Here is a 72,089-nt window from a genome sequence, read left to right on the forward strand (position 1 = left end):
ATGTGGAGATTTATAAAAATTATCGGCTCATTCTGAAACACATTAAATTAAAAAAATAAAAATTCATCAATTTTTTATATGCCAAATTGAAAGTAATTTTTCAGGATCAAATATGATATATACCGATTTCTTCAGTTCGGTGACCTATAGTCAAATTCCGTGTAGATTATTTTTTCCATTAACAGTATCCTGCTAAAACCAAGTATTAGACGAGATTTTGGCAACAGAACTAACCAAAGTAGAAAAACTCAGCATTAAAATTTTAATTAATTTTACCCTTCACCACACTGTTAATCTTTGTGCATATGTTTGTAACAGGCAAAAAGACCCATGGTTCCTTTTGAGAATATGCATAGAATCACTTTCTATATTTAAGTCTGTCCATGTTAAATTGTAAACAAAGTACAGGTCGCATTTATGATGATTTGGATGAAATTTGGCACAGCTCAGGACGAACCCTATTGAAATTGGGAAAAATCGGTTCAGATTTATATATAGCTCCATATATAGTTTCGCCCGATTTACGGACTTTAGACCCTGAAAATCTTTTTGCAGAAATTTGGCATTAATGTGTGCCAAGTTTCGTGAAAATCGGTTCAGATTTAGATATAGCTCCCATATATAGTTTCGGCCGATTTTTGGTAAATGGCGTACCAAAGTCGATTTGCACGAAATTTGGCATAGCACTGAAATAACATGATGTGTGCAAAGTTTGCAGATTTAGATATAGCTCCCGTATATATCTTCCTCCGATTTAAGGTAAATGGTGTACCACATATATCATTTGCATGAAATTTGGCATTACTGAATTGAGGCTATAATAATCATTTTTTTATTTCATGTAAATGGTGCACCAAAGTCCCTATATATCCTTCAGCTTCCATATATAGCCCGATTTTAAGTAAATTGGACATCAAACTCTTCATGCTAGTCAGGTTGACATCAAATTTTGCACAACGTACAAAATTGAGCATAGAATTACGTAGTTGCGTTTTCTAGAAGTACAGACATAGCCCAACAGATAACCTATTTATATTTGATTGAAGTCGATTTATATAACTTATGGATATATAGGTAGATTCACATTTAGATAAATATCACATATATTATTTCATCCAATTTCATGTTAATAGTCCTGTTTAATATATCCATAGTGGTGAAGGGTATCATATAGTCGGCCCCGTCCGACTTTACTACTTTCCTTACTGGTTATTTTTTAAATCTTATAAAGTTAATAACATTTTACTTAATTTCCCCATACCCCACAATCAAATTTTAAATATAATAATAATCATTTTTATTTTTCAGCTTACAACCAGGTAGTATCCACAAAAAAACAGCTCTTAATGCCTTGGGCCATCAACCAAAAAACACCAAACATCTAAAGGACAAAAGCGAAACGCCGAACATCTTTACTAACGTAAAATCGTAGATAGAAAAAACCCAGCTCAGACAAAGAGCCAAACAATTCTCCATATCCATATTTTAGCCGCCGCAAGTGGCAGACAAAACTAAATGGCAAAGAGACAACAAAAACGACAACAGCACCCACATCCACACCACCAGCATCCTCATCGCCAACATAGGAAAGGTATTCAGCGACAGCTACTACTGAATTTTTGGTCACCATGGCTGATTGCATCGTCACTGGTGGTGGTGCTCTTGGCCCAATTGGCGGTGGCTAATGCTGGCAACAGTATTTCACTCAGCGGAAACGGAAATCGCTTGCAACAACAACAACGACAAGAATTGCCGGGCAATGAAGTGGCAGCGGGAGCAGAAAAACATCTCACCAACAGCAACAACAATGATGTTGCTGTTATTTCTGCTGACGATAATCCAAATGATGACGAAGCTGACGTTGGAGAAGAACTTAATTATGTTATGGTATGGCAGCCATTTATGTAAATTAGATCTATTTGAGTTTTTTGTTACCTTTGTGGTTGTCCTTGATAATAGAATTACTACAATAGCAACAAGTTAATCTAGTTATATACAGGATTAATTGGCCACAAGTGTAAGAGAACAAAGAGAAGGTCAGCGGGATAAATAAACAAAAGGTCTTATGAAGATTGCCAAGATACTAACCACGCCGCACGCCTATTTTGGTGCTTGAAAAAAATTAATCTAAAAAATCCAAGCCTATTTTGGTGCTTGAAAAAAATTAATTTAAAAAATCCACGCCTATTTTGGTGCTTGAAAAAAATTCATTTAAAAAAATCCACGCCTATTTTGGAGCTTGAAAAAAATTTATTTAAAAAAATCCACGCCTATTTTGGAGCTTGAAAAAAATTTATTTAAAAAAATCCACGCCTATTTTGGAGCTTGAAAAAATTAATTTAAAAAAATCCACGCCTATTTTGAAGCTTGAAAAAAATTTATTTAAAAAAAATCCACGCCTATTTTGGTGCTTGAAAAAAATTTATTTAAAAAAATCCACGCCTATTTTGGTGCTTGAAAAAAATTAATCTAAAAAATCCAAGCCTATTTTGGTGCTTGAAAAAAATTAATTTAAAAAAATCCACGCCTATTTTGGTGCTTGAAAAAATTAATTTAAAAAATCCACGCCTATTTTGGTGCTTGAAAAAAATTAATTTAAAAAATCCACGCCTATTTAGGTGCTTGAAAAAAATTAATTTAAAAAATCCACGCCCATTTTGGTGCTTGAAAAAAATTAATTTAAAAAATCCACGCCTATTTTGGTGCTTGAAAAAAATTAATTTAAAAAATCCACGCCTATTTTGGTGCTTGAAAAAAAAATAATTTGAAAAATCCACGCCTATTTTGGTGCTTAAAAAAATAATTTGAAAAATCCACGCCTATTTTGGTGCTTAAAAAAAATAATTTGAAAAATCCACGCCTATTTTGGTGCTTGAAAAAAATTAATTTAAAAAATCCACGCCTATTTTGGTGCTTGAAAAAAATTATTTTAAAAATCTCGCTTATCGAGGGTCCTCAATAAAATTATTTTAAAAATCCACATTTATGGATAAAAAAATTGTTTGAAAAATCCACACGTCCTTGACAATTTTTTTTTAAATCCATGGTCCTTGAAAAAATCTACTTTAACAAATTCAGCTTATTTTGGTTCTTGAAAAATCCACGCATATTTCGTTCCTTAAAAAAAATCCCCTACTTTCTTTTCTCTTACAGCAAAAATCTACGGCAAAATTAATTCCCAACAGTGATGAAATTATGGATGACGAGGATGATGTGGGTCTCAAGGGGAATGGACTAGGCAATAATTTTTTGCGAAATCAATTCGGCACGGGGTAAGTAATTTAAAACAATTCTACAATCCCAATATTTATTTTAAAAATGTATCTCAATCTCCCCCCAGATATCCTCTCCGTATGGTTAAAAGAGCCCCCGGTGGCTTTGTGGGAATGCGTGGTAAAAAGAGCAATCCAAATGGCAACGACGACAGCACAGAAGATCTCAGTGATGGCTATGGCCGGAGTTTGGCATTTCCCTGGCAAGCATTGCCAGATTTCGATGAAAATGCCATGAATTGGGATGAGTATGTACAAACGAACTCGGACCGCTTTAAGAAGGCCCCCACCGCCTTCTATGGTGTAAGGGGTAAAAAATTTACTCTGGGCGGTGGCATCAATCCCGGTGGTGATGCATATCGTTGGCAACAATTTCTACAAAAATTAGACGAAGAAAATGTTCGTCACATGATCGTCGATGATTTCATGGATCGTTTGGTCAATGAACCACATTCGGATGTCATGATACAGCAGCAAAATGAATTGACCAAACGTGCTCCGACCGGTTTTACAGGATTACGTGGTAAACGCCCGGAATTAACAGAGGCCGGTAATGATATGTCTCTCGAGTCGGTGGGTAAACGTGGCCTAAGCAATACCTTTGTTGGGGTCCGGGGTAAAAAGGATGTATCGCATCAAACCTTTAAACGTTCCCCCCTGGGTGTTGGTGGTGGTTCCGAGGTATGTACAGTCCCCCCAAATTGATTTCATTTCTTATTTTAATGACAATAATTAAATTGCGTAGCGTTATTTTTTTGATTTTTGGAAAAAGTCTTCACCCAACTTGGGTCCCGGTGGTAAACGTCAACGTTTTTTGGATTTTGGTAATAAATTTGTTGCTGTCAGGGGTAAGAAGAATTCATTGAATAATGATAATAGCTATGCGATGCAGAATCTTGGTCACACACTGCGATGGTCATCATATTCGCCGCTTCTGTCATCGATGTCAACGGCGCTGAAGACAAATGGCCTTGTTACAAATGACGGATCTTCGTTGCGTCTGATGTATGGCAACACTGGCAAACGTGCACCCAATGGCTTTGTGGGTATGCGAGGAAAACGACCATCATCGACAATGGGTGAGTAGAAACAACATGTTTGAACCAGTAAGGAAAGTAGTAAAGTCGGACGGGGCCGACTATATGATACCCTTCACCACTTTGGGTATATTCAACAGATGGAATCCTAAAAGACGTCGCATTTTTGAAGGACTATTTACATGAAATTAAACTTGTCATTCTGCAACCTATACTAAATTTAGGTCAGATATAGAGTTGCTTCTTACAATGAGAGAAAATTATGTAAAAATAAATTTAAAGCAAAATATAGATTTCATCGAAACTTGTCATATGCCAGGTTACACCTATTTCAGTATGTTTTATGCATTCGGCCACATTTTGAGTTCTTCATTTACTTATAAATCCAAATTTCGTTGATATATAAGGACTTTGGTGCACCATTTACATAAAATCGGGCGAAAATATATATGGGAGCTATATCTAAATCTGAACCGATCTTCATGAAATTTTACACACATCGTTCTAGACTTAATTCAGTACGCTGTACCAAATTTCGTGCAAATCGAAGGATATATAGGGACTTTGGTGCACCATTTACATAAAATCGGACGAACATGTATATGGGAGCTATATCTAAATCTGAACCGATTTTCACGAAATTTAACACACATCGTTCTAGACTTAATTCAGTACGCTGTACGAAATTTCGTGCAAATCGAAGGATATATAGGGACTTTGGTGCACTATTTACCTAAAATCGGACGAAAATATATATGGGAACTATAGCTAAATCTGAACCGATCTTCATGAAATTTAACACAAATCGTTCTAGACTTAATTCAGAACGCTGTACGAAATTTCGTGCAAATCGAAGGATATATAAGGACTTTGCTGCCCCATTTACATAAAATCGGACGAAAATATATATGGGAACTATATCTAAATCTGAACCGATCTTCATGAAATTTAACACACATCGTTCTAAACTTAATTCAGTATGATGTGCCAAATTTCGTGCAAATCGAAGGATATATAGGGCCTTTGGTGTACTATTTACCTAAAATCGGACGAAAATGTATATGGGAGCTATATCTAAATCTGAACCGATTTTCACGAAATTTAACACACATCGTTCTAGACTTAATTCAGTACGCTGTACCAAATTTAGTGCAAATCGAAGGATATATAAAACTTTGGTGCACCATTTACATAAAATCGGACGAAAATATATATAAGAGCTATATCTAAATCTGAACCGATTTTCATGAAATATAACACACATCGTTCTAGACTTAATTCAGTACGCTGTACCAAATTTCGTGCAAATCGAAGGATATATAAAACTTTGGTGCACCATTTACATAAAATCGGACGAAAATATATATGAGAGCTATATCTAAATCTGAACCGATTTTCATGAAATATAACACACATCGTTCTAAACTTAATTCAGTACGCTGTACCAAATTTCGTGCAAATCAAAGGGTATATAAGGACTTTGGTGCACCATTTACATAAAATCGGACGAAAATATATATGGTAGCTATATCTAAATCTGAACCGATCTTCATGAAATTTAACACATATCGTTCTAGACTTAATTCAGTACGCTGTCCCAAATTTCGTGCAAATCGAAGGATATATAAGGACTTTGGTGCACCATTTACATAAAATCGGACGAAAATATATGTGGGAGCTATATCTAAATCTGAACCGATCTTCATGAAATTAACACACATCGTTCTAAACTTAATTCAGTATGATGTGCCAAATTTCGTGCAAATCGAAGGATATATAAAGACTTTGCTGCACCATTTATATAAAATCGGACGAAAATTTATATGGGAGCTATATATAAATCTGAACCTATTTTTCCCAATTTGTTTCCCAATAGGGTTCGTCCTTGGACCAAATAAATGAGCTGTGCCAAATTTCATCCATTTCCAATCAAAAATGCGACCTGTACTTTGTTTACAATTTAACATGGACAGACAGACTGACGGACGGACATGCATAAATCGTCTTTGAAAGTGATTCTGTGTATATTCTCAAAAGGAACCATGTGTCTATCTCGTCTCCTTTTGCCTGTTAAAAACATATGCACAAAGACATAATACCCTGTACCACAGTGTGGTGAAGGGTATAAAAATCGAAGCAAGAAACAACCACGCCTATTTTGGTCTTTGAAAAACGAACTTTAATATCGTCGCCTATTTTGATGCTTGAAAAACGAGCTTTAAAATCGTCGCCTATTTTGATGCTTGAAAAAATCTGCTTTGAAAAATCGAAGCCTATTTTGGTGCTTGAAAAAATGTATTTTAAAAATACACGCCTATTTTGACACTTGAAAAAATATTTTAAAAATCGATGACATTTTTTGGTACTTGAAAACATGAATTTTAAAAATCCACGCTGATTTTGTTGCTTGAAAAAAAAATTCATTAAAAAATCCACGCCTTGTATTGGTCCCTGAAAAAATAATCCTTTTACAAATTCTTGAAACAAATCTTATAATATAGTTTTTTTTTTTAAATTTCAGATGATTAAATCACAAAACGGGATAACTAAAACAACAACAAACTGAATTAAGAAACGACAAATTAAACTGCAATGGGAAATTATTGACAATTTTTCTTTTCTTTTTGTGTATTTATGTATGTTTGGCCTCCATAATATTACGAGCAGCAGAAAAAACAAACTGATCAAAAAATAAATAAAAAATTAATATAACATTTATTATCACTACATATAAATAAAAAAATACGAATACCTATACAAACGGACTATGTATATTGAATAACTTTAGTTCTTAATTATGTAATAGAAACGAAAACATAACAAAACACGCAGACATTCTAAATAATCTCAAAAAAAAAAAAAACTGGGCTGGTATTATTTAGAAATGTTGTTATAAATTTATACATACTATACATATATAAAGAAAAATTAATTATTTTATTTTATTCAATTTGGAAATAAAAACTAAACTAAAATATTGTAATAATTACAAAAATAAACATATACATGATAGAAGTTTCCTATATAATGCATAAAATGCAAGCAGAGAAAAAAGAAAAACTGGAAATCCCACAAATTAAATTAAAAAGCAACTACCACCACTGTAATTATATTTTAAATAAAATATATTTTAAAATTAAAAAATTATGATAAATAAATAAACATATAAATAAACTCCACACTTTGCACAATTCAATTCATTTACAACACTGTATATATAAACACTGGCAATCGTATTATTAAATCTTAATAATAATAATAATATTTTATGTGTATTATTAAATGTATACTATATTCGAATTACACATACACTACAAATTTACTTAATATCTGAATATATACAAATAATATTTCAAAAAAAAAAAACTAAAACACACAAAAATAAATAGATGAAATAAAATGAAAATGAAATAGAAAAATTATTCTACAATTTCTGTTTTAATATGTAAATAGAAATATATGTATACAGTGTGTCAGAAATGACTTTACACAGGAATGGTCTTTGGAAAAATATTCTTTAACAAATTCACGCTTATGTGAGGGTCTTGAAAAAAACATTCTTTAAATAAACTACTCTTCTTCCTTTTTAGAATATAATTTAAAAATCTACGCTTATGTGGGGATATTGGGAAAAGAAAAAAATTATTTTAAAACTCCACGCCTATTTTGGTACTTGAAAAAAATATATATTTTAAAAATCTACGCCTTTTTTGGTTCTTAAAAAATTATTTTAAAAATCCACGGCCATTTTGGTCCTTCAATAAATATTTATTTAAAAGTTCCAAAAGTACTAGTCCATATTATTTAAACATACACGTTTATGTAGGATACTTGAATAAATATATGGGGTCTACCTCAAAAACTAAATCAATCAGCCCAATTGTCAAAAATAATTCCGTAATAATACTATTCCATGGTACAATAAATAGTTAGTCCATTTAGAGCAGCTGACGTCTGGATTAACTGTCAAAGTGTGTAATTTCTACCATGGTATAATAAAAGAAGGTAACAGCAAGTGTTGTTGTACAACCAACGATGCAACAACCACATGAAAACTTGTTTTTGTAAGTTATACTAGTGTCAACGACATTTGACAGAAAAATGTAAACAAACAAATAAATTATATTTATATTGAAAATGAAATATTTTCGAATCCTCAAAATAAAATTTGAAAATCATGAATGAAAATCTATAAAATTTATATTTCTATCGCTTCCACATCTTTCCTATAATTGAACCATTGCCTCTTATATGTGTAGCTCATATGAAAATGCTAGGAATTGCGAGTTATTCCATGAAGAAAGATTTGCTTCGTCAAACTTTCCCAGCAGGCAGATTGAGTAAATTGAATACGGGAGCACATTTAATAAAGAAAATTTTCAAATAGTATGCGTTCCCAATTTTCCTGTTGGGTGATTTTTAAAAACATAACTTGTCAAATTCATATTGGCACTAGTGTTACGTTGGAATCAAATCAGCTGGGACTTGCTGTTACCTTTTATAATTGTACCATGAATTTCTACTTGAATTCGATGTGCAGTGTTGCCAACCATGCGAAATATTATAAGGAAAAATTTGTCAGATAATCAAGACAAAAACAAAGGTTTTTATTTCATTTTTTTTTTTTTTTTGTTTCAATTCCATATTCCAAAAATTGTACTCCTGTATTTTCCACGATTGGGGAATTTTTTTCTCAAGAGAAATGCTTTCTGTGGGAATAGAATTTCTCCCACATTTTGGCGATTGGGCTAAATATTAATAATTTTCGGTACGGAGAGGTGTTATACAATGAGGACCCGAAATACTATATAACAGCCGATTCGGTTGAAAAACGTCTTCAAAATCGATAAAATACCGAATATTGGGGAAACCGTTATATGCCGGCTACACTGGAACGTGAGTCAATATTAATAATTTTTGTCATGGGGATGTGTTGTACAATGAGAACCCAAAATAACAAATTACAGCCGAATTGGTTGAAGAACGTCTTCAAAATCCCAAAAATATTTAGGGGTACCGTTATATGGGTGCTACCCTGAAACGTGGGTCAATAATAATCATTTTTTGTACAGACATATATTGGGCAATGAGAACCCAAAATACCAATTTACATGCATTTTGGTTGAAAAACGTGTCAAAAATCCTCAAAATACCGAATATTGGAGCTCCGTTTAAATAGGGGTTGTACTGAAACGTGTGTCAATATTAATAGGTTTTGCTGCGGAGATGTGGTATACAATTAGAACCCAAAAAACCTAATTACAGTCAATTTGGATGAGAAACGTCCTAAAAATCTCCAAAATGCCGAATATTGGGTAGTACCGTTGTATGGGGGCTACACCAAAATGTGAACGGATATATCCCATTTGCAATACCAAACATCCAAGGAGTATTAGCAATATGTGTGTAAATATTCAAAGCTTTATCTTAAAAATTGCGAGCTCTATCGTGATTTCCACAGCCTGCCGGCGGGAAATGTCTTAACCGACATAGAATTTTATTCTGATCGATACCTAATGGCTTTTCCGGTGAATATTTCAAGGTGATGCAAACGGAATCAAAGGGAATTTAATATACACTCCGCTCGAGTTCCAAACAGTAATTTTAACAAATTTCTCAAGTGAGCATTTCGACCTAAGAACACTTACATAATTTCATGCAAATTCTTTCCTGAAATTTCGTTAGCGTGGGTAGGGAATTATATAGGCTACTTGAATAAATATTCTTTAAAATAATTCCCGTTCTTAAAAAAATTCTTTAAGAAATCCACGTTTCTGCATATTTGAAAAAAACATAAATTCTTTAAAAAAAATCGACTTTTGTGATCCTTAAAAAATATTATCTTTATAAATCTACATTCCTTAAAACAAATCCAGAAATATTTGTATCATATTTTATATAAATCTGTTCAGATTTTGTCCATATATTCATAACAAACCGACAAATTGAATTCGATTAAAACAACTGAACTAAAGGTGTTTAGAAACATAACAAAAAGAAACAGCACAAAGCTGTCGTCCGAATTTTTATCGGCGGACAAATTTTTACATCCGGCATTGGAATACGGTCGCAAAAAGACCAAAGCTGGTGGTCATCTTTTTGCGGCGGCTATATAAACATGTGCGGCATTGTGAAAATACATACATAAACAATGCAATTTTCGCACACCAACACACATATGTTTATATAGCCACCGGTAAATTCCAATGCTGGATTCCAGTAAATAGGCGTTGTTACAGCTCAAACTGGTTTGCTGTGACAATGCAAATTTGGAAAAGTTTAGTTTCGTCCCGGTTATCTAATTGCGCGCAACTAAAAGTGTTCCCCCCGTACCAAGTGAAAAAAAAGTGTGAAATTTAAAAATTAAAAGTTTGAATATTTTACAGACACACAACACATCAAACATACAATCACAGTGACACCAAACAACAATAAGGTGAAAATACAAAACCGACAGAAAGTTACAACGCAAATCAAGAACAAAAACAGTGAAACACGAAAACACAAACTCATCCCTTGAATCCCTGCCGAAGGAGTACATAAGTTTTAATAAATAAATAAGTTAAAACTTAACCTAAACTGGAACATGAATTTTTACAACAACACTGAATTTAAAACTTATACCTAAAATTATGCTAGTTAAAATTGAATTAAAACCTAAAACTTATGCCTAAGAATTTTGCTATATAAAATCTAAATGAAATACCAATTAAACAAGTTGAAATGAAATACAAAAACAAACACCTTAAAACTTAAGCCTACACTGTTAAAAAATTGAAATACAAAAAAAGAGAAATATTAAACCTAAAATAAGTTAAATTATTGTACCAAAAAAACCCTAAAGCTACAAAAAAAGAAAAATAAAAACCAAATAGGAAATTGAATGAAATATTAAACCAACAATAAATATCTTTCAATAAAAAAAGGAATTAAAAGGTTAAAAGTACAATAATTAAAGGTTTAAGAAACAAAAGGAACTAATTTAAACGAATGACCTGAAACTCGTTCCGATCATTCATTTCACGAAGTCGTTGTTTTGAACAGTTTCGTTCGTTTCCAAACCACTTAACTCTTAACAAAAGCAAGGGAAGCCCCGACTAAAACAAAAACCGCAATCTTCACAATAAATATTAGAACATATTTAGGAGCGATACAGAATTGACCAACCCGACCTCGAGAAGACATGGGAGAAGTACAGAAATATGTAAGTTGCCTTGTATGTAAAGTGTCAATGTGTAACAGTGATGGCTTAAGTCTAGTTTAGGGGCTCCACCCGGATCGCGGAAATTTTTGCCGTAAGTAGTCCTCGTTGTGCTGATTACAGTGATATATATTTTATGTGGGGGAAATGCATACTTCCCGAGATATGGGCCTTGAAAGTTTGGAATATACCTTGGTTAAAACGGCCGTTTTACTAATGCCACCAAAGCAATATGGGTATCATTTTAAAGGGTTTGAATAGTGCTTTAAAAATAAATATAGTATATCATTGTAAATTATATAATATTAACTAAAATTGAAATAAAAAACGTTTGGATTGCGTAGCCATGTATGCGCCTGTCCATAGGTGAAAGTCTTAAGCCCCGGCCGAAGGCCGGCTACTTAAACAACCTTGAATTTGATTTGAAAATTGCTCTTAAAAAGGATTTGGATTGCGTAGCCATGTAAAACCTTGAATTTGATTTGAAAATTGCTCTTAAAAAAGGATTTGGATTGCGTAGCCATGTATGCGCCTGTCCATAGGTGAAAGTCTTAAGCCCCGGCCGAAGGCCGGCTACTTAAAAAACCTTGAATTTGATTTGAAAATTGCTCTTAAAAAAGGATTTGGATTGCGTAGCCATGTATGCGTCTGTCCATAGTTGAAAGACTTAAGCCCCGGCCGAAGGCCGGCTACTTAAAAAAACCTTAAATTTGATTTGAAAATTGCTCTTAAAAAAGGATTTGTATTGCGTAGCCATGTGTGCGCCTGTCCATAGATGAAAGTCTTAAGCCCCGGCCGAAGGCCGGCTACTTAAAAAAACCTAAATTTGATTTGGAAATTGCTCTTAAAAAAGGATTTGGATTGCGTAGCCATGTATGCGCCTGTCCATAGGTGAAAGTCTTAAGCCCAGGCCGAAGGCCGGCTACTTAAATAACCTTAAATTTGATTTGAAAATTGCTCTTAAAAAAGGATTTGGATTGCGTAGCCATGTATGCGCATTCGTTGTAAGCTTTAAAATGATACCCATATTGCCTTTGTGGCAGTACTAAAACGGCCGTTTTAACCAAGGTATATTCCAAACTTTCAAGGCCCATATCTCGGGAAGTATGCATTTCCCCCACATAAAATATATATCACTGTAATCAGCACAACGAGGACTACTTACGGCAAAAATTTCCGCGATCCGGGTGGAGCCCCTAAACTAGGTATGCCATTGTTTTTCCTGGAAGTTGCCAGTCCGTATAGATTGCCGTTAATTTCGGAAATATTTAAACGTTATGGGGTATAGATTTCGGATCGCCAGCATTTCTAAGAATTAACATATCCTAATTTTATAATTTCAGATCCATCCAATTACGATTGAGGCAAAACTCTTTGCCGAAAATATGAACAAATTATGTTCGACCCCAGACTTCTATGTTATAGATCCGCAACTAGCCGAAGCATTGGAAAATGTCATGACCAGCATAAATAATTTCTTAGAGAAAACCACAAAGGAAATTATACCCACCGAAAATACCAAACTTGTAGAGGTGGAAAAAATTCAAAAACTTCAACGTTTATACCTATGCCAGTTGTGTCGCAGAGATTTGGGTGGCCAACCCACTAATGTGGCACTGCATTTAACTGAAGAATGTATGGTGGTGGAAAATGGACGTAACGTTCCTGCTGCAGTAATCTCCAAGGAAGATCGTAAGAAAAAGAAGGAAGAACGCAAAGAGAAAAAGGCAAAACGTAAGGAGGATCGTCTGCAGAAGGCTGTGGTCTTGAAGAAGAGTAAGTTGTATTTGATTATTTGAATATTGGGCAAAAAAAAAAAACAATTCACTTATTGGGAATAAATTTCCGAATATGTTACAATTAAAAAATCAACAACCCTTTTGAAAATTATTATAAGATTGTGGTATTGAGGGGGAAATCCATACAGCATAACGGAGATATGGTTGTTGCGATTTTTCGATAATACCTTCACATTTCTAAAGCCTCCAACATAAGGCGGAGCTCTGAAATTTTGCACAGACATTTTTGGTACTCCTACGATGTTTGGTATAGCAAATGGGATATATCGAACAACGATCCACATATACCGGTACCACAAAATATTCGGCATTTTAGCAATTTTAAACACGTTTTTCAGCCGAATTGGCTGTGAATTCGTATTTTGGGTTCTCATTGTGTAGCACATCCCCGTACCAAAAATTATTAATATTTACCCAAGTTTCAGGGTAGTCCCCATAGATTTTTTAAATATGTTTTTCAACCGAATTGGCAGAAATTTCTCCGTCTCCGTACAAAAAATATTAATATTGTGACCTAATTTTCAGGGTAGCCCCCATATAACGGGTTATCATGGTATAGCACATCTCCGTACCAAAAATCATTATTATTGGCTCACGTTTCAGGATAGCCCTCATATAACGGTACCCTAAATATTCGATATTTTGGCGATATTGCGTACGTTTCTCAAGCAAATTGTCTGAAATTTGATATTTTGGGTTCTCATTTTATAACACATGTCCGTGCCAACAATTATTAATATTGATTCACTTTTTGATACCCCATATAACGGTACCTCCCATTATTCGGTATTTTGAGGTTTATGGGCACGTTTTTCAACCGGTATTGATTGTAATTTGTTATTTTGGGTTCTCATTGTATTGAACATCTCCGTACTAAAATGTGTTAAATTGGTCCACGTTTTAGGATAAGCCCCCATATTACGGTTAACCCCAATAATATTTTGGGTTCTCATTTTATAGCACTTCTTCGTGCCAAAAATTAATTATTTAGGTTAGACTCCATATAACGGTATCTTCCATTATTTGGTATTATGAGGATGGAAAGGAATTGTCTGTATTTTGGATTTTCATTGTATAATACATCTCCGTACTAAAAATTATTAATATTTTCCCCAAATTTCAGGGTATCACCCATTATTATCATTAATTATCTATTTTTTTAATTCCTTTTTTCTTCATAACTATTTTCAGAGGCCCGTTTCTTCCATGCCTCAGATCAAATTGCCGCCTATCGACAACTAACAACAGCCATACAAATTGGTGATAAACTTAAATGTATACCCGATTATGAGGACATTGAAAAGGATCTATTGGACTTAATTATACCACTGTTTCCCAATCAAACGATTAAAATCTATAAATTTGGTTCCCGAATATCGGGCATTGGTACACGTGATTCCGATCTGCATCTGTTCATAGACATTGGTGACACCTTTAAAATCTATCACAATCGTGCCGATCAAGCAACTATAGACAAATTGAATAAAGTACGCAAGGCGCTTAAGAATCACAAACAATCGTGGAAGGGTCTGGTGGCCGTGGAAAAGGCTCGTGTACCCATATTAAAAGTAATACATGGTTCAACAAGTATTGAATGTGTTATAAATTTCTCAAATAGTTTGGGCCACATCAATACCCAACTTATGGAGTATTTATTTGGTTTGCAGCCAATTGGTGAGTAATGAAATGGAATTATAATTTATTTTTTACTACTTTTACTAAATAATGATTATTTTTCTTCTTTTTCTTCCCGATATTTTCACCACCACACAGCTCGAATACTTTGTATTTATATGAAAAAATGGTTGCATTTAATTAGCATGAGAACTGAATTCAATACCTATACCCTCAACTTAATGGTGATTTTCTATTTACAAACATTGAAACATTTACCTCCACTTTCGATACTATTTGACAAGGTTGATACCTCAACGGCTCTATTTGTTGGACGTAAGTAATAAAGGGGATAGTAGCTTAGCAAGGAACAAAGATCCATTAATTGTATTTTTCTTCTTGCAGCATGGTTGGCCACCTATACCACACCAAATTTGAAAGATTTAAAAATAAATGTAGTTAAAACCAGTAAATTAATAAAATTGATTGCAGGATTTTTTGAATATTACAAGAATTTTGATTACAAGAAATATATAGTTTGCCCCTACAAAGGTGAACTGGTAGAACGCAGAAAATTCAATAAGTTTATGCCGGATAGGTAATTTCAATATATATAGTTTTTAGTTTCTCTAAACTATTTATATCATATTTTTGTATTTTTTTTTTCAGGTATATAAATCATGAAATTGCATTGAACAAACCAATGATTATTCAAGATCCAATCCAGCTCAATCACAATATAACAAAGGGCATTAGTATCTTTACCGTGGAAGTATTCCGGGAATTTATGTCGAAATCTTTGCAAATCATTTTACAAAACAAAAAAATGCATATGTATGGGAGACTGCGGTACCTTCGGCGTCTTCTGTAATATTTCAATTCCATTTCGTAAGAATTTCGTGTATAAAACTTTTTAAATTTTTAAGACAATATTATTAAAAAGTGGTTAACTACGATGTGTATTATTATAAAAATATTTAAAAATGTAATGTTTTTACAAAACTGATCGAAAAAATGAAAAAAACTATAAAAAGTACATTCGACATTTTAAAGTGGGGCACATTCGGCCATATACAGATAGTGCAATATTACTTCCTTAAAATGTTTTTGAGTTTGTCTTTAAAACTAATCCTTTAAAATGGTTCGAAATTGCATATATAAGATCAAGCGTGCTTGTATTGACGAAAATGCGATAGAAAACGCCTATTTCTGATGGTGTGTGCGACCTTGAGATGTAAACGTCCGCCGCTAGAAAATAAAGGCCTATAATTCAAACATTGTGTGGCGTATTAAAACCAAATAGAGCTTTTAGAGGATCAGATTTTGAACCAGACTGATAGCGATGACAATTACCCGGCTATGACTATGGTGCCGAATGTACCCCATCAAATGCCGAAGCTACCCCGGGTTGGGGCACATTCGGCGAATTTGACTTTTTTTACAAAACTGTAAAATTTTTTAACTTATACTATTTTTTTATATCTTTTTGGTACTATTTTTTATAATTAAGTGTCAGAGGACAACAATCAGCCATAAAGTTGTTATATATGTTAAATAAGTTCTGAGATATAGAGCTCTAAAAAAAAGTGCCGAAGGTGCCCCAGTCTCCCCTACAATTTTATTTTAATAACATAATATAAATAAATACGAATTGTTATTTATTCTATATGTATTGTAAAGCAAATGTTGAATAAATTAAATGTGTTTATTTTTTATTACAACAATAAAAAACAATATTTTTTTAAACATTTGGAAATTAGTTATGTTGATATGTACTATAGAGCTACTTAATTAAAATATATTTAAAAAAACCACCGTTGAGATAATCCTCGCAAATATATTTATAAAATATTTTTGTCATATATTCCTTTAAAAAATACAACACTACCTACCTATACAACATAACTCATTTGCGCGTTGCCAACGTCATTCGTAATAGACCTTGGGTGACCTTATTAATAGACCTTGATTGAGTAACTACTTACTTACTAAACTACTCCGTCTATTTACAACACTGACACGACATCCCACCTCATTCGTAAACAATTCGGTTCTCATTTAGTCTCCACCCCACCTTATTCGTAAATATTCTTCTTTGCCGGCCATTTTGTTTTCTTCTCCCATGATGCAATAATAAGGTAATGTATCAAAACAAAAACATTTGTTTTTGTCTCGACCATCTGTCAAATGTTTCCTTATAATATTCCACATGGTTGGCAACACTGCACATCAAATTCAAGTAGAAATTACCCACTTTGATAGTTAATCGAGATATCAGCTGGGTTAAATGGACTACCTATCCATTGTGCCATGTCTCCTCCCATTCGTTAGCAAGTTTGCTATCAAAATTCATTATTGTGAATTGACTTCCATTTTGAAAACCTAAACAAAGTTAAAATTGTTGGCATTAGGCTTGAGAAAAAAACACAGTTGTTTTTCGTTTTCGATTGCTACCTGAGTAATAGCCTAGACAGACTACAGCCTTAATTTGCATTAACAGCCTTAATTCAAATTAATTAAATGCAATAGATGCTAATATATACAATATCCTGTAGATAGAACAGACATATAATTTTAAGAGGACCATTGAAATACAATGGGGCGAAACAAAATGTGTGATCTACATAGATATTTGAACCAATTAAAAAACCCATGCACGTACCATTCTGAAATCTATGAAAAATTGTATGTCAATCGGATTCTTTTGTGTACCATTTGTATGAAATCGACCAAAATAATGTATGTGGAGATATGTGAATCTGGACCAAATTGAGAAATATATCTAAAACTGAACCGATTTCATCAAAACTTCGCGTACATCAAACTGGACCTAATCTAGTACCCTGTGCAAAATGTTGTCTGAATGGGAAAAATATTAGAATTTTGGTGCACCATAATTTACACAAAATCGGACTATACTAGATATATGGGAACTACATATGGGAGCTATATCTAAATCGGAACCGATTTCAACAAAACTTCGCACACAGCAAACTGGACCTAATCTAGTACGATGTGCAAAATTTTGTTTCAGTCTGACAAATTGTGCGAGTTTGGTGCACCATTTACCTAAAATCAGACGAAACTATATATGGGACCTATATATAAATCTGAAACGATTTTCAAAAAAAAAAAACTTCGCACACATCAAACTGGACCTAATTCCGTACGCTGTGCAATATTTTGTTTCAATCGGACAAATTTTGCGAGTTTGGCGCACCATTTACCTAAAATCAGACGAAACTATATATGGGAGCTATATCTAAATCTGAAACGATTTTCACAAAACTTCGCATACATCAATCAGGACCTAACTTACAGCCGATTCGGTTGAAAAACGTCTTCAAAATTGGCAAAATATCGAATATTGGGGGTGCAATTATATGGGAGCTACTCTAAAACGTGGGTCAATATTAATAATTTTTGTTATGGGAATGTGTTATACAAAGAGAACCCAAAATACCAAATTACAGCCGATTTAGTTGAAGAACGTCTTCAAAATCCCAAAAATATTTAGGGGTACCGTTATATGGGTGCTACCCTGAAACGTGGGTCAATAATAATAATTTTTTGTACAGACATATATTGGGCAATGATAACCCAAAATACCAATTTACATGCATTTTGGTTGAAAAACGTGTCAAAAATCCTCAAAATACCGAATATTGGAGCTCCCGTTAAATAGGGGTTGTACAGAAACGTGTCAATATTAATAAGTTTTGCTGCGGAGATGTGGTATACAATTAGAACCCAAAAAACCTAATTACAGTCAATTTGGATGAGAAACGTCCTAAAAATCTCCAAAATGCCGAATATTGGGTAGTACCGTTGTATGGGGGCTACACCATAATGTGAACGGATATATCCCATTTGCAATACCAAACATCCAAGGAGTACTAGCAATATCTGTGTAAATATTCAAAGCTTTATCTTAAAAATTGCCAGCTCTATCGTGATTTACACAGCCTGCCGGCGGGAAATGTCTTAACCGACATAGAATTTTATTCTGATCGATACCTAATGGCTTTTCCGGTGAATATTTCAAGGTGATGCAAACGGAATCAAAGGGAATTTAATATACACTCTGCTCGAGTTCCAAACAGTAATTTTAACAAATTTCTCAAGTGAGCATTTCGATCTAAGAACACCTACATAATTTCATGCAAATTCTTTCCTGAAATTTCGTTAGCGTGGGTAGGGAATTATATAGGGTACTTGAATAAATATTCTTTAAAATAATTCCCGTTCTTAAAAAAATTCTTTAAGAAATCCACGTTTCTGCATATTTGAAAAAAAAAACATCAATTCTTTAAAAAAAAATCGACTTTTGTGACCCTTAAAAAATATTATCTTTATAAATCTACATTCCTTAAAACAAATCCAGAAATATTTGTATCATATTTTATACAAATCTGTTCAAATTTTGTCCATATATTCAAAACAAACCGACAAATTGAATTCGATTAAAACAACTGAACTAAAGGAACTAATTTAAACGAATGACCTGAAACTCGTTCCGATCATTCATTTCACGAAGTCGTTGTTTTAAACAGTTTCGTTCGTTTCCAAACCACTTAACTCTTAACAAAAACAAAGGAAACCCCGACTAAAACAAAACCGCAATCTTCACAATAAATATTAGAACATATTTAGGAGCGATACAGAATTGACCAACCCGACCTCGAGAAGACATGGGAGAAGTACAGAAATATGTAAGTTGCTTGTATGTAAAGTGTCAATGTGTATTAGTGATGGTAAAATCTCTGCATCATTCGACAAAGTCATTGCAATGCGGTGAAACTTTGGTGGTAGATGCTACAGGTATGCCATTGTTTTTCCTGGAAGTTGACAGTCCGTATAGATTGCCGTTAATTTCGGAAATATTTAAACGTTATGGGGTATAGATTTCGGATCGCCAGCATTTCTAAGAATTAACAGCCGCTTGCATTTGTCACCCACGGAGATCATTTCCCACACAACGTTTTACAAAAAATTGAGTGTTCTCTGGACTAATTAAAAACATATCCTAATTTTATAATTTCAGATCCATCCAATTACGATTGAGGCAAAACTCTTTGCCGAAAATATGAACAAATTATGTTCGACCCCAGACTTCTATGTTATAGATCCCCAACTAGCCGAAGCATTGGAAAATGTCATGACCAGCATAAATAATTTCTTAGAGAAATCCACAAAAGAAATTGTACCCACCGAAAATACCAAACTTGTAGAACTGGAAAAAATTCAAAAACTTCAACGTTTATACCGATGCCAATTGTGTCGTAGAGATTTGGGTGGCCAACCCACTAATGTGGCACTGCATTTAACTGAAGAATGCATGGTGGTGGAAAATGGACGTAACGTTCCTGCTGCAGTAATCTCCAACGAAGATCGTAAGAAAAAGAAGGAAGAACGCAAAGAGAGAAAGGCAAAACGTAAGGAGGATCGTCTGCAGAAGGCTGTGGTCTTGAAGAAGAGTAAGTTGTATTTGATTATTTGAATATTGGGCAAAAAAAAACAATTCACTTATTGGGATTTCCGAATATGTTACAATTAAGAAATCAACAACCCTTTTGAAAATTATAAGATTGTGGTATTGAGGGGGAAATCCATACAACATAACGGAGATATGGTTGTTGCGATTTTTCGATAATACCTTCACATTTCTAAAGCCTCCAACATAAAGCGGAGCTCTGAAATTTTGCACAGACATTTTTGGTACTCCTACGATGTTTGGTATAGCAAATGGGATATATCGAACAACGATCCACATATACTGGTACCCCAAAATATTCGGCATTTTGGCAATTTTAAACACGTTTTTCAGCCGAATTGGCTGTGAATTCTTATTTTGGGTTCTCATTGTGTAGCACATCCCCGTACCAAAAATTATTAATATTTACCCAAGTTTCAGGGTAGTCCCCATATAACGATACCCCAAATATCCGGTATTTTGTAGATTTTTTAAATATGTTTTTCAACCGAATTGTCAGAAATTTCTCCGTCTCCGTACAAAAAATATTAATATTTTGACCTAAGTTTCAGGGTAGCCCCCATATAACGGATTATCATGGTATAGCACATCTCCGTACCAAAAATCATAATTTTTTTTGGCTCACGTTTCAGGATAGCCCCCATATAACGGTACCCTAAATATTCGATATTTTGGCGATATTGCGTACGTTTCTCAAGCAAATTGTCTGAAATTTGATATTTTGGGTTCTCATTTTATAACACATCTCCGTGCCAACAATTATTAATATTGATTCACTTTTTGATACCCCATATAACGGTACCTCCCATTATTCGGTATTTTGAGGTTTATGGGCACGTTTTTCAACCGGTATTGATTGTGATTTGTTATTTTGGGTTCTCATTGTATTGAACATCTCCGTACTAAAATGTGTTAAATTGGTCCACGTTTTAGGATAAGCCCCATATTACGGTTAACCCCAATAATATTTTGGGTTCTCATTTTATAGCACTTCTTCGTGCCAAAAATTATTCACTTCACTTTTTAGGGTTGACTCCATATAACGGTATATTCCATTATTTGGTATTATGAGGATGGAAAGGAATTGTCTGTATTTTGGATTTTCATTGTATAATACATCTCCGTACTAAAAATTATTAATATTTTCCCCAAATTTCAGGGTATCACCCATTATTATCATTAATTATCTATTTTTTTAATTCCTTTTTTCTTCATAACTATTTTCAGAGGCCCGTTTATTCCTTGCCTCAGATCAAATTACCGCCTATCAACAACTAACAACAGCCATACAAATTGGTGATAAACTTAAATGTATACCCGATTATGAGGACATTGAAAAGGATCTATTGGACTTAATTATACCACTGTTTCCCAATCAAACGATTAAAATCTATAAATTTGGTTCCCGAATATCGGGCATTGGTACACGTGATTCCGATCTGGATCTGTTCATAGACATTGGTGACACCTTTAAAATCTATCACAATCGTGCCGATCAAGCAACTATAGACAAATTGAATAAAGTACGCAAGGCGCTTAAGAATCACAAACAATCGTGGAAGGGTCTGGTGGCCGTGGAAAAGGCTCGTGTACCCATATTAAAAGTAATACATGGTTCAACAAGTATTGAATGTGATATAAATTTCTCAAATAGTTTGGGCCACATCAATACCCAACTTATGGAGTATTTATTTGGTTTGCAGCCAATTGGTGAGTAATGAAATGGAATTATAATTTATTTTTTACTACTTTTACTAAATAATGATTATTTTTCTTCTTTTTCTTTCCGATATTTTCACCACCATACAGCTCGTATACTTTGTATTTATATGAAAAAATGGTTGCATTTAATTAGCATGAGAACTGAATTCAATACCTATACCCTCAACTTAATGGTGATTTTCTATTTACAAACATTGAAACATTTACCTCCACTTTCGATACTATTTGACAAGGTTGATACCTCAACGGCTCTATTTGTTGGACGTAAGTAATAAAGGGGATAGTAGCTTAGCAAGGAACAAAGATCCATTAATTGTATTTTTCTTCTTGCAGCATGGTTGGCCACCTATACCACACCAAATTTGAAAGATTTAAAAATAAATGTAGTTAACACCAGTAAATTAATAGAATTGATTGCAGGATTTTTTGAATATTACATGAATTTTGATTACAACAAATATATAGTTTGCCCCTACAAAGGTGAACTGGTAGAACACAGTGAATTCAATAAGTTTATGCCGGATAGGTAATTTCAATATATATATTTTTTTAGTTTCTCTAAACTATTTATATCATATTTTTGTATTTTTTTTCAGGTATATAAATTATGTTGCCGCTATGAAAGATCATGAAATTGAATTGAACAAACCAATGATTATTCAAGATCCAATCCAGCTCAATCACAATATAACAAAGGGCATTAGTGGCTTTACCGTGAAAGTATTCCGGGAATTTATGTCGAAATCTTTGCAAATTATTTTACAAAACAAAAAACCATGATTGCTGCCATTAAATGCATATGTAAAATTTTATGTTATTAACAAAATATATAGACGAATTGTTATTAATTCTATATGTATCGTAAAGCAACCGTTAAATAAATTGAATATGTTTATTTTTGTTACAATAATAACAAAATTTTTTACTTTTGGAAATTAGTTATGTTGATATGTACTATAAAGCTGCTTAATTAAAATATTACTTCAGTTGGGTGTTTACAAACAATTTCCTTGAGAGATCTACACATCAGTTGGGTGTTGAAAACATATTTTAAAAAATCACCTTTGGGATAATCTTCGCAAATATATTTATAAAATATTTATTTTTATCATATATCCCTTTAAAAAAATACAACGCTGCCTACCTATACAAAATAACTCATTTGCGCGTTGCCAACCTCATTCGTAAACAATTCGGTTCTCATTTAATCTCCATTTGGAACGTTTTTCAATTTGTCTACAATCGGTGAAAAAGGCCCGAAAAATTCATTCACTCGGCAATCTTCGTATACCAAAGATTTATACAAAAGTCGATTTACTTATCCCTACAGAGCATTTCGTCAAAGACATAAAAGTATAAAGATAGGACAATTGAATTTCCAAGTTGGCCGTTAGATGGCTTTTGCTCTGTTGTTACGATATCGTAACAACATTTTCTGTTAATTACAAAGAGAACTAAATTTTTTACTCTCTGAAATGCAATGGAATAATGACAGAAAAAAACTAGAGAGTTTAAAAACAATTTATATGGCTGGCAACATTCTGCAAATATATATGATGTGTTCCGCAATGTGCAAGGCGAATTTTTGTCGCTGCTACAGAAATGTATTAAATATACAATAAGAACAGAGTATGTACATATGATATATAATTATTATTATATATAACCAAAAATAACACAGTATTTTAGGTTTTTAGTAATTTTTGTAATATTAGAATCGTTTTAAACGACAACTTATTGAACATTGTATACACATGTGGTGTTGTGTGATTATTGTAAACCCCCGATGCAATGAAAACACTATGTAAATAGTGAAAGACCGCGAAAAAGCATTTCGATTTGTAAACGTAAGAAGGGAATCTATATTCACTACTTATTTCAATGAACTTAATAAAAATCTGGATACTATGAAGAGTCCTTGGAAAAATTAGTGCACAATATAAATATGACTATATGTTGTAATACGGATCTCAAATGCTTCAAATATACGCATATAGTCTTATACCATGTTCTGGCGGGCATTTGAACAACGTTGTTCTCTCTCTCTAATTATACCCTTCACCACACTGTGGTACAGGGTATTATGTCCTTGTGCATATGTTTGTAACAGGCAAAAGGAAACGAGATAGACACATGGTTCCTTTTGAGAATATGCATAGAATCACTCTCTATGTCTGTTTATGCATGTCCGTCCATCCGTCCGTCTATTTATATTAAATTGTAAACAAAGTACAGGTCGCATTTATGATCCGATTTGGATGACATTTGGCACAGCTCACTCATTTGGTCCAAGGACGAACCCTATTGAAATTGAAGAAAATCGGTTCAGATTTAGATATAGCTCCCGTATACGTTTTAGTCGTATTTTATGTAAATGGTGTACCAAAGTCTCTATATAACTTTCGATTTACACGAAATTTTGCACAGGGTACTGAATTGTGTCTAGAATGATATGTGCTAAGTTTCGTGAAAATCGCTTCAGATTTAGATATAGCTCTCATATATAGTTTTGTCAGATTCTATGTAAAAGGTGCACCAAAGTCCCCCATTCTCGGTGTCAAACTTTTTTTTATTTAATTCGAATCTACTCTTGAAGATATAGCCGATTTATTATGTCAGCATCAAGTGACGGCAAGAGTGATTCTCAAACTTTTAATGCATTTTTCTCGAAGCCGTGTTTCGCGAATGGCGAGCACGATAGCTCATAAACTAATAATCCAATCGTTTTGTTAGTACCAAATTAATAATAATAAAACATTTTTTAAGACTTTTTTGTTGTTATATAATTATTTATTTATTACCATAAATGAGTTTTTTTTTTCAATCACTTACTAATTTTGTGTGTTTTTATTTTTTTGAAGATTTTGTTTTGAGGAGGAAATAAAAACTTTGATGTGACGGAGGATATTTTATGTATAAGTAAAAAGATAGATTAATAAACCAGAGAGCGGAGCAGTATAGTCGAACGGGGCCGACCATATGATACTCTACACAACTTCTACGAAAATTTGACTTCCTGTAGTTCTATATTTTTAGTACCCTCTTGACCGACTAGAGGTCAACAAATATTACAAATATTCAGTACAGCCCTTCTAATTGCTTGTCCAGATTACCTTCACCGTGGGTTGTGCTGTGCTGTTCGGGCTGTGACCTATAGATCGACTCGTAAAAAACACAAAAAATTATGTTTTCGGTCCACTTCAGCCCAAAATTATTATCTGATCATCATCTGGGTTCAATTTTAACCCAAATCTCTTTGATTCGATTGAGGTGACAATGCCAATATATCGACAAACTCCTTGCTCGGCACACAAATCGGTGTACCAATTTTCACAATACCATTTTCGACCATTACACCCATGACAACGGGGCCACGACTGTTAAAGATGAACTGTGGCAGGGGAAGACGGCAATTGATTTAAATTCTTCAAAAAAAAGCACGAAAAAAATAGTAATAATTTCATTTCAAACAATCTCAAACTTCGCTTTGGTTACCATATTTTTCAAAATAATTAACATTGCTGTTAAGTATTTTTTGGTGAGAGAACATCAAAAAGTGCATTTTCCATTAAAATGTGTAGCCCTCTATAGCACAAATTTGACACTAATATTGGAAAATGCGTCTTGTCATATCTTTACGATTGTATGTCTTTGATTTCGTGAAGGGAAAAATTTTATTCATTGAGAAAATATTTTAAATAAAAATACACAGCCGAAGACTAATTTAATAAAAAACTTAGAATATGGAGCCATTGGCCGAAATCAATGCCAATGAAGATGGTAACATTAAAAACGAAACATCAGAGAATGCTGAAAATCCCGAGAATACAACAGCAAATGGCATTAGCACCGATGGGGCAGGTGCTGTAGTGACACCAAGCCAAGAAAATGCGGAAACCACGACAGAGAAAAATGATAAAGAATGGTAAGATACATACTTTCTATTATTCAATATTCAATTAAAATTTTTATTTTTACCCGTAATCCAGGGTACAATCGCAACCACCGCAAAAAACACCCATAATGACAGCTCCGCCTGGCTTTAGAATTGGTGCGGCGGCACCTGGTGCCGGCAGGGGAGTTGGTGTAAATATGCATATTAATCGAGCAGCTGTTAGAGGTGGTGCGGGTGCTGCTGCGGGCAACTTTGGTAATCCGAATTGGACAAACAACAATGCACCCGGAGGACTTCCAGGCGCTGGAGGTGGTGGTGTTGGCGGAGGACCACCACCATCACAATTGGAATTATGGGTTGAGACCAAAACTGAAGACGGCAAATCATACTACTATCATGCCTTGACAAGAGAAACTACTTGGACCAAACCGGAGGGACCAAATATCAAAGTAATGACTCAGGCTGAAATTGAAGAAATGAATAAAAAACAACAAATGATGCAGCATCAACAACAACAACAGCAGCAACATCAACCAAACCAAAATCAAGCAAACGGCGTTGTGGAAAAGGAAAAAACGGAAAATGCAGTTATGGCAGATAAACCTCCAACAACAACAACCAATATTCTAACATCGCAACCACCACCAGGGTTGCTATCGCAACCTCCACCAAATACCCAACCAACACCTCAACAACAACAGCATATACCACCACATCATGCAATGTCACAACCTCCACCTAATGTGGCTGCAGCTGGTGGCATGCCTGGTCATCCACAGGTATCACAACCTCCACCTGGTATGCATCAGCAACCACCGCCATTCTTTCCGCCTGGTGTTCATCCTCCCAATTTCGGTCAACACCCACCCTTTGGAATGCCTCCACCAGGCTATGCAGGCGGCTTTCCCGGAGCACCTGGTGGTCCTGGCGCTCCTTGGGGTATGCCCTGGAATCATATGCATCAAGTTCCGCCACAAGATAAGCCAGCCAAAAATCTCATCATTAAACCAGGTGTAATCGATCCAGCCGTCATAGCACGTGCAGCCGAATGGTCTGAGCATAGGGCTCCCGATGGCAGACCCTACTATTATCATGCGGGACGGGGTGAAAGTGTGTGGGAAAAACCTCAGGCATTACGTGACATGGAAGCGGCCCGTATGGCTGCCCATGGTGCACCACAAGTTGCCGCACCACCACCAGTTCACAATCCTGCCCTGATACCGGGTATACCTCCACATTTGATACCCCTAATGCATATGCAACCTGCAAATCATGCAGCAGCATATGTGGACCACTCGGCCGTGAAGGCGGCAGAAAATGCGAAAGTTTCTCAAACAGCTGCCCTTGAAAAGGAAGCCAAAAAATACGCAGAAGAAAAACGCAAAAAAGCTGAAGAAGAACAAAAGAAGGCAAATGCCAGTGCCAAGCCGGTAGATAAAAGTAGACCCATATCTAGTACACCCATACCGGGAACACCATGGTGTGTGGTGTGGACGGGAGATGCTCGGGTATTTTTCTATAATCCGTCAACACGTACCTCTGTATGGGAACGTCCTGAAGAGTTGCTGGAACGAGAAGAGGTCGATAAAGCAATTAACAATCCCCCAGAACAGTTGAAGAGTTTGGTCAATGCCAACAAAACAAATGCCAAGGACGAGAATGAAGATGAGAAGCCGGCAACAAATCATTCATCTGGTGGCAATACTTCGGCCGCAAGCAACAATGCATCAACAATCCATACAATTGATGATAATCAACAAGACGATGAGGATGATGGTATTATTAAAATTAAAACTGAATCTGATTCGGATGTTGAAGAAGTTCCCACCAAGAAGTTGCGTTTAAGTGAGTCTATTTTATTTGATAATTATGGGAAAATATTTGAAAATTCGTTTACCACTGTCTACTCTCTTAGATAAAACGAAAAAGGCCGATGCCAGTGAAGCTGCCGCTGAGGCCGAGGTTAGAGCAGCCAAGGAGCGGGCTTTGGTACCATTGGAAACCAGAGTTAAACAATTCAAGGAAATGTTGCGTGAAAAGGATGTAAGTATTTTTTAAAACACAATGCATTTTGGTTTTTGGAATTCTATAAATGAAAACAAAATTTTCAAACAATTAATTATTTATTTGTTTATTTATTAATATTTATTTTTTTGTCTTAGGTATCTGCCTTTAGTACATGGGAAAAAGAATTGCATAAAATCGTCTTTGATCCACGGTATTTGCTGTTGACATCCAAAGAACGTAAACAGGTGTTTGAGAAATATGTCAAAGATCGTGCCGAAGAGGAACGCAAAGAAAAACGTAATAAAATGCGTCAAAAGCGCGAAGAATTTCGCAATCTCTTGGAAGAATGTAAACTGCATGGAAAGTAAGTGTGAAAATGCATTTATTTTTAGAAAGATATTTTTTAAGGAACAGAACTGAAGATTTGCTCGAATGTGAAACATTTTCCCAAATTTGGTGTGCTCCATTCCGAATTCCCAAAAAATATTGGGAATATAATTCGAGCACATATAGCCTTGTGGATTGAACACAAAATTTACTTGTTTTTTATAGTTGAAAAAGAACGCTGAAGTAATATTTAACGTGTTTTTACAATATTTATTTAAAAAATACAGTATTTACATTCGTTTTTATAGTAAAATCCACAGCTTGCACACACTTTGTCTTCCAGGGCTTTTTTTACAATACTTATTTTTATTTTGCCACTTCTGAAATCCACCAACAGCCAGGAATCTTAAGGTAGCTGCTAACTGGCTTTCGGGAATGGTACCCTTGTGTATGAAAGGACCAACTTCTCTCAAAATATCCATAAATGCCTATTTTATCACGTTCCAGTATCATTAGACTTTTTCTGGTAGAAACCAGTGCAATTAATAAACCAGCAGGCATATTTTTTCTTAATTTTGTTGTTAAACAAATTGCAAATTCCAATGAAACATATGTTTTTTTATTGAACACATTTCGTAACATATTGAACACAGCTATGCTTTCGAGTGCACTTTCGCTCGGAATTGAGCACACCATTTTGCACAACATGGGAATTTAAAAAAGTATGGGAATTCAAAAACTCTCGGAACATGTCACATGGGCGTTTGTTATAGGGGCGTAGATTTTTTAAATATTTTTTTCTTGGTCTAACGGGAGCGTTGATTTTTAAATAATTATTTTTTCAAGGACTAACGGAAGCGTAGATTAAAAATTTGTTTTTTAATATATTTTTTGGAACACTTACAGGGGCGGGGATTTTTAAAATATATTTTTTAAGAACCAAAAGAAGCGTAGATTTATAAAATATATTATTAGGACCAGAATATATTACTAGGTCCCACAGGTTTTTAAAATATAGTTTTTCAAGGATAAGTGCGAAATTTTTAAATTTTATTTTTTCAAGGACCTGCAGCGTAAACGATTTTTAAAACGTTTTCTTTTGAGGGCCACAGAAGCGTTGATGTTTAATATATATTTTCAAGGACATACAGGGGCAAATATTAATTTGTAGTTCTTAAAGGACCTACAGGGACAAATATTATAAATTTGTAATTTTTAAAGGACCTACAGGGGCGAATAAGTTTTTTATTATATTATATTTTTTTCAATTGATTTTTTTTTGATTATTTTTTGTCTACTCAGACAATTGTGGATTTCTTAAATACATTTTTTTGAATACTCAGATTGGTGGATATTTTAAATTACATTATTACACAGACAATCGTCAATTAAAAAAAGTATTTTAAAGGACAAACAGAAACAAGGTTTTATATATTTTTTCAAGGACTGTCAGAAGACACGATTTTCAAAACAATTTTTTGTTGAAGACTAGATTAGATTTTTGGCTACATTACAGTCGTAGATATTTAAAAAATTTTCAATTTCGATATTTTGAAATACATTTTTTGTTTTTTTTTTCAGATCTTCATTTAGTGATTTTTGTCAACGCTATGGCAAAGATGAACGCTACAAGGCCATTGAAAAGCCACGTGAACGTGAAAGTCTCTTCAATGAATACCTTCTGGATGTAAGACGCCGCGAGAAAGAGGAGAAACAAATGAAAAAAGAGCAGGTATGTAAAGTAAAAGTTTATTTTCATTTTTTACAAGATTAATATTTGAATATTTCTGAAAAAGGAGAAATTCCTCTTCTTCTTTACAAATCAGTACGGAAGATGGGGAAATTCTTTGAAAAGTTCAAATTGTTAATCTCTCTTTTTGGTGGTTAATATAATTGTTGTTGTTCTTGTGTTTTTGGAAACAAAACCAAATCTTGTAAACAACTAAAACCTATTTTGTATTTATATATATTCTTAGCTATATTCATGTATTTTTATTACATATTATTACTATTGTATTTTTATATGAATATGAATTTGTTTGAATACCATGTATCTCTTAGCATTCCTTTTTCTAACAATAACACAATACCAATATATAAAAATATCAACATTTTTAAAAGATTTCAGCATTCAGTTATTACTGCTACTGCACAGCATATGCAGTTGGCTAAAATGTGTTGTTAACATTTTTTTGTTTTATCACTCAAAACAAAAACAAACAAAACATGGGTCCATAAATAAATGTGCCAGAGAAACCCCCACGAATATTCAGATGGTGGTTGCAAAAAGGTTTTTGTGAGAGAAGTGTATGTGAGAGAGAGAGAAAGAGGAAGGGAAGGTATATTAGGATTAATATGCCCCAGGAGTAGAGTAAGTGCGTCTAATCGCTTTTAGCAAATTTGTTCAAAATCTTGTTTAGCAAAAAACCTTTTTTTGTTACCCAAACATTTTCCAACAACCAACCAACAAATCAACTACCAGAATTGAAAACCATATGAAAAAACCAATTACCACATAAAGATCAACATGCCATGCCATGCTTCTATTCGCAACGTGAATGTGAGTGCTTGTGTCTCTGGAATATGATGGCAGAATATAGGATCGATCCATGGATGGATGGAATATGCACGAGTCTAAATTGGCCCAGTACAGTGAGAACAAAGCTAGCTTACTACCAAAACGCGTACATAACCTTTTTTCCACAACCATTGTGTGGTGAGTTACCCAAATCAAAACAAACAAAAAAACATCCCTATTCTCTAACAGAAATCAGTTGAATGTTGATCAAATAAAAAAATCAAATCAAATCATTACAAAAACAATATACGTCAACAAAAATATACAAAGATTTTGATGACTTTTATCGTTGGTGCCTTTTTGCATCCTTCCTTCTGTTAGGCCCATGTGGATGGTCCGATGGATGGATGGATTGATTGATTTTTGGTTACATGCTGCTGTTTCGTTGTTGCTGTTGCTGCAAAAGGGATGGAGTCCAGCTCTCGGCTCTAATGCAAACCTATTTTTGTAATACCAAAACAATTTCCCCCCAAAAAAATTCAAAATTCATCACCTCAATACTACCACCACTACTGCTACTCAGTTGCGCGATTGACCTTGTGATGACAAACAACAACAACACCACCATTATCATCATCTTGAAGCAGATATACAGTTGCTGAGAGAACATCATTCCACTTTCGTTGAAACAGTATGAAAACATAATACTTCCTTTATGTTTTTTATTCCAACTTTGTCTTTTTTAATATAAAATTTATTTTTTCAGCATTTTCTTGGTGTGGTAGTTGTATATAAACAATATTTAATATTTAAGAAAATACTTTTGAAGGAAGAGGCAATCTGAGGAGAGTCGTTATAGACGAGCTGAAGAAATTAGGTTTTATAGAAGAGTGAAGCAGGGAGTTTTTTATAGGCAAGCTTAAAGGTTTTTTATAGACGAACTGAAGTGAAGCATAGTTTTTCAAGGACTATCACAGACTTCGATTTAAAAACATATATTTCACGTAGGCGTAGATTTTTAAAATATCAAAGACAATCAAAGGCGTATTAAAAAAAAAAAAACAATTTTTAAAGACGTAGATTTAAAAATTTTTCTAAAGAGTAGAATAAAAAAATCAAGGCGTATAATTGAAAAAATATATTTTTCATATACATACAATTTTTTCCTAAAAATTAAAATAAAGTTATTTTTGAAGACGTAAATATATTAAAAATATTTTTTCTCCATGACCTAGGTCTCCTAGATCAACTTTTCGCTGCACTTTGTGGGGATCTTCGGATCCCCCGTGGATTGGGATTGGGGTAGTGCCCTTAAATAAATCAAATACGATGGGGTAAAATAAGCAAAAAGAATAAAGTTACGGTGCAGGAAGTTAATAACACAGTACCGGCGGCAATCGTTGGTGAAGTCACAAGCCACGATAAGTCAAGATCAAGCGATTGTGATCCGCCTGTTCTAGATGTGGATGCCTTGGCACCTGCAGCTGTATCTGTTACAAGTGCATCAATTCCAAACCAAAACGTTGACGAGCCGGCTATTCCTTTGGCAAATGAGCATGTCAAGACTGATGAAAATCAGTCTCTGGCTGACAGGACTGTACTTCTGGGAGGGGACGACCTACACGGGACTCTAAACACTATCTGCGATAGCCTAGAGAAGCAAAGTAAGGAACTCATCGACCAGTTAGACAGACTGATACCGGAAGAGCAAACTGCTACTGAATCTTACCCTAAATGATGATGAGCTGGACACCACGTTGATCCCAGCCAAGTTCACACAGGGGTATTGCTGTAGTATTAACGAAGGAAGCGCAGACCCTTTTGACCAACCGACTTCAAGTCTGACTACAACAGGTCCTGTGTCGGAACTTGCCGACAATAAACTTCAGAGGCAATCTGAACAACAAACTAAAGTACAACAACAATCATTTCTTTTTCTTATTTCATCAACCATGTAACACAATAATATTTTATATTTGTATGTAGCCCAATGCACCTCCTCACCGATAGAGCTTTAGCCGGAGCCAACATATTTGAATGCCAATGTCACCTTGGTAAATATAGAGGTCGCACCACACACATACATATATAACAATAAAAATGGACGAGACGCGAATTTGATTTCGGAGAGGGAGTTACACCTCATCAAGGGTAAGATGAGATACGTAAGGAAGTTCAAAAGAATCTATCCGCACGCTCTCCATCGTGAACTCCCTCCCGAATCCTACTGCTCGCACAAAAGTGGTAGAATCGGCGTAGCCCACTGTCTCTGACAAAGGTGTTAAGCCGACTTCTGACCTGAAGCCCAGCTCGATTCCGAACACTAGTGAAAATGCACAGGAAAAGGCTATTGAGAACATCCCGAAGCAAGGGGTATTTTTTAATACGTAGATTTCAAGGCGTAGATTTTTTAAAGCATATTTTTTTCAAGGCGTAGTTTTTTTTAAATATATTTTCAAAGCTTCGATTTTTTTATAAAATATTTTTTCAAAGCTTCGATTTTTTATAAAATATTTTTTCAAAGCTTCGATTTTTTATAAAATATTTTTTCAAAGCTTCGATTTTTTATAAAATATTTTTTCAAGGCGTACTTTAATAAACCCTCTTTAGCCGTATATTAAAAATTTAAAGTGTAGATTAAAACATTCAAGGCGCAGATAAAAAAATAACTTTCACGACGTAGATTAAAAAATCAAGGCGTAGATTAAAAAAAATATTTTCAAGGCGTAGATTTTTTAAATGGTTTTTATGTTCTAAATTAAAATATCAAGGAGAAAATATTTTTGTAAGACATAGTTTAAAAAAATAGGGCTTAGATTAAAAACTAAAATTTTCAAGACAGATAAAAAATAATAATTTGCAAGGCGTAGATTTAAAAAAAATAATGTTTTTCAAAAATTGGTAATTGAATTTTGAATTTCTTTAAATTTTTAAGAAATAAATTCAAATATTAAATATTGTTTATTATCCAGCCACACCAAAACATGTCTATGTATTCATATTCTATTATCTGTGTGTACGTCTTTAATTGTCCGTCCATCCGTTTTGAAAATTCTCCACTTTTCCCCATAAGGCGTGCACAAAATGATCATTTAAATATAGTTTTACATTTTCTATAAACGTAATTTTATGCATATTTTTTTCAATTAGTTGTTAAGACTAATCCATTTGAAATTCTCTTTCAGCAACAACGATTTTATGCCCAAAGTGTAAATAGTCTATAAGCGTATTGTCCTAAAAATTAAGGTAGTTTTTAAGTCTTTGTAGACCATAAGAATTGTCCATCTTTTTCCGCTCGTGTTAATACCTTGGAAAAAACTAACATATTTTTTCGATTTTCTACTCTTTCTTTATTCCTGCTGCTCGGGTTGATGGTGGTGGTCGGATTGTCCTTTGTAGATACGCAAAGATTTCATTGAAATGTTGCGTGAACGTGGCGATTCCATTGATCGTCACTGCCGCTGGCATGACATTAAAAAGAAATTCGAAATGGATTCGCGTTATCGTGCCGTGGAGAGCTCCATGTATCGGGAGGAGTATTTCCATGATTTCCTGCGCCTGATGAAGGAGGAAAAACGCCGACGTGAACGGGAACGTGAAAAAGAGCGGGAACAACGTGAACGGGACAGAGAACGTGAGCGTAAATCGGGTAAGAGTGATCGCAAGGATAAGGATAGACGTGATAGGAGTCGCAGTCGCACCAAAGATCATGGCGATCGTGATGAAAAGGAACGTGGTAGCCGCAGTAGCCGAGATAAGGAAAAGGAACGTAAAGACAAGTCATCCGATAAGGATAAGGATAGGGATGAAAAGAAGAAGAATAAGGATTATGTGAGTTCACATTTTTTATTACAAAAAATAAGACTGTTTTAATAACTCTTCTGTTTTTCTCTTTTAGGAGGAAGGTGAACATCAATCCGAGGAAGAGGAGCGTTCAGTCACCACGGACCACGACGAAGAGGAGGAAGCTGAACGCATACAAAAAGAACGTGATCGTCAGTTGAGAGCTGAACAAAGTATACGGGAACGTGAAAAGGAAGTTCAACGCACATTGGCCGGTCACTTGCGTGATCGTGATAAGGAACGTGAATTACACAAACGTGAAGAGGCCGTTGGCCATTTTAATGCCTTGCTAACGGATTTGGTACGTAATCCAGATTTCACCTGGAAAGAAGTTAAACGACAATTGCGTAAAGATCATCGTTGGGAATTGGTTGAATTTTTGGATCGTGATGATCGTGAAAGGTGAGTAAAGAAAGAAGCAGAAGAAAAAAAAAAACATTAAATGAAAAGAAAGGAGACAGTTTTTGTAGATGGGCTAAAGGTTTTAGTATACTAACGAGATACACGAGCTGGAGGCGATATTTTTTAGACGTCCAGAAGGGGTTTTTTCATTAATACAGGTGAAGCATATGTCTTCATGGGCGACATAGGTGTCTTGAGAAGCGTGTCTTCATTGACGAAATGACTATCTTGATAAACCAGTCGAAGGGAATCTTTATAGAAGAGCAAAAGGCGGTTTTTTATAGACAAGGTGAAGGGAATTAAATACAGGTGAGGTGCAGGTTAGGTTGTCCTTTCGGGACGGACTGAATGGAGTTTATATAGACGAAGTTGAAAAGAGTCTTTATAGACGAGCTGAAGGCTGGAGTCTTTCATAGACGACCTAAAGGCAGGGAGTCTTTCATAGACGAACTGAAGGCAGGGAGTCTTTCATTGGCCAGCTGAATTTAGTCTCCACAGAGAAGCTGAAGGGAGACTTTCATAGGCGAGCTGAAGGCAGGGAGTCTGTAATAGACGAGCTGAAGACGGAGTCTTTTATAGACGAGCTGAAAGCAGGGAGTCTTTTATAGACGAGCTGAAGGCAGGGAGTCTTTTATAGACGAGTTGAAGGCAGGGAGTCTTTCATAGACTAGTTGAATGGAGTCTCTACAGAGGAACTGAAGGGAGTATTTCACAGAGGAGCTGAAGGAAGCCTTTCATAAATGAGCTGAAGCTCTATCAGTCTTTCACAGGCTAACTGAAGCCCTGGCAGTCTTTATAGAATAAAGACAGGGAGTCTTTAGTAGACTACGTGAAGCTCAGAGATTTTTCACCTACCAGTTGAAGCCGTGATAGTCATTATAGATCAGGCCTATGATTTTTTTTTATAGATGGGCTGTAGCTCAGGCAGTTTTTATTAAAAAAAAATATTTCTTTTTTAAAAAATTTTTTCATTGACGTTCTGCTCGTGTTTGTAGATGATTTAATAGAGATATAGGATGTATTTATAGAAGTATTTCATAGAGTTGAAGTACATAGGGTCTAGAGTTTTATAATAATCAATCAACACTAATGATGAAATTGTTGCAATTGTATTTTTTTATACCCAGAATTTTCAATGAACACATTGATGGCCTAATGAAAAAGAAACGTGAAAAATTCCGTGAAATGTTGGATGAAATTACAACACTAGAATTGACGAGCAGTTGGAAAGATATCAAAAAACTTATCAAAGACGACCCGCGCTATTTAAAATATAATAACTCGGAAAAATGCGAACGAGAATTCCGTGATTATTTGGTGGATAAACAAATGGCTGCCAAAGTGGCGCTCAAGGAACTGCTCAAGGAATGTAAATTGATAACACACAAAAGTCACGAATTGGTACAGGAAAATCCCAATCATCTCAAAGAGATACTTGATATTCTGAAAATGGATAAGAGGTAAGAGAGTCACATACATCAATTCATAGCATTATAAAAAACATGTATTTTCATTATTTTTTCAAAAAAAGATATCTGGTATTGGAACACATTGCCGAGGAACGTACCGCCATTGTGGTAAACTATTTAGAAGAATTACATAAACGTGGTCCACCACCACCGCCCACAGCTTCAGATGCCTCACGACGTGTTAAGTAAAAATTTTTACGAATTTTTTCTTGCTTTCTCTATTTAAAAAAAAAATTATACCGAGGAATTGACTGTCTGTCTGCCACCTCAACTCAATTATTTTTTAATTTGTGTTGTAACAACATTATTGATAAATAGTGACAATATAGCTTATATTTTATTAATCACACATCCTAATACTAAATAAAAAACACACACATATAAATTATTACCTCTAAGTAATACTTACACATTTACTTCGAATTAAATTAACATTTCATTATAATGTTTTAAATGTAATTTAAAAAGAATAAATTTAATAATAATAATGGGCAATTTTTTTGCATAAAATTGTACAAGATCTATTGTTGTTTTTTTTTACCTTTTTACCCATGACCTTCAGTTTGACTGTTCTTCAGGGCATATAAATCGACTCCTTGTTCTTAAGCTCGTTCATAAAAGACACACATCTTCAGCTTGTCTACAACGACACCGTTTGGTTTACTCTGTATTGCGATGCGTAAGAAAAATCGTTTAGGATCGAGTAAATGGTAATCTCTAATTTGTTTTCGTATCTCCTTTTACATCTATTTGACGCAAATGTGGAATCAAAGCAGTCTGTAATACGAAAACGTGTGTCAAACTCGATCGTTCATTAAGCGCAAAAATGTTTTGTGTTATCACACAATAAAAAGTTTTATTTATATCTAAATTGTTACAGACTCAGCAACGTCAGTTTCAAACTTTAGTAGATTTTATGGGGTAACACTGCGATTTGGCAAAGGTGCTGTTGCAGAGTTCAAATGCGAAACAACGCACCAACAATTTGTGGACACAACTGACCTCAATTCAAATGGACCTCCTGCAAGAGATGTCGCTGTTTGGAAAAAAGCAATGTATTAAATTTTTTATATAAAAAATGTGCAGCGGCCACTTTGGAGTTGGAATTGCTGTGGATCTATTTGGAACGACGAGTTCGTTTTTAATAGTGTTTAATACATACATAAACGCAACTTGATTGAGACGAAAATTTTGCACAAAACTATTAAAAAATTAAATATTTGAAAACGTTTGTCACATAATTCGTACTTCTATTTTCGTATCCGTGGTCACTTAGGGAGAGTAGGCCTTGAGTTAACCTACACGCTGGATTGCAGCTGTGTAGTGTTTTCCAAGCTGAAATCTTCGCGACTTGGAAGGCAGCGGAATTGAATAAAAAGTCTGGATGCAGAGGTCATTGAACCGGTGACTATCTTCGTGGATAGTCAAGCGGCTCTTAAAGCCATCAAATCTTGTTATATAAAATCAGAGGCCTTCCTCAAGTGTAGAACAGCTTTGGAAGAACTTACAAACAACTATCGGCTGTGTTGGGTACCAGGACACCGTGACATCATGGGTAATGAAAGAGCAGACGAATTGGCTAGACGAGGATCTCAATTCACAGATCTAGCAATTGATGACTCAATCAAACCACCCATATATCATCTTTATCGGAACTTCGTTCTTCAACGAAAGAGCCTATGAACTTTGGCATAACGAACCTAGGTGCAATGTGTCAAGATCTATTTGGGCAACTCTGTCCGCCAAAAGGACACACTTACTGTTGAACCTGAGCAAAGCTGAAATAAGAGTAATGACAGGAATCATTACTGGTCATTGTAATATCAGAGCCTTTACTAGTAAATGGGGTCATGATGCAATTGCTTACTGTAGACTCTGCGTTGACGAGGAGGAGACGGAGACAATTGAGCATCTCCTGTGTCAGTGTCCAGTCCTGGCTTACAGTCGGCAAAGACTATTGGGTGCTCATTTTCCACCAAGTCTTAGTTTCTTCTCAACAGCTGAACCTGCTCTAATCTACAGCATAATTAGAAACTTTAAATGGTTGGGAAAGTGCAACCTTGACACGTAATATATCTTCTGTCCGATCTCTATAGCCATCGATACTACTTCAAACTTACCTTTTTTACCTTACATTTTTTCATTTCTCTCTATCCCCGCCTTCTTCTCTCCCCTATAGATCTATCCTAATCCTTTTTTCTTTCGTTGATGATCACAGTGGACCGGACGGTCTCAGAGTGCTGCAGCCATATAAGTGACTGCACATCCCCAAAACTAACCTAGGAAAAGTATATTTGATCGATTTCTTAAATTAATTTTTTTAATTCGTTCATCATTCTCATTTTCTTTGAATCATAACGCCACCGAGTTCATAAAACGATCACATTCGCCTCGTCTATTAAATACTCCTTTTAGCCCGCCTATGTGAGAACAACTTCACCCCGTCTATGAAATACAGCTTTCACCTCGCCTATGATCAGAGATGGCCTATCAGAATCAGTGACGTAAATGACATACATTTCCGACGTATAATACATACGTCAGAAACGTCGGAAACCTACCCAAATCCATTAGGTTTCTGACAAAATAGCTATTTCCATTAATCAATTTGGAAATTACGCATGCTTTATTCAAATTAATATAAAATTTCAAAATTTTCTTCTCAAAAAATTTAAATTTTTTTATCAATTCTTGTATGGAATAGTCAGATATATGTAAAAATAATATATATTCTTGAAAATAACTGTGTATGCTGATAATATTGAAATAAATGACGTTTACTACATTTATTACATTTTATACAGGTATATGACGTTTTCGACGTTTACACCTTTTTGACAGTCGAAAACCTAAAAATTCGTCACACGGACCATCCCTGCCTATGATAGACTCCCTTCAGCTCGTCTATGGATTCTCCCTTCAGCCCTTTAGTTCATATATGAAAGACTCCCTGCAGCTCGCCTATTAAAGAGCTCAGCTCGACTATGGAAGACTCGTTTTAGCTCATACAAAAGATTCGCAGACCTTCAGCTCGCATATGAAAGACTCCCTTCATTCAGCTCGTCTATGAGTTACATTCTGCTCGTCTATGAAAGACCCCTTGGCTTCAGCCAGCCTGTATATGAAAAACTTCAATCAGCTCGTCAATGAAAGACTACCTTCAGATCTTCTATCAAATACGCCATTCAATTTGTCTGTAAAATACTCCCAGAGCTTCATAAAAGACTCCCTGTCTTCGGCTCGTCTATGAAAGACTTCCTTCAGCTCATCTATGAATGACTTCCTTCAGCTATGCATTCGAATTCTGCCTTCTACTCTTCTAAAATAGAAAATTGTTTTTATTAGTTATTAATATTTATTTTTTTTATTTATTTCATTTCATTTTTATTTATACATGTACTTTTTTTATTGTTGTTGCTGTTGCAATTTAGAAATAATAGCTTACAAATGTAATATTTTGATAAAGGTATTATTTTATTATTTGCCAATTGTGTTTTCGCTGCTACTCTTCAATTATTGTTGTTGGTTTCCTTTATAAATAAACAAATATAATTTTTATTGTTTATAATAATAATAATTTTAAATTAATATACCTTTATTTTCAGCATACCGTTTTTATTATCGTTTATTTGTTTTTTGTTGTTTTTTTATTATGAAATCAATTTGTTTTTTTTTTCATCTGTAGGAACTTAAGGGCTAGTGTGTAACCTAAAAAAAGAATCCATTGGAAAAACGTAAACATGTTAGGTGTTTTGGTTTTTACTTTTTTGAAATAGATATAAAAAATCGTAATTAACTAAATTTATCGAATTATTTAACGAGTGAGGGCTATTGTTTTGATCTCTTGAACACCGTTGTCCAGTCTCTTCCCTCTGTAGTTAATGTTGTGTTTTTTGGTTTGCTAAATATTTGAACCATTCCTATACATATAACTGTCTTTGTAATTTATTATGACCTATTTTCATGAGTTGTTTTTTTTTATTTTGTTTTGTATTAATTTCTTGTTTTTTTTTTCATTTTTAATTGTATTGATTGATGCTTAGGCACAACGTATGATTTCCATATTTTTCCGTTTTTTGGTTTTCCATTCTAATAAAATACATTTCAATTTCATATATATATATTTTTTAACTTTCTACTATGGCTGCTTTTATAAAAGTTGAACTGTTTGGTTTGACTAAAAAGACTACCTTCAGATTGCCTTCAACTTGTCCATAAAGATTGCATTAGACTCTGCTGTAAAGACTACCATTAGTTCGTCTTCAAGGTTTCACTTTAGCTCGTCCATAAAGATTTCCTTCGGTGCGTATAAGAAAGCTTCATTAGGTTCCATTCAGCTAGTCTGTGAAAAGCTTCCTTCAGTTTGTCTGTGAAAGACTCCCTTCAGCTGATGTATGAAGTCTCCCTTTAGTTCGCCTATGAAATAATACCTTTAGCTCCTCTGTAGAGACTCCATTCAGATGGTCTATGAAAGACTCCTATCAGCTAGTCTGTGGAAGACTTCTTTTGAAAAAATCTCTATGAAAGGATACCTTTAGCTATGAAAGACTCCCATCACCTCTTCTATGAAAGACGCCCATCAGCTCGTCTATGAAAGGCTCCCTTTTGCTCCTCTATGAAAGACATCGTTCAACTCGTTTGAAAGTGAGCTTAGAGACTCCCTTCAGCTAGTCGATGAAAGACTCATTTCAATTCGTCTATGACGGACTCCCTTTCGCTTGTCTTATATGACAGACATCAGGTCAAACGGCTCAACTTTTATAAATTTTATTTCCTATGATTTATTGTTGTTGGGTTTTTTCTAGTTCTATAATTTCTTGGGTTTTTTTGGTTGTTGTTGTTCTGTGTTCTCTTAACCCACACCCACCCAATTAATTTCATTTCTTCGTTTATTTATTAATTGATTTAATTAATTACTTAGAATTATAGCTTGGTTTTTGTTAGTCATGTTTGTTGGTTGTTTTTATTGTATTGTTGTTTTGTATATATATGTATAATAGGACTACATACTATCATCACTATTTTTATTTTTTTATATTATTTTTTTTCTATAAATCCTATTTCAATATTTTCTTTTTTAAATTTATTTAAATTAATCTGTTTCTATTTTAAATGTTTGTTGTTGTTGTTTGTTGCGAAGAAGACATTTCTTATTGTTTTAATTTATTTTTAATTTATTATTGTAAAAATCTATTATAGTTAAAGATACTATATATTATTGATCGGGAGATATATACGCTGTCTGTTTTTTGTTTGTCGGTTTAGAATTTTATTTCTCTCATTTTTTAAAGGGGTTCAAAGGAAATCCAGGTGGGAGGAAGGTAGGGAAGAATGAAAATGAAAAAAATAATTGTAATAATTTAATAAAATGTTGGACAACAGAAGTATTTTCGAAAGCAATAATGACGATGGCTGTCGCTGAATAAAATAACCATAGGCCATATCGAAAGGCAATAAATTTATTGCAAACAAAACTTCCATGAAAAAAAAAACTCAAAAACACTTGCTGACAAGAAATTTCGGTTTATCACAAAACTATGAAAGACTACTTTCAGCTCGTTTAGAAGGCTCCCCCGTTTATAAACGCACCCTGCTTGAGTCTATAAAGACTCTCTGCCTTCAACTCGCCTCCGAAAGATTCACTGCCTCCAATTCGTATTTAAAAGACTCACTCCAGCTTGTCTATGAAAGACTCCCTCCAGCTTTTCTATTAAAAACTCCCTTCAGGTCGTCTATGAATATCCTCTTTAGCTCGTCTATAAAAAATTCCTCTCAGCTTGTCTATAAGATTCCCTTCAGCTCGTCTTTGGAAGACTTCCTACTTTACTTCGTCTATAAAGACTCCCTTCAGCTCGTCTAGATAAGAAATCTTGTCTATAAAGTCTTTCTTCTGCTCGTCTATGAAAAACTCTCTGACTTCAGATCGCCTTTCATAGGCTCTCTGACTTCTGCTCGCCTTTGAAAGGCTCTCTGACTTCAGCTCCCTTTGAAAGGCTCTCTGACTTCAGCTCCCTTTGAAAGGCTCTCTGACTTCAGCTCGCCTTTGAAAAGTTCTCTGACTTCAGATCGCTTTTCATAGGATTTGTGACTTCAGCTCGCCTTTGAAAGGCTCCCTGCCATCAGCTCGCCTATAGACTCCTGCTTATGTTTTTTCTGGTTCCTTTTTTATCCACCAAAATGTTGTTGCACAATATTTTGTTTTCTTTTTTTTTTTGTTATATAAGTTTAATTAAATTTTTCTTTATTAAAAATTAGTCTCAAAATTGTAATAGTTACAGTTTTAATAATAATAGTAATGATAAGAAACTAAAATAAAAACTAAACATTAATAATGATAATAATTAAAAAATATATATATTTATCGTAAATTGTCATCAATTACAAGTTCTAAACACAAATGAAATGTGGGCATTTAAAATGCCGCGTTTTTATTTTTTTTTTTGTTTACAAAATTTTGAAAAGATGAGGAAGAGAAACAATTTTTTTTAGAAAGAGATATGAAAACAAAAAACTAATAAAAAAATATATAGGACACAAAGAATGTAACAACTTTCACAAATAGCTGTTGGATGTAAATTTTAATTGAAAAATATTTAATATAAAGAGGCGGCCGGGCACACAAGAAATTTAACTCAAAACAATCTTGCTAGTAAGTAGTTTTAATTTTTACTTTGGCCAAAAAGAATGTTTAGGATATATAAATTCCGTTAACCAGAATTTGGATTGGATTTGGACTGAAAATTAATTATCAAACTTAATGATAAATATTTGGGCCTGAAAAATATTAAGTGTATCTAATTTCGTTTATGGGCTGGGCAAAAAAATGAAATCAGTCAATTTCCTGTGTGGCCCCCGTCATCAGAATATCGTAATATTTTATATACCAGCTGAGTTATTGAAACATAGATTGAGCAAATAAATTTTTGTTCGCAGGGGAATTGTGAACAAGTAAACAAAAATAAAAAATGGGGATTAGTTAGGTAGTTGTGGTTGAGTTTTTTTTAAGTAATAATAGTTTAGAAATAAGAGTTACATGATTTCATAGAGTTGTTGGTTTTTTGTTTTGTTTTTTACTTTAAATACAATGGTGTTTAACGCCTTTTTGCTTTGTTATTATTAATAATAATAAGTTCTTTGTTTTTAATATTAATAATAATTATAATATTATATATAATAACTATAAATATAAATTAAAGTAATTGTTATTAATTGTTTCATTAATTTTTTTCTCGTCGGTTTTTTAAACTTAGCTCTTCGTGGTTTGTTGTTTGTTTTTTCTCCTATGTTTAATAATAGTTAATAAATGTTTTAGTTGGTTTGTTACTGTTGTTGTTTTTTGTTTTAATATAAAGTACTTGCATTTTATAGGTTGTTGTTGTTTTTCTTTTGTTATTTTTCTTGGGGTTTTCATCTTTGTTATTTTGAAAATTCTAAATAGTATTGTTTTAATTGTTTCGTTTCTATTTTTCTTTTCATACACTTTGTTGTTTTTGAAATAATATCTATGTATATATATAAATATTTATATAAGTATTTTGTTTTGTTTTCCTTTTTTTAAGTATTCCCATTGGTTATGGGCATTTACACTTCTGTTTTTTCTCATAATTAGTAATAATATTATTATTATACTTTTTTTAATTTGTCTCTTTGTTGTTGTTCTTTTTTTTTAAATAATCATTATAATAATATAAAATATAATAATGGTGAATGACATTTTTTTATACTGAAATAAAACAATTTTTATATATAGAATAATAATTTTTTGTTTTTGTTTAAGAAAAAAGTTTCAACAGAAATCAGTGTTGCTGCTTTAATCAGTTACCCTTGGTGGCCTCCTTGGCGGCCATAATCAATGGTGTCAAACTGGCCAATGGACGAGCCAATTTTAAGAATGGATGCTGTAATGATAGACGAATAGTTATTAACCAAATCATAAAAATAATATGGACAGGGTTGCAGCAACTCACCTTCAGCAGTTCCATTGCACTAGCCCGACGATCAACCTCCACCTCGAGACATTGATCGAGAAAATCTTGAAATACTGCCGATAGTTTTTCCTTTTCCTTAATTTCAGGCTTGCCATTTGTAGCAATGAGGTACAAGGCTTTTAATGGATTCTCATTCAGATAGGGTGGTTCGCCCTCTACCATTTCAATGGCCATGATGCCGAGTGACCATAAATCGACCTAGGGGAATTTTTTTTATTTTTTTTAAATTAAATTTTAAAATATTAGAAAATTTTTAAATCACTACCATGAATAAAAGTGCATTTGATAGTCACCACTTTGGCGAATATGGTATACACCATTGTGAATATGATATTCACTATCGAAAAATGATATTCACCATCGTGAATATGATATTCACCAACGAAAAATCATATTCACCATCGTGAATATGTGAATATGATATTCACCTTCGTGAATATGATATTCACCTTCGTAAATATGATATTCACTTTCGTGAATATGATATTCAACTTCGTGAATATGATATTCAACTTCGTGAATATCATATTCACCTTCGTGAATATGATATTTACCAACTTTTTTATGAAATTCACCATGGTGAATAAAAAATTCACCTTCATGAATAAAATATGCACCTTCACCTTCCTTCAAATATTCAACTTCGTGCATATTTAACCTGATAGAATATTTTATTTAAAATTATTAGTTCTTCCCCAACTCACCTTCGGCCCATATTGTTTTCGTGTCACAACTTCGGGTGCCATCCAATATGGTGTACCCACCATTGTTGTCCGCTTCGATTGTTCCGGTGAGATTTGTGCACAAAAACCGAAATCGGTCAGCTTCACCGAACCGTCCAACCCAAGCAGGATATTATCACTCTTGATGTCACGATGTATAACCTGATTGGAGTGCAAAAATTCTAGTGCCTGCAACACTTCACGACACACTGCCGCAATTTGTCCCTCATCCATACAGGTTTCCGTTACAACATCGGTTAACGAACCACCTGGCAGGTATTCCATAACCACCCACAGTTCTTCCGACACCAAATAGCTGTCCAAATAATTGACAACATTCGGATGTTTATTTTCTCGCATAACGAGAATTTCATTGATGATCAGTTCTTTTTTCGGCTGTTGGGATAGATTCATTTGTTTGATGGCCACTTCCATGCCAGTGGAAGATTCAATGGCGGTGTAGACGGTGCCCGAGGCTCCCTGGCCGATTTTCTCCATTTTCGTGTATTTACGATTGGGATCGCCAACGGAGACAATGGTGCGTAGCTTCTCGAGAATTTCTTCGTCGGACATTTTCTTCTTTTTCGCAGCTCCAGATCGTTGTTGTGTGGTTGTTGTACCACCTGTTGTGGTGGTAGTACCCGCCGTCGTCGCTTGTGGGCCAGCAACGGTGGCAGCACCTGGTGCTGCCCCTGCCGTTGCTGCTGTCAGATTATTTGTATTTGTATCGTTGGCGGCATACAAATCTGTAATGGTAACCGTTGGTGTGGGAGCAGGAGCAATAAGGGTATCACGTGGATGACCGGGTGCATCCGGTGTGGCCGGTGTTATGGTGGTAATTGTTGATGTCGCGGCGGCAACAATGTTTGCACCATCGTCAGCAACATCCATTGATTGAGGAGGCAATTGGGTTGTTGCAGAGGTGGTTGTAGGCGTGGGTAAAGGCGGTGTCGGCATTGCAATCGAATCAATCAACGACGATGATGACGAGGGACAATAGATGGGTGGCAATGTCGACATCATCATATCATCATGATACGAGGGGAACGATGAAAAGGAGGAAGCAGAAGAATCATGATTAGTTGTGTTTCTTGTTGTAGTTGTTGTCGTTGTAGCATTGCAATCAATAAATTGCAATTGATTACTAGTACTAGGTGTAGCATTAAGAGCATCTACAACCGCCTCATTGGGCGTAGAAGTAGGAGCAGTCGTTAGTAGAAGATTAGTAGTCGCGGTAGCGTCATATCCAGCTGCTTGTGCCGTATTTTTTAGCAGTTGCAGGATTAGAGTTAGTAGTTAATGAGTTTTTATTTTTAATTCACACAAACGCACACACACAAGAAAATTAGTAATAAATAGAAGTTGAGAAAACAAATTACTTTTCTTTTTGAGGTTATGTTAAAATGAGGAGAAATATGATCATTTGATAATATTTTATTATTATTGTGGTAGAGGGGTGATGGAAAGAAAGTCAACTTTGTGCGAATTGATTGAGTGTGAGAGATAGAGATACATAAAGACATGTCTTTGGAAAAAAATGCATATTAAGATTGAAGGATAGGTTCGAATAGAGCGAGGTGTGGATTTTTAACTAATATTTTTTCCACAGGTCTATACAAGGCGTGGATTTTTAAAAGAATATTTTTCCTAGGCCATCCAGAGCGTGGATTTTTAAAATAATATTTTTTCCTAGGCCATCTAGAGCGTGAATTTTTAAAAGATTAAAAAAAGCCTGACTATTTTGCAAAAACAGATTAAAAAAATATTTTTTTCCAGAGACTGAACAAAGCTTGGATTTCTAAAGAATGTTTTTTCCAGAGGCTGAACAAAGCTTGGATTTCTAAAGATTTTTTTTCCAGAGGCTATACAAGCCTGGATTTTTAATGAATAAATTTCCAAGACCTTACAAGCCGTGGATTTTTAATGAATAAATTTTCAAGCCGTGGATTTTCAATGAATAAATTTTCAAGCCGTGGATTTTTAATGAATAAATTTTCTAGGCCTATACAAGGCTTGTTTTTTTTTTAAGAATATTTTTCAAGGCCTATACAAGGCGAGGATTTTTAAAGAATAATTTTTCAAGGCCTATACAGGGCGAGGATTTTTAATGAATAATTTTTCAAGGCCTATACAAGGCGTGGATTTTTAATGAATAATTTTTCAAGGCCTATACAAGGCGTGGATTTTTAATGAATAATTTTTCAAGGCCTATACAAGGCGTGGATTTTTAATGAATAATTTTTCAAGGCCTATAGCAGGCATAGATCTTTTGTAAGGTTTTCTGTGGAAATTATATTATTATATTAATATTATATTAACTATATAGAATGTGTAAAAATAAGTATACAAATTACAGTAATTGTTCAACAGATTGCAAAAGGTATAATCGAACATTATTTTTATACAATAAAAAGTTTTCAGAATTTCAGAAGAATCGAGTATAATTTTCCAATTTTCAATATGCATTTGCTAACATGTCTTTTAAGAATAACCAACAAATAAATAAAAAATTAAAGGTCTAGTGTAAAAAAAATAAATACATTTTTTAAACAAAAAAAAACTACAACATTTTAATCGCCGACAAAACTTACTCGCATTATTTTTATTCTTGTCCAATGTTGAGGCGGCTGCCACTGTTGTTGGCGTTTTAAATTGTGGCTGGGCCACATTGTTATGTTGTGGTGTTGTTGGTGTGGTCGCAGGTGCCGCGGTTGGCGGTGGTAATATGGGCGTTATAACAGCAGGCTGTTGCGGTACAACATCTTCTATGGGTCGTGTATATATGGATTTCGTACGTTCGGGCCGTGAGGCAATAGGAGGTGGTGGCGGTTGTGGTGTACCCAAAATATCATCTTCATTCGCCGATGAATGTTGCGATGACGATGAGGCTGTATTGCCACCAAAATTATATGAATGTGATTGACTAATTGTAGCATGTTGACCAGCAGCACAACCGGCGGTCTGTTGATGATGCGATGAGGCATTTTGTGGCGATTGATGGAGATGATGTGGTGGTTGTGGCTGTTGTTGATAATGATGTTGCTGTTGATGATGTTGATGGGAAGGTGTATGATGATTGCCAACATAACCGCCACTGGAATTTGAACCGCCAATATTCAAACTGCTAATGTTGACACCAATTAAATTGCCACCACTGTTTGAGCCATGCAGCTCACTGTCTGTGGGTGTACTGCTGGGACTGCTGCTGCTAACTCGACTTAATGAGGATCCTGGTAATTAAATTAAATTGAATTATTATGTGTTTTTATTAAAAATTAATATTTTTGTGGCACTCACCCGAATGTGTGGTTATGGCATTTGTCATGTACTTGGAACTTGGCCTCTGTTTGGTGGTATTATCGAACCACTTGAGCACATCTAATACAGCTTGAGGATTTTTCTTTTGTTCTTGTTTGCTGATATTCGAATTCATAAGCAAACGTGCCCATGCTTCCGGCATACCCTAAAATTAAATGAATTGCGAAAAAGAAGAAAGAAACGTCAGTGGTGAATATTGGCAAGACATGGAGTGTGGGGAGAGTACTACTACTGCTATAGAGGGGGAGGTGGGGAGAGTTTTCTTTTATTACAACTCAACTCAATCCTTTAAATGTAAATAAACAAAAAAGAAATAATAATTCTATATGAGAATATATAGCTCAGCTGCTAAGCGCAATGATCGTGAAGAGAGTAATTTCAGTTTTTGGTATCTACAACGATGAGGCTTTTGAAAATTCACAACATGTCGCCACAAAATGTGTCCGAATATAGACAGTAAATTTTGTGACCGGCGGCCAGCCAATTAATCGTATTGCTTATTACTACTTTCTATTGCCAAAAATGGTATGTGGGAAGTGGGAGGAAACATCGCAGACATTACATGAGACAGTGTTTAAATTCGGATTTGAAAATCGCCGTAAATACGAGCTGAAGGAAAAAGGAAGGAAGGAAGGGTTAATGGGATATTTTATAGACAAGATGAAGTTGATGGGACTTTCTAGATGAACAGAAGGAAGACGAAATCAAACGTGTCTTTCACAGAGTTGATGAAGTCTTTACAGGCAATCTAAAGGTCACACAGCTTTATAGAGCAGTTGGGAGGAGACCTTATAGATGATCTGAAAGTAATCTTCCTAGGCGAGCTTATGAGAGCTTTCATAGACTTCAAGGTTAAGTTAGCATTTATACAAGAAATGAAGTTCAGGGTGTCGCTATAGATAAATTGAAGACCAAGCCAATCTGATAGACTAGTCGGCTTCATAGAAAAGCAGTTAAATACCAGGGAGGGTTTATAGACCACCATTGACGAATTGAAGGCTAGGGAGCCTTCCATAAACCCATTGGAGATCAGGGCGGTTTTATAGACTACTGAAAACCGGGAGTATTTCTTGACAAAATGAAAGCCAATGAGGGGTCTTTCGCAGGAAAGTTGATGGTCAGGGACTTTCAATAGAATATCTAAAGTCCAGGGGGTCTTTCAAAAAGGAGTTGAAGTTGAATCTGTAAAAAAACCTCAAAGTCACGGAGACATTACGTACGAGTTGGAGGTCATGAAGCAAATAGCCGAAGCGATTCTTTTAAATATCAGCGGAAGACCAGGGTGTCTACCTAGACGTTCTCAAGGCAGGGATTTTCTCATAGACTAAGTGAAAGCAGGGAAAATACTCTTTACGGATGATGTCTTATGGACGAGTTGACGGTTGTCTTTCACAGACAAGCAGGCTAGGGAGTAGAGAAGAATAGAACTGAAGCTGGGAGTCTTTATAGTCCAGCTGAAGTTAGGAAGTTGACTCGTCTTAATAGGCGAGTTAAAACAAGGAGATCCTAGGTGTTTTTAAAGATTTAAGGTTTATTTTACAAATATAATTAGTTTAAGAGGTTTTAGGACAGGCTGAATTGATGGAAAACTCTATTCAGCAAAGCTGAATTGAAGTTTTCCTATAAAAGACACCATTCAGCCAGTCTGAATAGATGATTTTCTATGGGAAAACTCTATTCAGCCAATCTCGGCTGAATTGATGAACACTATGGAAAACATTATTCAGTTAGGTTGAATTGATGTTTTCATATGGAAAACACTATTCAGCCTGGCTGAATTGATGATTTTCAATGGAAAACTTTAAATGCTAAGCCTAATTAAAGTTCTAATATAAAAAACACTATTCAGCTAGGCTGAATTGATAATTTCCTATGGAAAACACTATTCAGCTCTGCTGAATTGATGATTTCCTATGGAAAACACTATTCAGCTCGGCTGAATTGATGATTTGCTATGTAAAACACTATTCAGCTCGGCTGAATTGATGATTTCCTATGGAAAACACTATTCAGCTCTGCTGAATTGATGATTTTCTATGAAAAAAAAAATTCAGCCAGGCTGAATTGATGATTTCCTATGGAAAACACTATTCAACCAGGCTGAATTGAAATATTCCAATTGAAAACACTATTCAGCCAGTTTGAATTGATGATTTCCTATGGAAAACACTATTTAGCTGGGCTGAATTGAGGTTTTCCAATTGAAAACACTATTCAGCCAGGCTGAATTGAAGTTTTCATATATAAAACACTATTTAGCCAGGCTGAATTGGTGATTTCCTATGGAAAACTCCATTCAGCCAAGCAAAATTTATGATTTCCTATGGAAACCCCTTTTCAGCTAAGCTGAATTCAACTAATTGTATATTATTATAAGATTAAAACCTCTATTGACATATTTGAGTATATAAAACATCTATGTAAGTGTATAATAATTTAAATATATAGGTTATAGTTTATATGTAGATCCATCTTGGAAAAGCATGAACACTTAGAAAAAGCCAACTAAGCCACTAATGATCAGTGTTGAATGGGTATGTGTGTGGGTGTTTTTTTTTTTAGAGTATAAAGTGTGGTGTATGAAACTAAACACATAATAATTTTAAAACAAATTCTAAAATACACCATTTTGGAAAAAATTGACGATTAATATTATTTTTTTTTTTCTATAGAAAAGCGGTAGCTTTTCATTCGAACTTATGAAATTGGAAACTATCCTATATCAAAAGTGAAACATGTAATAATGATTGATTGATGTATGAATGACTCTATATGAACGAAAACAATAACAAATTAACCGGTGTTTTTTTTTAGGAGATAGAAGTAGTTGTGGGGTGTTATAAGTACCAACCAAAATACTTACTTTCATTGGCAGCTGAGATTAAAAGTTTGGTTTTTGGTTTCGATTTTGTTCGAAGGATACAAAAAAAAACAAGTAGTAGAGAAGGAAAAAATTGTTTGAAAAAGAAAGAAAAAAGAACAGAACGAAAGAAAAATACACACACAAATAATATACAAGTAACAACAACAAAGAAGTAACCATTTTATAGTGAGGTTTGTTGGTTGGTTTGGGGTTCTTGAAAATCGAAAGAGAAGATATAGCACGAAAAAGGCGGGTAGGAGTAAAACAAAAGTTTTGTTCTTGTTGAATATAATGTTTATGATTTCTGTTTCTGTTCTCAGTTTTAGTTTTTTTTTTTTTTGCATTCAAAAAGTTGCAAAAGAATGGAGATTTTTTTTTTATAAAAAATAACAAATAAAAGAAATTAACTTTTTTCCTTGTGTATGTGAAAAATGTGTGCTAAAAAGTTTTTGTTGTTAGTTTTCTTTTGTTCCTTTTTTGTGAGCTAAGCAAGTGAGGAAATAATAAACAAGCCTGCAAAAATAATATGTAATGCTGGTGGTATTGTATTTCCACACATAGCAACAATGTCCTTCATATTTCAGCAAAGCATAAATAAAACAGCATCAAAAATGTGCAGAATTCACAGAAATTGGTGGCTTTGTTGAAATAGCAGCTCATAAATCAAAGCATTTTCTCAATGTAATTTAGAGTTAAAATTATTTCGAGAAAATAATTTTTATAATCAAAATGAAATTTTATGGGGGAGATTTGATCAGGGAGTCTTTCAAAGACGAGCTGAAGGCAGGGAGTCTTTAAAAGACGAGCAAAGGGGGGTTTCAAAGACGATCTAAAAGGAAATCTTTCATAGACAAGCTGAAGAGAGTCTTTCAAAGACGAGCTGAAGAGAGTCTTTCAAAGACGAGCTAAAATAAGTCTTTATATGCCGCTCTGAGGATTACAACAGGGTGTCTTCTCATGACTCCGATGGGCCACTTACTTGAATTGACAAAAATCCTATCGGTGCGTAGTTGACCATCCAGAGGATGGGCACCAGAAGAATTTGTTCTATATAAATATATGTTTGAACATTTGTGGGGGAGGTATCCGAAGAAGTGGACCCATGGGTCCCATCTTGAGACATGATTTCGGTTTGGAAAAAAAAATATTTCGATGTACGTATTTTGTATTAAATCGGATGAATTTTTAAAATTTTTGACACTTTGTGGGCGAGGTACCAGAAGGTGTAGGCCGATGGTTGCAATCTTCGGCCTTTATGACCCTAGGTAAAAAAATTATGATGTAAAAAAAATTATGATGACCACGAAGTCAGGCGCCAACGAAACGAACTTCTCATTGGGGTCGTATCGCTGGTAACGTAAGAACTTCGAATTATCACAAAAGACATTTGGTTTTGAAAGGTTTTTTGTAAAGAAGCTATTAATAGCTTCTGGAGAGAATATCCCAACAAAAAACTAAGGGAACTGATGAGGATCAGTGGTGAGATCCGAAACTATAATCTTCCCTGCCATACCCCTCGGCGGACAATGCCATACATTCCCCACTTATAAATAGTTGTTTTTTATAAAAACAACAAACTGGGATTAAGCATGACTATTTTGCAAAAACAAAAAAAATCCAAATATTGACCCTTCGTGGGGGAGGTACCAGAAGGAGGGAACCGATGGGACCTATTTTCGGACTTGATATGACCATGGTAAAAATATTATGATATGCAAAAATTGTATCAAATCAGACATTCCATTTGTTTGATATTGGATTAAAATATTATTAAGGCATTGACCGAAGAGTCCCATCTTCGAACTTGATCTAAGATTGGTAAAAATATTACGATGTGTAAAGTTTAGATCAAATCTGATTTTCCATTCGTTTGTATGGGAGGTACTCGAAGTTGTGGACCGAAGAGTCCCATCTTCGAACTTGATCTAAGATTGGTAAAAATATTACGATGTAGATCAAATCAGTTTTTCCATTCGTTTGACATTGAATTAATATATTTTTTCGAAATTTTGGCACTTTGTGGGTGTGGTACTAGAAAGAGTGAGTGAGGAACCAGAAGGAGTGGATAGATGACTCTGATTACCGTACACGATCTAGATTTGGTAAAAGTATTACGATGTGTAAAGTTTGGATTAAATCAGACTTTCAAAATGTTAACCCTCCGATAGGTCTTATCTTCGAACATAATCTTGCTAAAAGAAAAATATTATGATCAGCAAAGTTTGCTGATCATAATCATTTAATCTCGAATTAAAAAAATTCAAAATGTTGACACTTTGGTGGGGAGGTACCAGAATGAGTGGACCGATGAGTGGTCCCATCTTCGGACTTGATTAAGAATTGGTTAACATATTAACATTGCAAAGTTTAGATCATATCGGACATTGCATACGCTTGGTATTGAATAAAAAAACATAAAAATTTTGACATTTCCTAGGTGGACCGAAAAGTGGACCGATGGATCCAATCTTCGAACTTGATATAGTCAATGTAAAAATATTATGATACGCAAAAATTGCTTCAAATGGACATTCCATTTGCTTGATATTGGATTAAAACATTATTAAGATTTTGACGCTTTGTAAGGGAGGTACTCGAAGTAGTGGACCGACGAGTCGAGGTAAATCTGATAAATCCCCAACATAAATGTGGACCAGTGTATTCCATTTTCAATACCAAACCTCCTAAGAGTAGTAGCAATGTATTGCGAGCCCTATCGTCATATCAACAGACAGACACAAATCGACAGAACTTTTTCTGATCAAGTAATAATAATAATATAGACCCCCATCCTTTGAATATATATTACGGAATGATGACAAATTCAAAATTCCTTCAACCACAATGGTGGAGGCTATCATAATTTCAATTCAATATTGATTTCACTAGTTCATTAATTAAGGCAAATAAAATTATATATACACTGGGTCGTTATGAAAAATTATGGCATCGAAAGAGACGGAGGGGAAGAAACAACAAACAAGACAAACATATTTATAATTTTTTTGTTTACATAATTAGATATGTATGCATGTATAGAAAAATATGAACCATAACATAATACAAAAAATGTGATAACGATTATCAAATTTGTTTGTTTGTTTTTTTTTTCTCAAATGAAATGAGGGTCTTGCATTCACTTTTTTTTTTTTTTTTGAAAATCAAGAAAAAAATATATGGCTCTCTACAGAAACTACTGTGCAGAGTAACTAAATGTTCTAAACTTACCGTAAATTCTCCTGTAACCGCATCGAAACCCACATGTACAGTATGTTCGAAATTTGTGGGATACGATATATTCGGTTTTGAATCCTGATGTGATGGCTTAGAGCCTTTGATTTTATTTTTCAGAGTTTTTTTCTTGCGATCTGGATCATCGGGTTCTGTGTGAGAGGCGAAAAATATATATATTGGCATTATTGAGATTAAATGGAAATAAAAATGGGGAAAATACCTTTTGGCAGGGGGCGCATATCGACTGGTGGTCCATCACCACCACTCCCTGTTATGGAACCTCCCACACGATCACCACCACGATTGCTGGTGAGACGTACTGGTGGAGCCGGTGGTTTATCTTCTTCACTGGACATTTTGCGAAATGTTAGACAGCTCTCTCAGCAACAATAATAACAATAGTAATATCCAACAAACTATTCTAAATTCTTAAAGAATTTAAAATTGTAGCGAAATGCAGCGCTTTCTCTCAATCTCTTGTTAACCTTCCAATGACTTGTCAAGCTAAAATGAAAAAAGAAATAATAAAATGATTAATAATTGTGAGTAATAATTAAATTGAAAAAACACTTTTAATTCACACTAAAAAAAACTATATTGTGAAAAATACCAACAACAACACGGAGAGTAGGTACTTCAATAAAAACAATAATATCACTTCTAATAAATATAATTTCTTTATCTGTTGTTGTTTTTTTTTTCTTTTCTTCGTTTTCTTTATCTTCGCTTTTCAATATTTTGTGTCTTCAATGATGTTGTTGTTGCTGGCCTTTGCGTCAAAATAAAATAACAACAACAAAAACCAAATCATGTTCTTTTTATTTGTATAGTGTTTTTATATCAATATTTATTTTGTTATCAGTTCGGAAGAAGGCCATACAGCCAGTCAGCCGGCCGGCGTACCGGCTTGCCGTCATTCACATTCTCAAAATGTTTCTGATTTATTCTATATTCATAATTATCGTTTACTTGAGGAAGAGAAATCAATGGTGACTAGACAGGAAACACAATATGCGGAACTTTTTTTGGAAGAACTAGTGATTGGATTCCGATTCGAAATTATAAAACGAGGTTTGTTCATGGATTTTTTAGGAGATCACTTCAAGGCGTCGATTTTTTAAAGACCAATACAAGGCGTTGATATTTTAAAGAATATTTTTTAAGGACCAATACTAGGAGTGGATTTTTTAAAGAATATTTTTTTTAAGGACCAACACAAGGCGTGCATTTTTTAAAGGGCGTGCATTTTTTAAAAATATTTTTTAAGGACCAACACAAGGATTGGATTATTTAATGAATATTTTTCAAGGGTCGCAACCTTCCTGAATTTGAATACAGAGAAGCCGGAAACATGTATTTTCTTTGTGTCTACGTTGCTACAACGTTAGACAAGTTTAACTTTCTTTTCAGCACTTGTTATTGTTGGTTTTGTTATGTCAAAGACAATCCACATTGCACCACAAGAGAAACATCTAAAATATTTGAATGTCATTGCCACAAAATAGAATAAAAACCTCATCTGTAATGGGCAGTTGTTTACAAATATAAGAGGGGCTTGTACAATAGATGAGCATTTTTTTTTGAATAAAATTGTATTCAGCCAAGTAAATACATTTTTTATCCGCCACAAAACCTTATTTGTTTTCCTATAGAAAAAACTATTCAGCCAGGCTGAATAGAAGTTTTCCTATAGAAAACACTATTCAGCCAGGCTGAATAGAAGTTTTCCTATAGAAAACACTATTCAGCCAGGCTGAATAGAAGTTTTCCTATAGAAAACACTATTCAGCCAGGCTGAATAGAAGTTTTCCTATAGAAAACACTATTCAGCCAGGCTGAATAGAAGTTTTCCTATAGAAAACACTATTCAGCCAGGCTGAATAGAAGTTTTCCTATAGAAAACACTATTCAGCCAGGCTGAATAGAAGTTTTCCTATAGAAAACACTATTCAGCCAGGCTAAATAGAAGTTTTCCTATAGAAAACACTATTCAGCCAGGCTGAATAGAAGTTTTCCTATAGAAAACATTATTCAGCCAGGCTGAATAGAAGTTTTCCTATAGGAAACATTATTCAGCCAGGCTGAATAGAAGTTTTCCTATAGAAAACACTATTCAGCCAGGCTGAATAGAAGTTTTCCTATAGAAAACACTATTCAGCCAGGCTGAATAGAAGTTTTCCTATAGAAAACACTATTCAGCCAGGCTGAATAGAAGTTTTCCTACAGAAAACACTATTCAGCCAGGCTGAATAGAAGTTTTCCTATAGAAAACACTATTCAGCCAGGCTGAATAGAAGTTTTCCTATAGAAAACACTATTCAGCCAGGCTGAATAGAAGTTTTCCTATAGAAAACACTATTCAGCCAGGCTGAATAGAAGTTTTCCTATAGAAAACACTATTCAGCCAGGCTGAATAGAAGTTTTCCTATAGAAAACACTATTCAGCCAGGCTGAATAGAAGTTTTCCTATAGAAAACACTATTAAGCCAGGCGGAATAGAAGTTTTCCTTTAGGAAACACTATTCAGCCAGGCTGAATAGAAGTTTTCCTATCGAAAACACTATTCAGCCAGTTTTCCTATAGAAAACACAATTATGCCAGGCTGAATAGAAGTTTTCCTATAGAAAACACTATTCAGCCAGCCACGCTGAATAGAAGTTTTCCTATAGAAAACACTATTCAGCCAGGCTGAATACAAGTTTTCCTACAGAAAATCTCAATTGGGACACCCTATTATACATATAATCCACACTTCCGCATTCTTGTAATTTCTGTAAACCAGTGTTATCAGCTGAAGCAGCAGCCGCAGCCATCCCCGTTGAATAAAGAATAACAAAAAATATTAAGGAATTTAATAACCAGATACTGTTCAATTGCAAATGTATCTGTTCGTGTGTGTGCATGAGTTGTGATACCATTCACAACTTTGCTCTCATTTCAACAACAAGAAAAAGCAATTTTTAAATAAAGAACTGTTTGAGTACTTGAACAGGGTTCATGTGGTACTCGACTTTTGTTGTTGCTTCTGTTGTTGTTCGTATTGTCAATTTCTGTCTTCATTTACAAGCAATGACATGCTGTTGCACGCATCTCAGAGATAAATTTCATTCAATAAAACACGAACTGAACGAAGATGACGAAGAAGAAGCTCAATGGCAAAGCAAAGAGAGGTAGCACTGCTATCACCACCACCCCATCCACTTATAGAAATGCTCCCACTGAAGACGTCATTGTGGTGACCGCACAACGTGCAACGTATGATTTTACAACAACAGCAAGAAAACATGTATTACGACAAAGAAAACAAGCAGAGAATAAAGGAAGAAAAAAACGGCGACAAGGGCGCTGTGTTGTCGATGATTCATCGCAAAATTGTCTGAAAGTCTGCAAAAGGCATAAAAAAAGTTTGGGGGAAACTTTGTGAGCGCAAAATTCGGAAACAAATATTTGAGGGGGCAATGGTAAAAGTTTATGTTGATAGGCCTTAAGTGAAAAGGAAATTATTTTATTGGTGGTAAGGATAAAATAAAAAATGGGGGTTCTTACAAAAACGAAGGATTAAAATCATGATATGGAAAAAAGTTATATTTAGTTCATTTATTGTACGGAAATTCTTTCACATAACCTAATTGTTGTTATCTGCTTATATTTTTCAATCCATGACAAAATCTCTAAGCTATACCAAAACAAAATGGGTTTCTACTCATTGAAGATAAGATTTCCTATAGGAATCACTATTCAGCCAGGCTGAATAGAAGATTCAGCCTGGCTGAATAGTGTTTTCGATAGGAAAACATCTATTAAGCCTGGCTGAATAGTGTTTTCGATAGAAAAACATCTATTAAGCCTGGCTGAATAGGGTTTTCGATAGGAAAACATCTATTCAGCCTGGCTGAATAGTGTTTTGAGTAGGAAAACTTCTATTCAGCCTGGCTGAATACTGTTTTGAGTAGGAAAACTTCTATTCAGCCTGGCTGAATAGTGTTTTGAGTAGGAAAACTTCTATTCAGCCTGGCTGAATAGTGTTTTGAGTAGGAAAACTTCTATTCAGCCTGGCTGAATAGTGTTTTGAGTTCTGAATAGTGTTTTCGATAGGAAAACTTCTATTCAGCCTGGCTGAATAGTGTTTTCGATAGGAAAACTTCTATTCAGCCTGGCTGAATAGTGTTTTCGATAGGAAAACTTCTATTCAGCTTGGCTGAATAGTGTTTTCGATAGGAAAACTTCTATTCAGCCTGGCTGAATAGTGTTTTCGATAGGAAAACTTCTATTCAGCCTGGCTGAATAGTGTTTTCGATAGGAAAACTTCTATTCAGCCTGGCTGAATAGTGTTTTCGATAGGAAAACTTCTATTCAGCCTGGCTGAATAGTTTTTTTTTCTATAGGAAAACTTCTATTTAGCCTGGCTGAATAGTGTTTTCGATAGGAAAACTTCTATTCAGCCTGGCTGAATAGTGTTTTCGATAGGAAAACTTCTATTCAGCCTGGCTGAATAGTGTTTTCGATAGGAAAACTTCTATTCAGCCTGGCTGAATAGTGTTTTCGATAGGAAAACTTCTATTCAGCCTGGCTGAATAGTGTTTTCGATAGGAAAACTTCTATTCAGCCTGGCTGAATAGTGTTTTCGATAGGAAAACTTCTATTCAGCCTGGCTGAATAGTGTTTTCGATAGGAAAACTTCTATTCAGCCTGGCTGAATAGTGTTTTCGATAGGAAAACTTCTATTCAGCCTAGCTGAATATTGTTTTCGATAGGAAAACTTCTATTCAGCCTGGCTGAATATTGTTTTCGATAGGAAAACTTCTATTCAGCCTGGCTGAATATTGTTTTCGATAGGAAAACTTCTATTCAGCCTGGCTGAATAGTGTTTTCGATAAGAAAAATTTTAATTCAGCCTGGCTGAATAGTGTTTTCGATAGGAAAACGTATATTCAGCCTGGCTGAATAGTGTTTTCGATAGAAAAACATCTATTAAGCCTGGCTGAATAGGGTTTTCGATAGGAAAACATCTATTCAGCCTGGCTGAATAGTGTTTTGAGTAGGAAAACTTCTATTCAGCCTGGCTGAATAGTGTTTTGAGTAGGAAAACTTCTATTCAGCCTGGCTGAATAGTGTTTTGAGTAGGAAAACTTCTATTCAGCCTGGCTGAATAGTGTTTTGAGTAGGAAAACTTCTATTCAGCCTGGCTGAATAGTGTTTTGAGTTCTGAATAGTGTTTTCCATAGGAAAACTTCTATTCAGCCTGGCTGAATAGTGTTTTCTATAGGAAAACTTCTATTCAGCCTGGCTGAATAGTGTTTTCGATAGGAAAACTTCTATTCAGCCTGGCTGAATAGTGTTTTCGGTAGGAAAACTTCTATTCAGCCTGGCTGAATAGTGTTTTCGATAGGAAAACTTCTATTCAGCCTGGCTGAATAGTGTTTTCGATAGGAAAACTTCTATTTAGCCTGGCTGAATAGTGTTTTCGATAGGAAAACTTCTATTCAGCCTGGCTGAATAGTGTTTTCGATAGGAAAACTTCTATTCAGCCTGGCTGAATAGTGTTTTCGATAGGAAAACTTCTATGCAGCCAGGCTGAATAGTTTTTTTTTCTATAGGAAAACTTCTATTTAGCCTGGCTGAATAGTGTTTTCGATAGGAAAACTTCTATTCAGCCTGGCTGAATAGTGTTTTCGATAGGAAAACTTCTATTCAGCCTGGCTGAATAGTGTTTTCGATAGGAAAACTTCTATTCAGCCTGGCTGAATAGTGTTTTCGATAGGAAAACTTCTATTCAGCCTGGCTGAATAGTGTTTTCGATAGGAAAACTTCTATTCAGCCTGGCTGAATAGTGTTTTCGATAGGAAAACTTCTATTCAGCCTGGCTGAATAGTGTTTTCGATAGGAAAACTTCTATTCAGCCTGGCTGAATAGTGTTTTCGATAGGAAAACTTCTATTCAGCCTAGCTGAATATTGTTTTCGATAGGAAAACTTCTATTCAGCCTGGCTGAATATTGTTTTCGATAGGAAAACTTCTATTCAGCCTGGCTGAATATTGTTTTCGATAGGAAAACTTCTATTCAGCCTGGCTGAATAGTGTTTTCGATAAGAAAAATTTTAATTCAGCCTGGCTGAATAGTGTTTTCGATAGGAAAACGTATATTCAGCCTGGCTGAATAGTGTTTTCGATAGGAAAACGTATATTCAGCCTGGCTGAATAGTGTTTTCGATAGGAAAACTTCTATTCAGCTTGGCTGAATACTGTTTTCGATGGGAAAACTTTGGAAGATGCCAAGAAAAAGTCAAATACAACAACAACAAAAGCAGCGTCTTTAGAATAAGTAGCATAAAATATTGTTGTAGTTATTGCTTCCGAAATGCAAAACCACTAATGTGTGTTTGTGTGTTCTGATGCTGGTGATGACGATAATGACGACGATACCTGGCCACGCCATCGACTCAGTTGACGTTGAACAACAACAAATATAACCTAGTGGAACTATGTTTCATATATAACGAAGACTAAAGACGCTTTTGAGAAGACAACAAAAACAACGACAATAATAATAATACAACTAATAGGAAAACATAAACAGATTAAGTGAAGAAGAAGAAAAAACATAAATCCACACAAAGGCAAACCCATATCAGAAACAGTCGACAAGGAAAACTGTGAAGAAAACTGTCTATGAGAAGAAGTCTTTTAGACTACTGTTGTGACAAAAAGAAAATATATAAAATTAACACACACACCACATAAAACGGGAGTGGTATGGAAATTTATGTTAGTGATCTACCCTACTATGAGGAAACAAAAATGGGAAAAATTCAACAGTATTCGTCTCTGACTCCATTTAGCGTCTGTGACTCTAGTCAGAGTCCCTGACTCTACTCAGCGACCCTGACTCTAGTCAGCTTCCCTGATTCTAGTGAGCGTTTCTGACTCTAGTGAGCGTCTCTGACTCTAGTCCCCCACCCTGACTCTAATCATCCTTGCTTGTCAGCTTCCCGCATTCTTTAAAATAAATCCCCTCAACCGTTTACACCTGCCCTCATTTTCTTAACACAAACTGATTCCATTCCACTCACACATAAATATATTCATGCATGACTGTTTATTGCGGGGGATCATAGATTAGATGCTGCACCTTCGGTAGGAGGCATCAACAACCATGCTCCACGACCAAGAGAGATACTTCTCTTAATATTGCTACGTGTGGAACGTGTATATGATGATGATGATGGTGGTTTTTGTGGCATCACATTATGGAGAAGAGGAGAAAGGCAAATAGAAGAAGGCAATCAAGCAAGAAAGCAGGAATAAAAATATAACACACGGCGGTACTTATCCATTAAGAGTGCGAGTCAAGTATGTTTTTGTTCTTGTTGTCTTTTTACCAATTGCAGGGAATTCTAGAGGTGGAGGGCAGGTTGCTGTATGGAAATGTGGCACAATAGTGCGAAGAAGTAGCGACAGCAGCAGCAGTGCACTGTGAGTGTGGCACTCACGTAGGGCGAGCTAAACAAAAAAAAGGTGAATGAGTTGCATTGTGCATATTATGTGAAATAGATATGCAAAAGACACGGACAGAATGTTCCATAAGTGGGTATAGGTGTGTTTGTGTATGTGCGTGTGTTAGTTTCAACAAAAATTAAGACCTATTTAAATTTAATGTGGTGTAGTAAAATAAAGAGATAAAACAATTTGTATATTTTTAGATAAATTTCTTTATGGACTGCAAGTAGTGATTATTGCGGGATGGTAAATCAAAAAAAAAATGAGAATCCTGCAATGTGGCCCAGTATCTGGGGGGAAAATATTAAAAAATTTGTAAAAAGCTAAGATAATCCTATAAAAAACCATAAAAAATCAGAATCAGAAAAACTCCTCACATAGGCCCTTATTTTTTAAGAATCTGCAAAGGTGCATCCTTTCTGACTGTCCAACAAGCATGGATATTCTCGTGAATACGCAATGAATGACGGACATGAACAGTAACACAATCAAACAAGCAAACTTTGGTCGATATTGAATCTGACACTTTGACTATAAATCGAGATGCTGACTAGTGATGCTGAAACAAGGACTGGAGAGTCGGAGACACTAAGAAGAATGCGGCAACCTAGAATACAATTCGGGACGCTGATTAAAAACCAGTGTGGCACTCACGTAGGGCGAGCTAAACAAAAAAAGGTAAATGAGTTGCATTGTGCATATTATGTGAAATAGATATGCAAAAGACACGGACAGAATGTTCCATAAGTGGGTATAGGTGTGTTTGTGTATGTGCGTGTGTTTGTTTCAACAAAAATTAAGACCTATTTAAATTTAATGTGGTGTAGTAAAATAAAGAGATAAAACAATTTGTATATTTTTAGATAAATTTCTTTATGGACTGCAAGTAGTGATTATTGCGGGATGGTAAATCAAAAAAAAAAAAAAAAAAGAGAATCCTGCAATGTGGCCCAGTATCTGGGGGGAAAATATTAAAAAATTTGTAAAAAGCTAAGATAATCCTATAAAAAACCATAAAAAATCAGAATCAGAAAAACTCCTCACATAGGCCCTTATTTTTTAAGAATCTGCAAAGGTGCATCCTTTCTGACTGTCCAACAAGCATGGATATTCTCGTGAATACGCAATGAATGACGGACATGAACAGTAACACAATCAAACAAGCAAGCTTTGGTCGATATTGAATCTGACACTTTGACTATAAATCGAGATGCTGACTAGTGATGCTGAAACAAGGACTGGAGAGTCGGAGACACTAAGAAGAATGCGACAACCTAGAATACAATTCGGGACGCTGATTAAAAACCAGGCGTTTGAGATGGCAATTAAAGCCCGAACACAGACGCTGATTGGAGGTCACAGACTCTGACAAGAAACTTTGACTAGAATCCGCTGACCAGACTATAATTTAAATAAAATAAAAGCTGGCGCCAAAAACGCTGACAATAATCCGAGAAATTGACTAGAATTGGAGACACTGAATAAGGACCAAAGAGCTGACTAGAATTTTAGGCGCTAACTAGAATCCGAAACAAAGACTGGAGCCAGCAACGCTGACTGGAGACAGAGACGCTGATTATACAATATACGACAAGAATTCGACATACTGACGAAAGTCCGAGAGATTAACTACAAAACGAGACGCTGACGACAATTCGTGACGTTGACTTGTGTCCGAGATACTATCTAGAGTCTAAGATCCTGACTTGAATCTGAGGCCCTAACTAGAATCTGAGATGGCGAATATAATCCGAGATGCTAAGTAGAGCCCGACCACAGACAAGAGTCCGCAACGGTGATTGGAGTCACAGACTCTGACAAGAAGCCCAAACCCTGACTAAAATCCGCGACCAAACTATAATTTATGACGCTGTCAGAAATAAAGACTAGAGTCGACAAACCTGACAATAAATAGAGAAACTGAATTCTAGTCAGTAGAGAATTTGCTAGAACTTGGAATACTGACTAGAATTTGTCAAGAATCCGGTAAACTGTGAATTTTAGACCCAGGCTAGATTCCGAGACGACGAAACCCTGACCATAATTCGAGACGCTGAAAATGTTGACTACAAAACAAGACGCTGACGACAATTAGTGAACCTGACTAGAGTCCGAGATACTACCTAGAGTCTCACATCCTAACTTAAATTTGAGAATTTTTTACGCTGACTATAGTCAGATCTTTATAGAGACATCAGGTCTTTATATAGACCTCAGGTCTTTATAGAGACCTCAGGTCTTTATAGAGACCTTAGGTCTTTATAGAGACCTTAGATCTTTATAGAGACCTCAGTTCCTTTATAGAGACCTCAGGTCTTTATAGAGACCTCTGGTCTCAGGGACCTCAGTCCCTTTATAGAGACTTCAGGTCCCTTATAGAGACCTCAGGTCTTTATAGAGACCTCAGCTCCCCTATAGAGACCTCAGGTCTTTATAGAGAACTCAGGTCGTTATAGAGACCTCAGGTCTATATAGAGACCTCAGGTCTTTCTGGAGAGACCTGAGGTCTCTATAAAGACCAGAGGTCTCTATAGAGACTCAGGTCTTTATAGAGACCTCAGGTCTTTGTAGAGGCCTCAGGTCTTCATTGAGACCACAAGTCCAGTGAACTTTGAAATGGGTTCTTGTGAACTCTGGTCTTTATGGAGATCACAGGTCCTTATAGCGACCTCAGGTCTTTATAGAAACCTCAAATCCGCATAGAACTTTATAGACCGCAGGTCTTTATAGAGACCTCAGGTCTTTATAGAGACCTCAGGTCTTTATAGAGGCTTCAGGTCTTCATTGAGACCACAAGTCCAGTGAACTTTGAAATGGGTTCTTGTGAACTCTGGTCTTTATGGAGATCACAGGTCCTTATAGCGACCTCAGGACTTTATAGAAACCTCAAATCCGCATAGAACCTCACACCCTTATAAAACTCCAATCCTTATAGAACCTCAAATTCATATAGAGATCTGAAAAAACATCCTTTAAAAAATTTATGATTCATAACCTCAAACCCTTATAGAACCTCAAATCCATATAGAGACCTGAAAAAATATCCTTTAAAAAATGTATGCTTCATAAGGTCTTTTGGGACTAAAGCCTAAGTCTAGACCCTTACAAATGGGTTTTTTATAAAACCCACGATTTTAGAAGGTCTACAAAAAATATTCCAAAACCCACGATTTTTGAAGGTCCTTGATAAATATTCAAATATTTTTAATAAAATCTACACTACAGAAGGTCCTTAAAAATACTTTATTTTAATAAATGCTTTAAGAAGGTCCACACGGAAAAAATCCTTTAAAAGTACTTGCTGAGGGCCCACAAAAATATTCTATAAAAAATTCTCTGGAGAGTCCTTAATTTTTGTAAGAATCCACACTACAGAAATCCTTAAAAATATTATTTAAAAATCCACGCTGAAGTAGGTTCTTGACGCTCTGTTTGACCTTAAGAAAGTGCCATTAGAAGTTCTCCCTTTTGAAATAGAAAGGCTTCCTTTTTAGTATTAATTTTTCCTATTAGAAACCCCTAAAAAACTGAAATTGTGAATTTTTTTCATATCCCCTCATTTATTTTTCTATTTCCCAAAAGTTGAATATGTTTTTTAAATAAAACCATTTCCGCACTCATCTATTTTGTTGAATGGAATTCTTTTTCAAAGGAATAGTTTCTGGCTACACACTTGGAGCAAAAAAAAAAAAAAAAATGCAACCAAAACAACAACAACAAAAACCCAAAAGAATGAAACCAACAACTATACATGTGTGGAACCTAAAACAATTGTCGTCAGCAACAATGCAAAGGGAGAGCGAAGTAAAACGAACGAACCAGCCTTCAGACTTTGTTGTTGTCGCTGTTGTTGGAACCACTGAATGTGGATGTTGTTGCTATTGTCACAATGCTATGTAGAAATGTTTTTTGAGCTAATGTTTTTTGAGCTAATGGTTGTTGTTGTTGTAGTTAAGTTTTGCAAGCTATGGGAGTTGTAATATTCTACACCGAGCCGAGAAGTCAAGTCAGGCAGGCAGTCAGCCATTCAGCCAGACAGGGTTTTACTTGGCTTAGTTGTTGTTCTTCTTGGCTACGTGTTTTGTATGAAGAATATTTCTTGTTTTTCCAAAGAGGCATCCAGCAAATGGAACAAAAATTGTGAGAAGGAGACACCAAAGTGTAGAACAATCTCAACGGTAATGATGATGGTGATGATGATGACGATGGCACCACTTTAGTGGCAGAAGAAACAACAAAAACTAGAAACAAAAAACGAAACAATTAAAATAAAATATTTAAAAATAGAATAAAAAGTAACAAAAACAACAACAAATTACCCACCATATACATATCTGTTGTGTGTGTGTTTATCCAATAGGAATACAACAAATTATGGTTGCAGCAGCTTATCCACAACCCGCCAAAGTCTTCTGTTTTTTTTTTTGGGTTCTTTTCTTTCATGTTTGGTGGAAGGGCTGGCCGGAATGGCAAAACAAAAATTGAAAACCAAATAGAGGAGACGGGCAGAAATAGTTGTCAGACGACACCCATTGGAAATCTGTGCACCAGACACACGTGTAATTTGCTATTGGCCGGCCAGACACTCGGTCATATAGCCAGGCAGCCAGCTAGATCAGTGGGTGGCGGTGGGCAGTAGACAAATGCTATGCATTTCGAATGTGTGCGCGCGTGTGTGTGGAATAACAACAACAATAATAAACATTGTAGAAATTGGTTTTGTTGCTGTGGCAGCAGCCTACTTAAAGGTTTATATTTTTAAATTGTTGTGGAAATCTTAAGGGCCTATTGCACCACACAAATATTTTCTTTAAGGGTGTTTGGGTGCGTCTGTGTGTGTGTGCATATATTGTGCAACGTGCTGTGGCATAGTTATCGGAAACACACTAGCCACTCAAATACTGCAGCTAATGCAACCAACAAAATAAATAAAAGAAAACAGAAAACAATAACAACAACAACTATTACGGCAGGTGCGGCCTTCGAAGGAAAGTTTTTTAAAAGGGAAAAGTAGATTTTGGTAGGAAAAAATCAAATAAATAAATTATGGAGACCACAAAGGTCGTTGTATAGAGACCTCAAAGGTCTTTATAAAGACCAATTGGTCTGTATAGAGACCACAGGTCTTTATAAAGACCAATTGGTCTGTGTAGAGACCTCAAAGGTCTTTATAAAGACCAATTGGTCTGTATAGAGACCACAGGTCTTTATAAAGACCAATTGGTCTGTGGTGAGACCTCAAAGGTCTTTATAAAGACCAATTGGTCTGTATAGAGACCTCAAAGGTCTTTATAAAGACCAATTGGTCTGTGGTGAGACCTCAAAGGTCTTTATAAAGACCAATTGGTCTGTATAGAGACCTCAAAGGTCTTTATAAAGACCAATTGGTCTGTATAGAGACCTCAAAGGTCTTTATAAAGACCAATTGGTCTGTATAGAGACCTCAAAGGTCTTTATAAAGACCAATTGGTCTGTATAGAGACCTCAAAGGTCTTTATAAAGACCAATTGGTCTGTATAGAGACCTCAAAGGTCTTTATAAAGACCAATTGGTCTGTATAGAGACCTCAAAGGTCTTTATAAAGACCAATGGGTCTTTATTTGTGAAGATCCTGTGCATTTTTTCCTGCATAAAAAAATGTTGACTGAGGTCCTGTAAATTTATTTCTATAAAAAAATTAGTCCTGAGGTCTGTGTTTTTTTTTCCTTTAGTCTTGATTTAGATTAGGCGAGTTTACTTGCGGCAAGTCTTTGTTTGTAGGAGAGAGGGGCAAGGGGTATAGAAATGAAAAAAAATTGCTCGTACCGACAATTGTCTGGCAATTCGTTTTGTGTATTTCGTATTTGTTGACATTTTATATATATTTAAATGTGAAAAAGCAACAAATAAAAAAATATTTTGGAAACCGAATTGCCTTGTATAGACGCATGGAGCAAGTTCAAAAGAGAACGATAAAAATTGCCGCAAGTAAACTCGCCTAATATAAATCAGGACTTACGAAAAAAAATCATCCTGAGATCTTGTGAATTTGTTCCTGAAGAAAAAAATTGGAACTGAGATCCTGTGAACTTTTTCTTATAGAAAAAAAATTAATCTAGGATCTAGTCAATTATTTACTATTGCAAAAAATGGACCTGAGGTCCTGCGAATTTTTTCCCAAAAAAACATTGTACCTGAGGTCCTGTAAATTTTTCCCATAGAAAAAATCGAACTGAGATCCTGTGAATTTGTTCTTATAGAAAAAATTTAACCTGAGATCCCGTGATCTCTTATTGAAAAATAGGACCTGAGATCCTGTGAATTTTTTCCGATAGAAAAAATAGGTCCTGAGGTCCTGTGAATGTTTTTCCTATAGAAAAAATTGGACCTGAGGTCATGTGAATTTTTCCTTTTTTGTTATTGTAAAAATAGGACCTGAGATCTTGTAAATTTTTTCCAATAGAAAAATAGGTCCTGAAGTCCTGTGATTTTTTTTCTTATAGAAAATATTGGACCTGAGGTCATGTGAATTTTTTTCCTATAGAAAAAATTGGACCTGAGGTCATGTAAATTTTTCCCATAGAAAAAATTGATTCTGAGATCCTGGCCTTTGATTTTTTTCTTATAGGAAAAAAAGCATTAGGACATTTGAATTTCCTGTAAAAGTTGGACCTAAGATCTTGTGAATTTGTTTTCCTGAAGATAAAAATTTACCGAGGTCCTTTGAATTCTTTACTATAGAAAAAATAGGGACTGAGGTCCTGTGAAATTTTCTTATAGAAAAAAATTGGACCTGAGGTCCTGCGAATTTTTTCCCATAAAAACATTGTATCTGAGGTCCTGTAAATTTTTCCCATAGAAAAAATCGAACTGAGATCCTGTGAATTTGTTCTTATAGAAAAAATTTAACCTGAGATCCCGTGATCTCTTATTGAAAAAATAGGACCTGAGATCCTGTGATTTTTTCCGATAGAAAAAATAGGTCCTGAGGTCCTGTGAATGTTTTTCCTATAGAAAAAATTGGACCTGAGGTCATGTGAAGTTTTCCTTTTTTCTTATTGTAAAAATAGGACCTGAGATCCTTTGCATTTTTATCAATAAAAAAAAAAGGTCTTGAGGTTTCCTATAGAAAAAATTGATTCTGAGATCCTGAACTGAGGCCTTTGACTTTTTTCTTATAGGAAAAAAGCATTATTACATTTGAATTTCCTGTAAAAGTTGGACCTAAGATCTTGTGAATTTGTTTTCCTGATGATAAAAATGTACCGAGGTCCTTTGAATTTTTACCTATAGGAAAACATGGACGTTAGGTCCTGTGAATTTAGTGATACTGTTCTTTTAGAAAAAATTAGACTGAATTTCCTGTACATTGTTTAGAAACAAAATTATTTTCCTAAAGATAAAAATTGACCGAGGTCCTTTGAATGTTTACCTATAGGAAAAAATAGACAGTAGGTCCTGTGATCTTTTTCCTAAAGAAAAATATTGGACCTGAGGTCCCAGCTAATTTTTTACAAAAGAAAAATTTGGATCTGACGTCCGGTGAAATTTTTTCAGTAGTGTTGGTGGTTTATTTGGGATACCATTTGTATTTGCAAAATAGTCATCTGGCCAACGACATAGAAAAAAGTGGAAAAAATGGGATTTGTGATCCTGTGAATATTTTTTTATAGAAAAGATGGGTCCTGTAAATATTTCTCTATAGAAAAAATGGGTCCAGTGAATTTTTTTTATAGAAAAAATGGGTACTGTGAATTTTTTTCTATAGAAAAAATTGGATGTGTGTCCAGTAATTTTTTTCTCCATTGAAAAATTAGAAATTTGGTCCTGTGATTTTTCCTCTTCGGTTACAAAAAAATCATATATTCCATTAAAATATTGTGACACCACCAGCTGCGGCTTAGTGCTGCTTCTCACTTGGCTAGAGGCGTTTCAAGCCAATAAATAATTAACAAGTTGATTGCTTTATAATTATAAACGGAAAAAGACACACAAACCAAACACCCACCTTCTCACTAAGTTTTCAATGGCAATAATCGAATTTTCTTACTAATCAAAAGTTGGTTGGTTTATGAATACCATCATACCTCACAGAGGTGAGGGGATGCCGAAGTAAACCCCCTCATATATGGGTATTCGACACGCCTTTGAAATCAAAGAATAGAATTGTTTATCGCATTGACTGCAGCATAAGACTATAAACACGACGACAACGATATGTGGTGGAAGAAGCAGCAAACTGAGTTTTTTTTTGCAGTTTTAGAACATAAGCTGGCGTTATGGCTTTGCCAGCTAGTTGGTTGGTTGGCGTACAGCGCGTACAATGTTTTGTCATTGCAACTGTTGTTGGTTGCTTTGTCATGATGTACTTAGTTATTACTGTTGCTGTTGGTTGTTATTATTACTTTTTGTTTGTTGTCTATGTCACCACGGTATGGAATGATGTTACCGGAACTTAATACACCTTTCGAAATGATAAGTGTTGAGTGTTATTTGTTTTTATATGGATGATGGCGGTGATTGGTGCAAAGGCGGGGGAGTAGTGGGTTTCAAACCTCTATGGCTACTCTACTGTGCTTCATTGTTGATAATACTTCTACTTTTTTTCATTGGTGAATGTCTGTTTATTTTTCAGGTTTTTTTTAAAGAAAGCAAAAAAGGAGGAACGAAGAACGGGCGGATGTTTAAAATACTATAAAAGGCATATTATGAATGGAAATGATTTCTTGCTGTTCCTCTGTCGTTGTTGTATAATATGCGTAATCATATGATCAGTTATTGTGTGTATGACAATTAGAAATTGAGGTCTAAATAGAAGAAAAAAAAAGAAATTGTGGGAATGTTATTAGAAAAAATGTTTGGAATCTTTTCCCTGCAAAATCTTTGGAAAGTCATTTAGGTGATACTATACAAAGGAGTAAATCAAAACAAGAGAGGGAGATAGATAGAATTATATAGACAAAAATTCAAAGGAACTCAGGTTCAATTTTTTCTATAGAAAAAATCCAAAGAATCTCAGTTTCTATAGGAAAAAATTTACAGGAACTCATTTCCAATTTTTTCTAGAGAAACAATTCACAGGAACTCAGTTGCAATCTTTTCTTCATACTTCAGGTCAATTTGGTTCTTCTTTTTTAATCTTGTAAATATCCCCATCTTGTATTTGGTTGTGGTAGATTTCAGGTGATAGGCCTTTGGTTTTTTAGCAATGTAACTAAGGTATAGGTTCTCAGACTTATTTATCTCATGTTGGTCAACAGTTGAGGTTAATCTAATTCTCCTCAATTTGTTGGGTTGTGGAGGAAAATTGTTACCTTTAGTTCATTATAACGGAGGGCGATAGATCACTCGTTGAATATTGAACGCTTATGGACCTATATTGTTCATTTTTGGTGGCTCAGTAGGGTTATGATTGGTAGGCTATACAACGACATTGTCATTGAAATACCCAAAGCGGCTTTTAAAGCGTCGTTTTGTAATTGAATCACATCGGTTACCTGATGAAGATACTGGAATTATTTGTATATGGAAATTTAAATTTTGTATTCTTGATGTGAATGTTCCTATTGTGATTTCTCCACTCAATAATTGAAGAGGGTTTTAAGTCGGTAAACTCTATGATTTTTTGGTCAATACGTTTTTATAGATAGCATCCTTGAATTGTTGAGATTTTAATGAGATAGTAGCGGGTAGTTTATAGATGTGTCCTCTTAACCAAGGTGTATCAGGTGTTCTGTAGATTATTTCAAGGTCAATTCAACTTAATTCAACTATATGATATTTTATGAAATTTTCTAATTCATCCATAAGAGACTGTTTCATTTTTGAATTTAAAATATCCACCGATTCGTATCAACATTTCAGAGGGATATTCATTATTTTATAATGA

General features: G+C 34.8%; 4 protein-coding genes across 4 annotated transcripts; 3 read left to right on the plus strand and 1 right to left on the minus strand.

Moving 5' to 3' along the window:
• Nucleotides 1–11,492: 11,492 nt before the first annotated feature.
• Nucleotides 11,493–15,794, plus strand: LOC133321446 (terminal uridylyltransferase Tailor-like). The gene is made up of 6 exons (XM_061530532.1): nt 11,493–11,513; nt 12,854–13,286; nt 14,501–14,983; nt 15,083–15,263; nt 15,393–15,521; nt 15,593–15,794. The coding sequence occupies exons 1-6, from the start codon at nt 11,493–11,495 to the stop codon at nt 15,792–15,794; spliced, it is 1,449 nt and encodes a 482-aa protein (XP_061386516.1).
• A 3,820-nt stretch (nt 15,795–19,614) lies between these two features.
• Nucleotides 19,615–22,919, plus strand: LOC133321447 (terminal uridylyltransferase Tailor-like). Its single transcript, XM_061530533.1, has 6 exons — nt 19,615–19,635; nt 19,968–20,400; nt 21,645–22,127; nt 22,227–22,403; nt 22,473–22,665; nt 22,736–22,919. The coding sequence occupies exons 1-6, from the start codon at nt 19,615–19,617 to the stop codon at nt 22,917–22,919; spliced, it is 1,491 nt and encodes a 496-aa protein (XP_061386517.1).
• Nucleotides 22,920–25,882: 2,963 nt separating this feature from the next.
• Nucleotides 25,883–36,796, plus strand: LOC133321448 (transcription elongation regulator 1-like). Its single transcript, XM_061530535.1, has 10 exons — nt 25,883–26,064; nt 26,129–26,591; nt 26,736–27,879; nt 27,950–28,077; nt 28,197–28,405; nt 29,950–30,100; nt 34,286–34,717; nt 34,785–35,131; nt 36,259–36,591; nt 36,663–36,796. Exons 1-10 carry the CDS (start codon nt 25,883–25,885, stop codon nt 36,787–36,789), a joined length of 3,516 nt encoding a protein of 1,171 aa, XP_061386519.1. The 3' UTR covers nt 36,790–36,796.
• A 7,531-nt stretch (nt 36,797–44,327) lies between these two features.
• Nucleotides 44,328–55,081, minus strand: LOC133321449 (serine/threonine-protein kinase Pak). The gene is made up of 7 exons (XM_061530536.1): nt 54,946–55,081; nt 54,720–54,874; nt 48,608–48,773; nt 47,902–48,540; nt 45,293–46,056; nt 44,568–44,786; nt 44,328–44,498 (listed from the first exon to the last, which is right to left on the minus strand). The coding sequence occupies exons 1-7, from the start codon at nt 55,079–55,081 to the stop codon at nt 44,415–44,417; spliced, it is 2,163 nt and encodes a 720-aa protein (XP_061386520.1). The 3' UTR covers nt 44,328–44,414.
• Between the last annotated feature and the right edge of the window lie 17,008 nt (nt 55,082–72,089).

The sequence above is a fragment of the Musca vetustissima genome, unplaced genomic scaffold (assembly GCF_032173495.1).
Source record: "Musca vetustissima isolate MV318-11 ecotype Yass unplaced genomic scaffold, APGP_CSIRO_Mvet_v1 utg22549, whole genome shotgun sequence".
In the NCBI taxonomy this organism is placed as follows: domain Eukaryota; kingdom Metazoa; phylum Arthropoda; class Insecta; order Diptera; family Muscidae; genus Musca; species Musca vetustissima.

Bases quoted from the DNA above. Each gene is read 5' to 3' on its own strand.
- LOC133321449 (XM_061530536.1), bottom strand. From the start codon at position 55,081: ATGTCCAGTGAAGAAGATAAACCACCGGCTCCACCAGTACGTCTCACC. The intron at 44,787-45,292 runs GTGAGTTGGGGA...AAATTCCCCTAG, and splicing joins GAAAACAATATGGGCCGAAG to GTCGATTTATGGTCACTCGG. The intron at 44,499-44,567 runs GTGAGTTGCTGC...CTATCATTACAG, and splicing joins GTGCAATGGAACTGCTGAAG to CATCCATTCTTAAAATTGGC.
- LOC133321446 (XM_061530532.1), top strand. From the start codon at position 11,493: ATGGGAGAAGTACAGAAATAT. The intron at 14,984-15,082 runs GTGAGTAATGAA...ACCACCACACAG, and splicing joins ATTTGGTTTGCAGCCAATTG to CTCGAATACTTTGTATTTAT. The intron at 15,522-15,592 runs GTAATTTCAATA...TTTTTTTTTCAG, and splicing joins AATAAGTTTATGCCGGATAG to GTATATAAATCATGAAATTG.
- LOC133321448 (XM_061530535.1), top strand. From the start codon at position 25,883: ATGGAGCCATTGGCCGAAATCAATGCCAATGAAGATGGTAACATTAAA. The intron at 26,065-26,128 runs GTAAGATACATA...CCCGTAATCCAG, and splicing joins GAGAAAAATGATAAAGAATG to GGTACAATCGCAACCACCGC. The intron at 27,880-27,949 runs GTGAGTCTATTT...CTACTCTCTTAG, and splicing joins CACCAAGAAGTTGCGTTTAA to ATAAAACGAAAAAGGCCGAT.
- LOC133321447 (XM_061530533.1), top strand. From the start codon at position 19,615: ATGGGAGAAGTACAGAAATAT. The intron at 22,404-22,472 runs GTAAGTAATAAA...TTCTTCTTGCAG, and splicing joins AACGGCTCTATTTGTTGGAC to CATGGTTGGCCACCTATACC. The intron at 22,666-22,735 runs GTAATTTCAATA...ATTTTTTTTCAG, and splicing joins AATAAGTTTATGCCGGATAG to GTATATAAATTATGTTGCCG.